This window comes from Bufo gargarizans, chromosome 7, assembly GCF_014858855.1.
Source record: "Bufo gargarizans isolate SCDJY-AF-19 chromosome 7, ASM1485885v1, whole genome shotgun sequence".
NCBI classification, from domain to species: domain Eukaryota; kingdom Metazoa; phylum Chordata; class Amphibia; order Anura; family Bufonidae; genus Bufo; species Bufo gargarizans.
Window position 1 is genome coordinate 2745263 of NC_058086.1, and position 72089 is coordinate 2817351.

General features: G+C 44.6%; 2 protein-coding genes across 2 annotated transcripts; one reads left to right on the forward strand and one right to left on the reverse strand.

Moving 5' to 3' along the window:
• Positions 1-1975: 1975 nt before the first annotated feature.
• ACO2 (aconitase 2) lies at positions 1976-25279 on the reverse strand. Its single transcript, XM_044301491.1, is given in 18 exon segments — positions 1976-2437; positions 2574-2695; positions 2769-2901; positions 4006-4197; positions 5421-5576; positions 7867-7989; positions 8637-8748; positions 8852-8925; positions 11991-12148; positions 12228-12333; positions 13546-13637; positions 15360-15615; positions 17571-17729; positions 19292-19384; positions 19848-20106; positions 20542-20639; positions 20641-20685; positions 25229-25279. Coding segments are annotated over 18 exon segments (2349 nt in total). The 5' UTR covers positions 25265-25279; the 3' UTR covers positions 1976-2302.
• A 31763-nt stretch (positions 25280-57042) lies between these two features.
• PHF5A (PHD finger protein 5A) lies at positions 57043-71502 on the forward strand. Its single transcript, XM_044301509.1, has 4 exons — positions 57043-57200; positions 59752-59775; positions 68432-68598; positions 71291-71502. Exons 1-4 carry the CDS (start codon positions 57149-57151, stop codon positions 71378-71380), a joined length of 333 nt encoding a protein of 110 aa, XP_044157444.1. The 5' UTR covers positions 57043-57148; the 3' UTR covers positions 71381-71502.
• Positions 71503-72089: the final 587 nt, after the last annotated feature.

A 72089-nucleotide genomic window follows, 5' to 3' on the forward strand; every position in this document is an offset into this window, starting at 1 on the left:
CAATTTTCCTGCGTGAGTGCAACACATTTTAATGCGTGCACATGAGAAAAATCGGCATGTTTGGTACCAGTTCGGGATCGGTGTTGTGTACATTGTATTATTTTCCCTTATAACATGGTTATAAGGGAAAATACATTCTTAATACAGAATGCTTAGTAAAATAGGGCTGGAGGGGTTTAAAAAAAAAAATTAACTCCCCTTAATCCACTTGTTCGCGCAGCTCGGCTTCTCTTCTGTCTTCATCTTTGCTGTGCAGTAGGAATAGGACCTGTGATGACATCACTGCGCTAATCACATGATCCATCAGCTGCGCGAACAAGTGGATTAAGAGGAGTTAAATTATTTTATATTTTTTAACCCCTCCAGCCCTATTTTACTAAGCATTCTGTATTAAGAATGTATTTTCCCTTATAAACATGTTATAAAGGGAAAATAATAATGATCGGGTCCCCATCCTAGCAACCATGCGTGAAAAATCGCATCCGCACTTTCTTGTGATTTTCACGCAGCCCCATTCACTTCTATGGGGCCTGCATTGCGTGAAAAATGCACAAAATAGAGCTTGCTGCGATTTTCACGCAACACACACGTGATGCGTGAAAATCACCGCTCATGGGCACAGCACTATAGAAATGAATGGGTCCGGATTCAGTGCAGGTGCAATGCGTTCACCTCACGCATTGCACCCGCAGGGAAATTTTGCCCGTGTGAAAAGGGCCTTAGTGTCCATTCGCTGACATATTCCACAGCACTTTACAGACATCACTGCTTGCTGTCCCTGATGCTCACAATTTAAGTTGCCCATCAGTAAGTCTTTAGAGTGTGGGAGAACACAACTATGTCTGGGAAGGCAGGGAGTGAAAAATGACAACGCAAAAAATCACAAGGTCCGGAAGCGTTGATAAATTAAAGCCATGACACAGATGTGACCAGAGCCCAAGAAAGGTTGATGTATTGTTGATGAACCAAAATAACTAGGTAGAATATATTCTCTGGTGATTCATACATAGTTGATCCATTCAGTACCTCCATACTGTACAAATTCTGTGACAGATCTGCTCACCTAACAGGTTTACGAGGCATTAGTCCATTATAGGGCTCATGCACAAACTTATTTTTCTGTTAGTTCTATTTTATTGCAGCCCGTATGCGGAACCATTCACTTCAGGCCTCATGCACACTGCCGTGTTTCACGGCCGTATGCGGGCCGTGGAACCGCGGCCTGGATCCCTCCTGAGAGCAGGAGAGCACGGCGTCACTGGTTGCTATGACGCCGTGCGCTCCCTGCTGCCGGCACAGTACAGTAATACACTGGTATAGATCATACCAGTGTATCACTGTATTGCGGTGGCAGCAGGGAGCGCACAGCGTCATAGCAACCAGTGACGCCGTGCGCTCCTGCTCTCAGGAGGGATCCAGGCCGCGGTTCCACGGCCCGCATACGGCCGTGAAACACGGCAGTGTGCATGAGGCCTCAATTGGGCTGCAGAAAAACGGAAATTACTCTGTGTGAATTCAGTTTTTATGTCTGTTCCCCAAAAAAATAGAACATATCCTAGTCCATAATGCTGGCAATAATAGGACAAGACTGTTCTATTAGGGGCCAGATGTTCCGTTCTGCCAAACATGGAATGCACACGGCCAGTATCCATGTTTTGCAGATCTGCAATTTATGGACCGCAAAACATCCAACGGTCGTGTGCATGAGCCCTAAATGAAAGTTTGTTACAGCAGGCACTGATTAGATGTAAATTAACCCAATAGGTACAGTATCTTAGAACATATTATAAAACATAGAACACTTTGTACCAGTGCAGAAAAAAAAAAAATGGGCATCTTGGCATCATAAGCTGCGAAGCACATCACTGGTTTAGGCGGGTGCAATACTGAAAAAGCCATTTAACTAAACTCTGTGGCATTAGAATGATCCACACATACCAGTGCCACAAAGAAATTGACCATTGAATGCAATAAGTCCCATCATAGAGTTTAATTAATTAAGTCTGCTCTGAAATAAAATATATATATTAATAATGCAGCATGATTCATTTTAACCTTTTCACAGGCTGGACAGCATTACAGCAGCATGACAATCAAACCGGAAACTGCCAATAAATACAAAAAGATTATGACGGAACCTTGTAAGGACTGTAAGAGTGGCAGCTTCTGCAATAAGATTTTTATTTAACACAGATGGGATGAAGAAGCGGTTGAAGTGCTATCTTTCTCAGTGACTGACAGGTTGTCATGGTTAATCACCCTGGGAACAGTCTGTTAGTGGCAAAGATGGGCCAAAGTGCTTCTACTGCATGAGTTCTTTCATGCGGTTGAGAGCGCTGCCAGCCTGGAACCATTCAAGCTGCGTTTCATTGAAAGTGTGGTTCAGCACGATTGTCTCTTGGCTACCATTCTGGTGTGTGATGATACATTTGACGGGCTGTAATAGGGGAGAAGAAGCAGTCTTAATATACTCACTTAAAAACATTTAGCATTCATGCAACAGTAAATGAAAGTTTATTAAAATTGACATGAAGGGGCATGACGAGCTTGGCATTGATGCCCAAATTCATTACCTTTCCAGGTGCCAAGTCCTTAAGCCCTGCAAGTGTGATCTTGTCCTCAGGATGAATCTTATCATAATCAGCTGGGTCAGAGAAAGTGAGAGGCAGGAGTCCCTGCTTCTTTAGGTTGGTTTCTGAAATATAGGTCGAGTATTAGTGCCAAAACACACACACACACTAAATGGGTTCCACATTACTGAATCTCACCATGAATTCTTGCAAAGCTCTTGGTAATGATGGCTCTGCCTCCCAAATGCCTTGGTTCCAGGGCTGCATGCTCTCTACTAGATCCTTCTCCGTAGTTCTCATCCCCGATTACAACCCATCTAATTCCATGTGCCTAAAACAGGCAAAAGACCATTTAGAAAATAGATGCCACTAACATTACCAGTGTACTTCTTAGATGTAGACATACCGAAAAGACGTTCCTACTGCCAGACAACAGAACCTGAATTTCTCATCTGAGCAGCACAGAGAGGGCAATCCGACACCATAGTGTAGGGAGCAGCTTACAACACTGCCCCATTTAAATTCAGTAACAGATTTGAAAGAAAGTTACACAAGCTCCGCATTACACATTCCAAGCAGCAGTTCAAGACTGACTTGAGGTCTTTCAAGAAGGGAAAGGGGGAGATTTTGCTAACTTGGCAGCAGTTTGTTGTGTACAGTATACATCTAACACATTTGTAGATGACAGCCAGATTCTGTGTGGCCTCTGTTTCTGTATACACTGGCGGTACATTTTTTTAATCTATGCATGCATACAGCGGGTCCGCTCGTGTGCACCCCGCATCATGGATGCGGACCCATTCACTTGAATGCGGGAGATGCAGAACGGAAGCACAGATTGGAAGCACTATGGAGTGCTTCAATTGTGTTGGTCAGTGCCTCCCCACCGCAAAAAAATAAAAAGTTGCAGCCATGTCCATGAGGCCTTAGGAGGTAAAAAAAAAAAAAAAACAAAAAAAAACTTTCTGCTCAGGTCACACTTGCCCACTAACAAATTTTACGCATTTTCTTAATGATAAAACAAAGTCCCTTCACTCAAAACTTCATTTTAATGCTGTATGGAGATCAGTCTCCATACAGCATTAAATTGTATGGGCTCTGGCGAGGCAAAATGAGTTACCACCAAAGTCTGGCAAGGCTTCAGTGAACAACTTCGCCATTTGATTATTAAACAAAACATTTTAAAACAGGTATCCGAAGTTGGCTTCAGTACTCTAATTCCAAAGTTGTTAACTGAAGTCCCAGTGGGGGAGAAAATGGGGCTTCTTCTGTAGCACTGTACACTACACAATGGTGCCGACTGCATGTTGACACTGGAAGCAATCACATAAGACTTTTTGCTGTTCAAGTCAATGCACTTATGTACACTAGTAAAGGGACTTTAAAACCTGTAACACCCTGAGGACTCAGTTTTTGCATTTAAGAAAAACGTTACCTTGTAGTAGCGACCTGTGTCAGGGACTGATCCATATTCCTGAGTTAAAGCATTTTTCACGCTATTGGCCTTGTTGTTCTCTATGTTGATGGCACCGATCAGTAAGTTATTAGAAATGTTGTCCAAGTGACCTCTAAATTTCAACCAGGGTCCAGCTGCAGAAATGTGATCTGTTGTACACTTGCCCTTTACCTGTCATTAAAGCACCACAAGGAAATAAAAAGACAAGTTACAATTTAATACCAGTGCCGCAGGCTACGTGTCTGCACGCTATGTACCAGAGCATGCAGCACTTGCTGTTTGTGTGTTTGTCTAACTGTAATAGCTCCTGATGACTTGGCTGTATAATCAACAGCCTAAGAAACTCGTTAAGCCAGGCTGTCCATCCTGAAGAGATAGACAGCTTCAATGTAAATAGTGACACATAGGTAGCCTAGTGTCATTTACAGTCAAAGGGCAGCAGACCCATACCAATAGTAACTGGTTATATACTGGGGAAGCGCTCATTGCTAGGTTCCCACCCCCCTGATTTCCAGCTACTAGTCTGCTCCCTTTGTATGTACACAGTCCTGGGTTTTGATCTTTGGGGGTTAATATAACCACACTCAGCGAGTACCTTACCTTGGACTGTGTGGTTTTACTTATACGTTAAGTTGAAAATACCTACTTTTTTCTTTAAATTTTTAACTATCAGAATAAAAGTTATATTTTAGCGACATTTTAATAGTTAAACGTTATATTTTTTATTTATTTTTACTGGCCAGACACCCCCCTCTAGTGGGAATTTTTTGCCTTCTGAATGCAGCTTTTTTCCCCACTGCCACAAGCACACTTGCTTTTTGCAACACAATTTAAACAGCAACTTTGGGTACATACATAACGGAACATTTATTCACACATCTTCAACATAAAAGATCTGATTGGTGTGGGTCCTGGCACTAGAGAATAATGATCCCATCCTGCTGGCTACCATATTCAGGCTGAAAGAGGTCAGCAGATTTACAGAAACAACCGAGCTCACTGTGCTATGCTACTTCTACAACTTAGGCGTGAATGGAAATTACATAGCACACAACAAGCTGTGCCATTTCTGAAACTACTTTTCACCTCTGGGAGAAGCATGGATGTTGTCCCCCACCAGTCAGATACTTATGCCATCATCCCAGGAATCAGTAACCTTCAGCACTCAAGCTGCTGTGAAACTACAACTGCCAGAATGCAAACATGCTCGGCTGTTCTTACAACTCCTATAAAAGTGAATTGAGCATTCTGGAGTTGTAGTTTCAGAACACATGGAGCGCCAGAGGTTGCTGATGCCTGCCTTATCCTGTGGGCAGGAAATACATTTGTCTTAATCGGAAAACCCCTTTAACAAGGACTAGTCGCTAGAGTGCAGAAGGGTTGCCATGGTTTACCTTTATGAGAATCTGCATGTTTTCAAGATCTTTTCCATCCCACTTATCAAAAGGCTCCAGAAGTTGCAGGCGCTGGCTTGAGGGGCTCACATCTACACGCTCAGTACTTCCATCTTTAGGTGGGTACTGGTAGGTGTCTTGACCTGGATCGAAATTCTGGTATAACAAAAGAACTAATGTAAAGTTAAGTATGCAAGAATAGGAACAGCCCATTCTCTGTACATAAGATAACTGGGTTTTGTAGAAAATTATGCAATTTACACATCTTAAAGGGGTTATCCGGGATTTACATATGGATGACCCATCCTCGGTATAAATCAATATGAGATGAGGTGCCAGGAGTCGGAGCCCCGCCAATCAGCTGTTTCAGGAAGCAATGATGCTTACCAGAGCTGCAGCCTCCTTGCAGATTACCAAGTACTGTGCTGTCCATTTGATAGCGGCTCTGCTTGATATCGCAGCTCATCCCCCGTTCACTTGAATGGCAGCCGAGCTGCGCCTAGGCCATGAGACCAATGAATGTCATATCACATAGCCTAGAAAGAGGAATAAGCACCCACAAAGCACCACGGCCTCTTTGTACAGCCGATTGGCAGGGTTCCCCCACTGATCTCACATTTATGACCCATCCTGAGGATAAGGCATCAATATGCAAATCTCAGAAAACCATTTAAAATGCATATATCAAGTTATTGGAAAAAGTAGTAGGGCACACCTACATTCAAAGCCACACAGGAGAGTGTTGTAGACAGAAAATTTAATTTATACCAAATAAAAAATAGTGACACATAAAATATTATTAAACATAAATTGGTATGCTATATAGACTTAATTGTTCTAAAATAGATGAGATTGCCGGAATCAAATGCAACACTAAAATATAAAATCACTTGTACGATCCTAGAGAAAAGGTGTCCTATTGGTCTCAGGTTTTTGTTTTTCTATTACTGTCCATGTGTGTCCGTATTCTATGATGTGTCCGGTACACCTGATATCTAAATCCTGATCACAACAGCTTGGATAACAAAGGTAGTTTCAATAAAGTCGGAGTGAGGATATATAGTTCGGTCACTCAAGTTTCTTTTGCTGTGAGTTAGCAGTACAACAGATCGCTCTGCCTGTATATAACACTCGTTCGGCACTAGTATTACTTAGTTCTGTAGGTTTGTGCCGGCTGTGCTGCGGTTAACGTGGCTTCCCACGTGTAGTACGCTTCCAGGAGGTAGGTTCAGGGATCTAGGGTAATCAATTGTAGAAGTGCCGTCTCAGTGGTTTTGTAGAGTTTAGTTCCTGTACAGGTGCTCAATCAAGCAGGCCAGATGTCACTGCGGCCGTCGATTTTAGAGTTTTTCGATTTTTTTCTACCAAATTTTGAATACCGATCCCACTACTCCTGGTTGACTTGAAGCGCTTCAATGTATACTTAGTCTCATGGGGGGACCACTGAGGAAGGAGTCTAGTTAACTCCGAAACGCGTCTGGTAGGATAACCCCATGAGACTAAGTATACATTAAAGCGCTTCAAGTTGACCAGGAGTAGTGGGATTGGTATTAAAAATTTGGTAGAAAAAAATATATATTTTTAAAAACTCTAAAATCGACAGCCGCAGTGACATCTGACCTGCCTGCTTGATTGAGCACCTGTGCAGGAACTAAACTCTACAAAACCACTGAGACGGCACTTCTACAATTGATTACCGTAGATCCCTGAACCTACCTCCTGGAAGTTACATCACAGCCTGGAGGCGTACTACACGTGGGACGCCACGTTAACCGCAGCACAGCCAGCACAAACCTACAGAACTGTAAGTAATACTAGTGCCGAACGAGTGTTATATACAGGCAGAGCGATCTGTTGTACTGCTAACTTGCAGCAAAAGAAACTTGAGTGACCGAACTATATATCCTCACTCTGACTTTATTGAAACTAACCTGTGAACTTTGTTATCTAAATCCTGATTACAACAGCTTGGATATCAGGTGTACCGGACACATCATATAATACGGACACACAGAGTAATAGAAAGGAACAAAAACCTGAGAGCATCAGGACACCTTTTCTCTAGGATCGTACATGTGATTTTATATTTTAGTGTTGCATTTGATTCCGGCAATCTCATCTATTTTAGAACAATTATAATTCTATATAGCATACCAATTTATGTTTAATAATATTTTGTGTCACTATATTTTTTTTATTTGGTATAAATAAATTAAATTTACTGTCTACAACACTCTCCTGTGTGGCTTTGAGTGTAGGTGTGCCCTACTACTTTTTCCATTAACAATTCCTTTTGAAGATTGGGTGTAATCTTCGTTGCAGGTGCACCCACTCCATTTTTTGCTTAGGAGGTGAGCCTTCTCTAAATATTTTCTGAATATATCAAGTTATATTTTATTTTTCTCAATTTGCAAAGTACAGTGCAGTTATTGAAAAAGAAACTCACAGATTTTGGCAGTTCATCTGCATCTGGAGCCTCCAGTTTGAATTTCTTTCCATCAGCACCAGTGAGAAAGTCTTTTTCTGGGTCAAACTTTAAGGTTCCAGCAATTGACAAAGCTGTAACTATCTGAAAGAAAAATACAATTGAAAAGAACTAAAATAAAGGTTATGCCAACATATTAATACCAGATCAGCATTTGTGAGACCTACTAGAAAACAGCAACCCTTCAGAACATAAAGCAGTTAAGGGGTATTGTCAATATTTTAATATACAACGTTAAAAACTAGTTACTTTTGTAATTTACTTTGTTACAAAAATGCTCCAGCTGTGAGATACTCTTTACTTTTATTATGGTGACCTCTGGTGTTATTTGTACAGTAAAGTGCACATCCACCTACTAAGCTGGAAGAGAATGGTCGCACATGCTCAGTTCCATCAATCATGGCATAACCCCTTTTATTAGGCTAATAGAATAGAACATTGGTTATTTATGTAACTTTAATATATCTAAAGCAGCTCTAAAATAAGATTATATTGCAAAGCAATTTAAAAAGGGGATGGCCAGTGATGTGTGCCTATATATACAAAAACAAATTTCTGTTTCCAGAAAAGAGTTGAAATGTCCAGAAATGTCAGACAATCTACTCACAAGCCATTCAATAAAATGAAGCTTTAAATACTTGGGGCTAACTTAGCCACTATATTCTGCAGAGCTGAGCGCAGCCTGTAGTCCCTCAGATCAGTATGCATGTTGCTCTAAATAAACTAAATACCTCTGGAGATGTAACAAATGCATGCGTCTCAGGATTTGCATCATTCCTTCCAGTAAAGTTTCTGTTATATGAAGTGACAATTGTGTTCTTCTCTCCCTTCTTAATATCCTTCCTGTAATTGAGTTTACCAAATCAATTATTAGACTGTATATAGAAAGATGGCAAAATTTCCAAATGTACATCCGTTAAAAAAAAAAAAAATTTAATAAACATACCTGTCCCACTGTCCGATACAAGGTCCACAGGCATTTGCAAGTACTACACCACCAACATCACGAAGAATGGCAGCCTATTGGCAACAAAGAGGAACATATCACGCACTACACCTATTTAACCACTTCAACCCCCTTCATGACCAGGCCACTTTTTACACTTCTGCACTACACTACTTTCACCGTTTATAGCTCGGTCATGCAACTTACCACCCAAATTAATTTTACCTCCTTTTCTTCTCACTAATAGAGCTTTCATTTGGTGGTATTTCATTGCTGCTGACATTTTTACTTTTTTTGTTATTAATGGAAATTTAATGATTTTTTTGCACAAAAAAAAATGTCATTTTTCACTTTCAGTTGTAAAATTTTGCAAAAAAAAACCAAAAACATCTATATATAAATTTTTCACTAAATTTATTGCTCTACATGTCTTTGATAAAAAAAAAAAAAAAAAAAAAAAGCTTTGGGTAAAAGTTATAGCGTTTACAAACTATGGTACAAAAATGTGAATTTCCGCTTTTTGAAGCAGCTCTGACTTTGAGCACCTGTCATGTTTCCTGAGGTTCTACAATGCCCAGACAGCACAAACACCCCACAAATGACCCCATTTCGGAAAGTAGACACCCTAAGGTATTCACTGATGGGCATAGTGAGTTCATAGAACTTTTTATTTCTTGTCACAAGTTAGCGGAAAATTATGAATATTTTTTTTTTTTTTCTTACGAAGTCTCATATTCCACTAACTTGTGACAAAAAATAAAAAATTCTAGGAACTCGCCATGCCCCTCACGGAATACCTTGGGGTGTCTTCTTTCCAAAATGGGGTCACTTGTGGGGTAGTTATACTGCCCTGGCATTCTAGGGGCCCTAATGTGTGGTGAGTAGTTTGAAATCAAAATGTGTAAAAAAAAAAAAAAATGACCTGTGAAATCCGAAAGGTGCTCTTTGGAATGTGTGCCCCTTTGCCCACCTAGGCTGCAAAAAAAAGTGTCACACATGTGGTATCGCCGTACTCAGGAGAAGTTGGGGAATGTGTTTTGGGGTGTTATTTTACATATACCCATGCTGAATGAGAGAAATATCTTGGCAAAAGACTTTTCCCATTTTTTTATACAAAGCTGGCATTTGACCAAAATATTTATCTCACCCAGCATGGGTATATGTAAAATGACACCCCAAAACACATTCCCCAACTTCTCCTGAGTACGGCGATACCACATGTTTGACACTTTTTTGCAGCCTAGATGAGCAAAGCGGCCCAAATTCCTTTTAGGAGGACATTTTTAGACATTTAGATCCCAGACTTCTTCTCACGCTTTCAGGCCCCTAAAATGCCAGGGCAGTATAAATACCCCACATGTGACCCCATTTTGGAAAGAAGACACCCCAAGGTATTCAATGAGGGGCATGGCGAGTTCATAGAAAATTTTTTGGGCACAAGTTAGCGGAAATTTTTTTTTTTTTGTATTTTCTCACAAAGTCTCCCTTTCTGCTAACTTGGGACAAAAATTTCAATCTTTCATGGACTCAATATGCCCCTCACGGAATACCTTGGGGTGTCTTCTTTCCGAAATGGGGTCACATGTGGGGTATTTATACTGCCCTGGCATTTTAGGGGCCCGAAAGCGTGAGAAGAAGTCTGGAATATAAATGTCTAAAAAATGTTAAGCATTTGGATTCCGTGAGGGGTATGGCGAGTTCATGCGAGATTTTATTTTTTGACACAAGTTAGTGGAATATGAGACTTTGTAAGAAAAATAAAATTTTAATAAAATATCTATTTCCGCTAACTTGTGCCCAAAAAAATGTCTAAATGGAGCCTTACAGGGGGGTGATCACCCATATAGATTCCCTGATCACCCCCCTGTCAGGCTACATTTAGACGTCCATATGTGTTTTGCGGATCCGATCCCTGTATCCGAGGATCCGTAAAAAACATAAGGACGTCTTAATGGAGCCTGACAGGGGGTGATCACCCATATAGATTCCCTGATCACCCCCCTGTCAGGCTCCATTCAGACGTCCGTATGATTTTTACGGATCCACGGATACAGGGATCGGATCCGCAAAACACATACAGACGTCTGAATGGAGCCTTACAGGGGGGGGGGGTGATCAATGACAGGGGGGTGATCACCCATATAGATTCCCTGATCACCCCCCTGTCTTTTATCACCCCCCTGTCAGGCTCCATTCAGACGTTTGTATGTGTTTTGCGGATCCAATCCATGTATCCGTAAAAATCATACGGACGTCTGAATGGAGCCTTACAGGGGGGTGATCAATGACAGGGGGGTGATCAGGGGTTCATAAAAGACAGGGGGGTGTAGTGTAGTGTAGTGGTATTTTGTGGTACTTTACACAGCGACCTGTGTCAGTGGGTGGTCGATCCAAGCAAAAGGGACCACCAGAGGACCAGGTAGCAGGTATATTAGACGCTGTTATCAAAACAGCGTCTAATATACCTGTTAGGGGTTAAAAAATTAAAATAAATCGCATCTCCAGCCTGCCAGCGAACGATCGCCGCTTGCAGGCTGGAGATCCTGTCTCTTACATTCCGATCCTGTGTGCGCGCGTTCACAGGAAATCACGGCTCTCGCGAGAGGACACGTATATGCGTCGCTGAGCGCAGAGCTGCCGCCTCCGGACCGCAGATCTGCGTTAGGCGGTTAAAGGGATTTCGTTTGTTTATTACATTTGGATGTAACATAATGACATTCTTAATAACAGATTTATCTCAGTCGCTTTTCCTAATACAATGGCTCAGATTTACTAATCCTAATGTTTTAAACTAAGGGTAGATTTACACGACTGATGAATTTAATTTTTTATTTTTTTTTGCAGAAAATATATATATATATATATAATTGTCTAGTACAACTAGAATCCCTAGACGTGCAAAAACCACTTTTTTAGACGATTTTTGCAGCAGCAATATTAGCAAATCCGGGTTAACTTTTTTAGTTTTTTGTTTTCTTTGCAATCAATAGGAAAATAGAAGAACTGCATTGAATTCCAGTATAACCACATACACAGTAAGAGCAACAACAGATTGAAAGCCAAGAGATAAATACATTTATTACAGCAATAACATCAAACAAATATTCTGCAGTCAGCAAAAAGACGACCCAGTACTTACATAACCATCTCGCTCAATAGTGGCTCGGATTTGTTCTGAACCTGGCGTTATCGTAAAAAGAGATTTGCATTTCAGGCCGTGCGCTAAAGCTTGTTTTGCTACAGCAGCGGCACGGCCCATATCCTCATAGCTGGAATTTGTACAGCTGCCAATGAGACCTGGCAAGATCACAGAAGTTTAAGTTACACATGAGCAAGCAATAATGAATTTCTCTCAATCTTCTCCCAAACAACCTACCAACTCTGATATCCAAAGGCCATCCCTTCTGTTCGGCAATAGTTCCCACCTCAGATACAGGGTTTGCCAAGTCAGGGGTAAACGGTCCATTGATGTATGGTTTTAGCTACAGACACAAAAAGACCATTTACTACATACATGCCTAAAAAGCAACATGGTTTAAAAAAAAAATAATTAAGAAATTGTACAAAACAAAGCTGCAAAAAGCGCCCACTAACTCAGATAAAAATCTGATTCCTGAAAACACTGTTGGCTAGTTATTTATTCAAACATTAAGAGCCTATTAGGAGTCCTTGTTTGAATCTTCCTATAATCTCTCAAATTTGAGAAATTATAGTTGTGTAATAGTGTGCAGCAATCAAATGAGCGATAAATTGTTCATTTTTAGTGGATCAGACAAACCTGCCTGACAGACCAGTCACCACCACATCCCCTCGTCTAATCAGGAATCTGCAAGTCATTAGCAGTGGAAATACTCAATACTACAATAGTAATAACAAGCAAACGCCAAAAATAGTGACTTGTGTAATTGACAGTCTTTTGAACGCAAACAACTCAAAGCATAACTCGCTACTCATACTGTAAATCGGGGATCTCAAACTGCGGCCCTCCAGCTGTTGCAAAACTACAACTCCCAGCATGCCCGGACAGCCTACATGTATCAGCCTACAGCAGGGCATTGTGGGAGTTGTAGTTTTGAAACAGCTGGAGGGCTGCAGTTTGAGATGCCTGCTGTAAATATATCTGCCCTTCTAGTAGGACCCTTACAGGCATAGTAACATTCCTTTGCTTCTGACAAACTGCATCTCCCCAGAAAGGACCGGGGTGGAGGAGTCTGCAGCCTGCGTGAGGGCAGGGGGACGGCGGCACAAGTGGAGCAGGTAAGTACTAACCTAATGACCTTTCTTCCATAGGTTAGCAAAAATAATTTATAAAAAAGCCTGGCGAACCCCTTTAAACTACATGCACACAACCTTTGTGTGTTTTGCAATCCGCAATTTGCGGAACGGCCTGGACAGCCATTAAGATAACTGCCTATTCTTGTCAGCGAAACAGACAATAGGGCAGGTTATATTTTTTTGTGGGCAACGGAACGGAGCAACGGATGGGGGCAGCACACGGAGTGCTGTCCGCATCTTTTGCGGCCCCACTGAAGTGAACGGGTCCGCATCCAAGCCGCAAATACTGCGGCTCAGGTACAGACCCACACAGTGGTCGTGTGCATGAGGCCTTAGAATAAGTATAATGCATTTTTCTAGTGTTTCTTTAACACACTGTCTGTTAAAAACGTAATATTTTTTTTTCAGAAAATGCCCACCTCATCCAAATTAATTTCAATCAGTTGATCATATTCAGCACCCGCATCTGGTACCAAATTGGACTTGAACTCTTCTGCCAGAGATGCAATTTCTAAAACACCAAAAAATTGAAACGTGGACAAAATTATACCTTGCTGAGCAAACATTAAAAATGTTGCAATCAAAACACATTCAATAGAAATAACCACTATACTGTAGCAATACCGCTGTACTATGACTATTGACTGGAATCCCATACCGTATCACTGCCTCTTCCACAACTGCATCCACCCATATGACAAAGGATGCTGGCAGGGTGACAGGCAGAGGGTTGGAAACCTCCCAATATTTGCAGTGTACTTTGACCTTTTATTCTGAATTAACCTTCAAAGGTGAGGTACAACTTGATGTCATGCTAGATATTCAGGCTGACACCATATGCATCTATTAACGTCACACTGGAGAGTTCACTACTGCAGAACAATTAAGCATTTTATTGAACCTTCATTAAAGCCGCCAGCAGTACCTGCGTGTAGCCAGCAGCGTTTCCGACGATAATTTTCTTCCTGAAGGCTGATGCGGCTAAAGCTCAGAAAACGTTTTTATTCCCTGCCGGCGCACTTCTCCACACAAGCTTAAAGTCGAGGGGACAGCGCCTCCTTGCTTCAAGTCACGTAACCGTGCCCCCTTCCCTGCCCTTTCCCTGTGACTGACAGCCGGCAGTTTGGCTGACTTTGCCAAACTCTCTGCATAAGCGCCGTCAGTCTCAGCGAAGGGGCAGGGAAGGGGGCACGGTTACCGTGACTTGAAGCAAGGAGGCCGCTGTCCCCTCGACTTAAAGCATGACTAGAGAAGCGCGCCGGAAGGGGAAAAAAAATAAAATAACGTTTAATACTTTTGCTGCATCTGCCTTCAGGAAGAAAAAAGCATCATCAGAAACACACTGCTGGCTACACGCAGGTTCCCTTTAATATAGGATAATGCAAAAACAGCTTTAATTTCCAAGGTGTTTGAAACAACCGCCACCACCCCAACTTCAATTACTGCTACTCATATAGAAAGGTGTAGCCAAAAGCACCAAAAAGGGAAAACCCCGCTTTAATCACTACATAAACTGCTTCTAACTAGCCTTCACGCTGGCTTACTATTCATTCCCGCCTGGAGGTGCGCTACTCCCAGTGCCATTTTCCCTGCTGTTAACTACTAGGACAAGTACCACCAGGATACCAGTGTCTGGCATATATCCCTCACTGCTTTAATCATTACAAAAGGCTGCTTGTTGCCAGATATTGGTGATCTTCTAGATCAGAGATGCTCAACCTGTGGCCTTCCAGCTGTTGCAAAACTACAGCCCCCAGCATGTCCTAATAGCTGTAGCTGTCCATGCATGCTGGGAGTTGTAATTTTGCAACAGCTGGAGGATTCCCTGTTTCCAGATGATTGTAGCATGTTCCTGGCTGTCCTGGCTTATGTTGAACTAGCACTACTACCAAGACTTAATATATACGGCTGTCCAAGCCCATCCTACTCTGGCAGACACTGTACCCAACACTACAACTCTGCCTCTGGGCTGGTTTGTGATGGAATGATACCCTACACTCTATTTTGCCTCTGAAGTACTCACATCTATGTTCAACCTCAGAGGAGCACAACAGGTAGACTGGAGTAGCCGTCAAGTCATTTATGCTTTACTGTATTAAATATGTACAGCTACACCACTGATTTCTGCTCCTACAATACTTAATATGCCATGCTGTACCGTGATACATTATAAAAGAAAATTAAAGAGGGAAAAAAAAAAAAAAAAAAAAAAAACACACAAACATGCACACACCTGAACGCCCAGTTTTTTCCAAATACTTTTTCATGCGATGATTATATGGAAATACAGATGTTGTTGCTCCAATTTCAGCTCCCATATTACAGATTGTGGCCATTCCAGTACATGAAATGGAGTCCACCCCAGGTCCATGATATTCTACAATGGCTCCAGTACCACCCTTCACAGTCAAGATACCAGCTACTTTTAGGATGACATCTTTTGGGGAAGTCCAGCCAGACAGCCTACCGGTCAGTTTTACACCGATAACCTGAAAAAAAAAAAAGTATGTTTTCTTCATGTTCAGTGCTGCATGAAAGGCTAATGTTCTATCTAGAACCCACACAACCAACAGCTGGGCTCTGACCATTCTAAACCTAATGGGTTAAAAACAAGTTGATATAAAGTGTATTAAGCGGTCAAATAATTGGTGAAGTCTGCCAATAAACATTGTGAAAGTGAAGTCAGCAAGTCTGGAAACCGCTGAAGTTCACATCCCTCCGAATACCCTCGCCTGTATGGCTTCCATTTACAGAGGACCTTTCACCGATCATGACATGTCTGTTTAAATAGCTCCATGTATTACCCATTGTGGTAATGTTAACAGTGCTGGAAGGTGTGTTGTCCCACTTCAGGTACCTCAGATGGGTGAGACAAATAAAATCCAGAGAGTGGTAGTAGTCCCAGCAAAGCATAGTTTGCTGACACATTTCTGTATACATTTTCTAGGCTGGATTTTACTTGGACTGGTGGCTAGGCTTGGTGGAGGGAGTTCCCAGTCCACACCCTTCCAGTATGGGTTTTCCTTTCTACCTGAGGTGATCGCAGGTGAGGCCTGCTGCAATCAGGCTTGCATAAAGCGCCTCAGAGTAGGTCAGTCTGAGGAGTGAGAGCAAGACTGTTTTGTGAAGCAGAGGCTCTGTGTGTGTCTCAGGCAGGAGGACTGGGGGGGCCCACAAGGCTTTGAATAGCCTGAGGTTTGGAGGACCTAGCGACACCTAGAGAACGAGGGTTGCATGCCCAGCGTCTGGAGGACTACTGGGCCACACTCCCCCCAAAAGGTACTGGAGTTGCCACAGCCTTGAGGCTGCAGTGTTGATGTTGGCTGAGGAAAGCCGCATATAATGTCCATGTGTGAACTGAGCTCTATGAGTGAGGTAGGGATGTATTTTGTTTAGGTAGCGCCTAGACAGGCAGGAGTTTATTTGTGTTTTAAGTGTTGGCGGTGCGGGAACCTCACCCCACGCAGTGATGTATAACGGGACTATCCTTTATAAGGCCTCTTTCACACTTGCGTTGTCCGGATTCGGCATGTACTCCACTTGCCGGAATTACACGCCAGATCCGGAAAAACGCAAGCGAACTGAGAGCATTTGAAGACTGATCCCTTAGGGACTAGAACCCTTGTCCTATTCACCCTGATAGAGATCTATCAGGGTGAATAGGAGCTCACACTGTCCCTGCTGCTCTGTGCTTTGTGCACACAGCAGCATGAAGCTTACCATAGCAGACAGGGCTTCAACAGCGTCCTGGCTGCCATGGTAACCGATCGGAGCCCCAGCATTACATTGCTGGGGCTCCGATCGGAGGAGCAGGGGAGAGGGGATCCTGTGGAGGGGCACACTGCGCCACCAATGTATTTAATACTAGGGTGGGGGGTGCACTGTGCCACCAATGCTTAATACTGGGGGGGGGGGGTGCACTGCACCTCCAATGAAGATTAATCTCTCATTTATTCATATACAGGAGGCGGGAGCTTCAGAATCACATAGCCGGCTCCCGACCTCTATGAGCAGTAGCTGCGATCCGCAGCACCAGAGGGGTTAACTACCGCAGATCGCAGCTATTGCTCAGAGGTCGGGAGCCGGCTATGTGATTCTGCAGCCAGCTCCCGCCTCCTTTATATGAATAAATGAGAGATTAATCTTCATTGGTGGCGCAGTGGCCACAGCCCCTCCCCTTCTCTTGTCCCCTGTCCTTTCATTGGCGGCAGCAGCACAGGGGGAGGAGACGCTGCTTCCTTCTCCTCTGTGCTGCTAAGGGGAACACGGAGAGCGCTGACAGCAGCACGATCTGTGTTCCCCATATGCTATCGGAATATCGGCAAAATAGATGCCGATCAAAATCCTCAATATCGGCCGATAATGTCAGTAAAACCGATAATTGGTCGATCCCTAGTTGCTAGTATGAAAATCATTTTACAACACTAAAAAGCAAGTCACTCACCTTTGGACATTTGAGCTCCCAAGGAATCCCAGCCATAACATCTACAGCATCAGCACCACCTACACCGATGCAGATCCCACCTAAACCTCCACCATTAGGGGTGTGAGAGTCTGTACCGATAAGGAGCACTCCAGGATATGCGTAGTTTTCTAGGATAATCTAAATTGGTAGAAGAAAAAAAAAAAAAAAAAAAAAAGTACACACATTATAGGATACAACTGTGCACTACGCAAAGCCAGACAAAACTTGACTATCTTAACACGGTGATTGCTGCACTATTTTTGGTCATAAGAAAATAGAAATACGATTGAAAAGAACCAATGCAAATGTGAACAGAGCCCAAGGCTTTGAAGTCCATCTATCATTCAGGTTCACTATAAGGTTACAATTTCTTGCAGTTTTGGAAGCCTAAGGTTTTTTACACGAGCGTAACAGACTAGGTCCAGATGCGTTCACAGTGCCTTCAGTGAAACTTGCACCATTTTGCAAGCAGGTTCAGCCAGTTTTGTCTGCAATTGCGTTTAGTTTTTTTTTCTGCACAGGTGCAATGCATTTTGATATTTTTCATGTGCGTGATAAAAAAAATAATAATTAAGGTTTACAAACATCTAGCAACCATCAGCGAAAAACGCATTGCATCCGGATGCAATGCGTTTATCACTGAAGCCCCATTCACTTCTATGGGGCCAGGGCTGCATGAAAAACGCAGAATATAGAACATGCTGTGTGAAAAAAAGCTCATGTACACAGACTAACTGAAATGAATGGGTCAGGATTCAGTGCGGGTGCAATGTGTTCACGTCACGAATTGCACACGCATGGGAAATTCGCTTGTGTGAAAGGGGCCTAAATCAGGAATGAAATAAAAAAATAATAATAACATTATCTACCCTTAATACTTAATAATGACCCAAACCTGATTAGGTCTTCAAAAACTGCATAAAAAAAACTTGACTGTGGCAATATCCTCATGACTGAGCTTTTTGAAGTATGTTCTATTAATACATGACTGAGATTCCTTAAAGGGGTTGTCCCCCTACACGTTTTTCTCCTACAATCCCCCAACGATGATGGAACGATCGCAGGAAAGGTTTAGAGCTTCAATTTAGCAGATGCCCTTTTATTTCTTGCAATTTTTTTGATTCCTTCTTGCCCTTTTGTGCGGAGATTGTGGGAGAAATAAGTATGCAGCACACATGAAGGCAACAGAGGCTGTTAACTACAAGCCCCACAATGCCTTCTGTTTGTTCCTCAGTGACCACACCAGCGGCTTAATCACTGGCTGCTCAGCCTCCTACCCCCTGCTAATAGCACGCCCAACAGCTCCTTTGTACCTTCTAAATACCCCTTTACAGAGGTCAATGACTGGGGCATTAATCGGGATGGTGCATTCCTACGAACACTCCTTCCTGATAATTGCCCTGTGTAAAGGTGCCACCCATCACCTAATGAACAAGCAGTTATTATATGGGCAGTAGACCGTTCTGTGTAAACAGTGATTGTTCATCCCTATACAGAGATGACTGCTGCATGCAATTGCAACTCACCTCCTCTGAAGAGAAAGCAATTATCAGGAAGAAACTGTTTGCTCCTAATAATAACTTGGAGTTGGCCAATATAAAAAGGCCTTAATTCTCTGCCTCCTGCCCTGCTTTTAAAAAGGAAAAAAAAAAAGTGCATAACAGTTTCATAAATCTGCACCAGTGTGCACTAGGTCTCACCTGATGGATGATGCCTGACCCTGGTTTCCAAAAACCAACACCGTATTTTGCTGCAGCAGTTGCAAGAAAATTATACACTTCCTGGTTGATATCCTAGAAGGTGGAAAACATGTTTTAAAAAGAGTGCAAGGGTATTAGCATATATCACTGTCATGCCACCAATGACAAGAGGGCTTCCCACATCTGAGACCCACTCCCATCTCCAGAATGCTTCCCCCGAAGTGAAAGCACATGCACAGCCACCTCTCCATTCACCACTACAGGACTGCTGGAAATTGCCAAGCCAGTACTAAGCTATTTTCAGAACTCCCATAGCCATGAATGGAGGGTGGCCACGCTTGTGCAGTGTGGGCACTTTGGGGGGGGGGGGGGGGGGGGGGCGGCACATGCTGGAGACAGGAGTAAATCCCAGAGCTGGGGCCCACACTTAAATGGTGACATTCCCTAGTGATACACCACCAATGTCTGAGGTGGGAATACTCTAATACAAAAATACAAATACAGCCAGGTACAAAGTATGGAACGTTTAAGGCGATTTGTACTCCAATGCATATACCTTTGCCCTTTTAAGATCCTTATCGCCACCAAGCTGGGCTTCAATCAAGTGGTCACAGTGGATGGTTGAAGGCACAGCCACTCGGGGCAACCCACTACTAATAAACTGAAGCATGGCCATCTGGGCTGTGGCATCCTGCATAGCCACCCTGTCTGGTCTGAGTCGAAGGTAAGTCTTTCCACGCACTATGTCCTGCTTCACTGGGTCATCAAGATGGCCATATACAATCTTCTCAGATAAGGTAAGGGGTCGATCCAAACTTAAAGAATAGAAGGAACAGTGAATACTTAAAGGGAACCTGGGATTTTGTGTATAGAGCTGAGGACATGGGTTGCTAGATGGCCATTAGCACATCCGCAATACCAAGTCCCCATAGCTCTGTGTGCTTTTATTGTGTAAAAAAACTGATTTGATACATATGCAAATTAACCTGAGACGAGTCCGGTATGCGAGATGAGTCAGGGACAGGTTAATTTGCATATGTTTAACACAATAAAAGCACACAGAGCTATGGGGACTGGATATTGCGGATGTGCTAGCGGCCATCTAGCAACCCATGTCCTCAGCTCTATACACAATCCCGGCAACAGGTTCCCTTTAAAAAGAGAAATCAGACACTAATCAAAGTTGTAAAATAAAAAAAATAGTCTACACAAGACGTAGAGATTAAGCCACCATTATCCTATGCACTTACCGCTTGTGAACAATGTCAATATTTTTTTCAATTTTTTCATAGTTAATATATTCATTGGTCTCAAAGTGGCTCATCGCCACTTTGGCCCGCTGGCACAGGGACGGCTGAAATGTGATATTTGCGTGCTCCATGGCCCAAGGCTTGCTTGAAGTCAAAAGGGAAGAAAAAAAAAAAGAAGTTAGAATGCAATAAATAAATATAGGACAATTTATTATAGAATTTCATCAAACTCCTGAAGCACTAACAGATTTATCCAATTTCTTTCACTGACCAGGAAGGGATTTACAAGGAATATACCAGAGTTATATCCGTAGTTAAAGGTAGCTTTAGGGCTCATTCACACGAAGGGATCCGCAATACATGGTCACCATTCTGTGTGCATTCCGCATCACGGATGCGGACCCATTCACTTCAATGGGTCCGCAAATCCAGAGATGCGGAACGGAAGCACTACGGAGTGCTTTCTGGGGTTCCGTTCCTCCGCACCATAAAAATAACTTGCGCCATCTTTTTGCGGAACGGAAGGATCGTGGACCCATTCCATTTGAAAAAATAATAATAATTCCTACACAAATCTGCTGAAAATTAATGTTTATTGTAAATCTTTTTTTCATTTATACTATTATTATTATTATTTTTTTTTTCTTTTCTAACTTTTAGCCCCCTTAAGGACTAGAAGCCTTGTCCTATTCACCCTGATAGATCTCCATCAGGGTGAATAGGAGCTCACACTGTCCCTGCTGCTCGGTGCTTTGTGCACACAGCAGCATGGAGCTTACCCTGGCAGCCAGGGCTTCAATAGCGTCCTGGCTGCCATGGTAACCGATCGGAGCCCCAGGATTACACTGCTGGGGCTCTGATCGGAAGAGGAGGGAGAGGGGACCCTGTGACCACTGCCACCAATGATTAATACTGGGGGGGGGGCGCACTGCGCCACCAATGAAGTTAAATCTCTCATTTATTCATATACAGGAGGCAGGAGCTGCAGAATGACATAGCCGGCTCCCGACCTCCTATGAGCGGTAGCTGCGATCCGCGGCACCTGAGGGGTTAACCGAGGATCGCAGCTACCGCTCATAGGTGGTCGGGAGCCGGCTATGTGTTTCTGCCGCTCCCGCAGCAGCAGCACAGGGGGAGGGAGACACTGCTTCCTTCTCCCCTGTGCTGCTGAGGGAACACAGAGCGCTGAGAGCAGCGCGATCTGTACTCCCAATACGTTATCGGAATATCGTCAAAATAAATACCGATAACAGTCAAAATACTCAATATCGGTAAAACCGATAATCGGTTGATCCCTAGTCAGGGCCATAAATATTGGGACATCGACAATTCTAACAATTTTGGCTCTATACACCACAATGCATTTGAAATGAAACAAGCAAGATGTGCTGTAACTGCAGACTGTCAGCTTTAATTTGAGGGTATTTACATCCAAATCAGGTGAAAGGTGTAGGAATTACAACAGTTTGTATATATGCCTCCCACTTGTTAAGGGACCAAAAGTAATGGGACAATTGGCTTCTCAGCTGCTCCACGGCCAGGTGTGTGATTCACTCATTATCCCAATTATAATGAGCAGATAAAAGGTCCAGAGTTCATTTCCAGTGTGCTATTTGCATTTGGAATCTGTTGCTGTCAACTCTCAAGATGAGATCCAAAGAGCTGTCACTATCAGTGAAGCAAGCCATCATTAGGCTGAAAAAACACAACAAACCCATCAGAGAGATCGCAAAGACATTAGGCGTGGCCAACACAACTTTTTGGAACATTCTTAAAAAGAAGGAACGCACCGATGAACTCAGCAACACCAAACGGTCCGGAAGACCACGGAAAACAACTGTGGTGGATGACTGAAGAATTCTTTCCCTGGTGAAGAAAACACCCTTCACAACAGTTGGCCAGATCAAGAACACTCTCCAGGAGGTAGTTATATGCGTGTCAAAGTCAACAATCAAGAGAAGACTTCACCAGAGTGAATACAGAGGGTTCACCACAAGATGTAAACCATGGAAGGCCAGATTAGAGTTTGCCAAACAACATCTAAAAAAGCCTTCACAGTTCTGGAACAACAGAAAAACGTGTACCAAAGTGATGGGAAGAGAAGAGTATGGAGAAGGAAAGGAACTGCTTATGATCCTAAGCATACCACCTCATCAGTGAAGCATGGTGGTGGTAGTGTCATGGCGTGGACATGTATGGCTGCCAATGGAACTGGTTCTCTTGTATTTATTGATGGTGACTGCTGACAAAAGCATCACCAGGGATGAAACCCAGCGTCTGATGATGTCTATGCGTTCCAGATTTCAAGCTGTAATTGACTGCAAAGGATTTGCAACCAAAGATTAAAAAGTGAAAGTTTGATTTATGATTATGTCCCCTTACTTTTGGTCCCTTCACAAGTGGGAGGCACATATGCAAACTGTTTGTAATTCCTGCACCGTTCACCTGATTTTGATGTAATTACCTCAAAATTAAAGCTGACAGTCTGCAGGTAAAGCACATCTTGTTCGTTTAATTTCAAATCCATTGTGGTGGTGTATGGAGGCAAAAATGTTAGACTTGTGTCTATCCCAAAATGTATGGACCTGACTGTAGGTGGTCCCTGAAGGGTACGGAGTCTCCATTCTCGCGATTGTCCCAGCGGTAGAATTCCCCACCGATGCTGTGGATAGCGGATAACTCGTCACACCCGGAATAGCCATGTAAAGTGGCTTTGTGGAAATGCTGGGTCACGGAAAACCCCCCTTTAAAATTGTGTTATTGTACATGATTATGGGGGCTGCTCTGATAACAGCAGTGAGAGATCTGCTTTACAGAAGCCACATTGGAAACTAGTGTCAGGGGAGGACTCCTTTACTCCAGGAGGAAAACGTCCTAGACATGCTCTGACCTCTGTAGAAGTCACTTAGTCCATCATCTACTGTGAATGGTAGATAGACCAGAATACATTTAACAAATTGTTTAAAGAGGACCTTTCACTAGAATAAAAAATCTAAACTAACTATACAGACATGGGGAGCGGCGCCCAGGGACCCCCCTGCACTTACTGTTATAAGTGCTGGCTGCGATTGGCCAGCGCTACAGCCTGGGAGAATGAGACGCCGTCAAGTTCCCCTGGGTGGAGCCTAACTATGAAGATACCGGAGGCTATACCGGGAGAATGGAGCGGCGCCCAGGTATAACAGTAAGTGCAGGGGGGTCCCTGGGCGCCGCTCTACATGTCTGTAGAGTTAGTTTAGATGTTTTATTCTAGTGAAAGGTCCTCTATAAAGTTTAAACAATTGACATTTTCTGATGGGAATTCCTCAAGAGATTATAGAAGATTAGGAGACCCCACCGAGGTTAAAGGATGTTTATTGACGCGCTGTGGGGGGACAAAAACATTGTAATGTGAAAAGCCCACCGAGACCCCACACAACCACGGCGAGGACGGAGACTCTGGAGGGTTTTCCAGGCCAGGTCAGTGACAACCATTTGTAATGCACTTTTCTCACAGGAATAGTTGTGTGGCCGAGAGAACGGGAAGTCAATGGCTGCCATACAGGCGCTCAACCAACCATTTTGCCTATATGTATATTTTTGGAATGTGGGAGAAAACAGAAGAACAGAGAAAACCCACCCAAACACGGGGAGAACATACAAGCTCCATGGGTCAGATTCTCCAGTGCTAACCACTGAGCCACCCTGCTGCCCAGCAACACAAGGCGAGGTGCAACACTTCGCACGTTTCCATGGAGTTGGGAGACGCTCTGGGAAGGGATGGGTTCACACACATGGATTAAAAAAGAAACTCACTCTGACCAGCGTTGTATCTGTACGAACACAGCCATGTATATAGAAGAAGCTGGTGCCTGCGGCAGGACAGGTGTGGCCCTCTCCCCTAGGGCTTCCCCCTGCAGGGGCCCCTCTCCCCTAGGGCTTCCCCCTGCAGGGGCCCCTCTGCCCTAGGGCTTCCCCCTGCAGGGGCCCCTCTGCCCTAGGGCTTCCCCCTGCAGGGGCCCCTCTGCCCTAGGGCTTCCCCCTGCAGGGGCCCCTCTGCCCTAGGGCTTCCCCCTGCAGGGGCCCCTCTGCCCTAGGGCTTCCCCCTGCAGGGGCCCCTCTGCCCCTAGGGCTTCCCCCTGCAGGGGCCCCTCTGCCCTAGGGCTTCCCCCTGCAGGGGCCCCTCTCCCCTAGGGCTTCCCCCTGCAGGGGCCCCTCTCCCCTAGGGCTTCCCCCTGCAGGGGCCCCTCTCCCCTAGGGCTTCCCCCTGCAGGGGCCCCTCTCCCTAGGGCTTCCCCCTGCAGGGGCCCCTCTCCCCTAGGGCTTCCCCCTGCAGGGGCCCCTCTCTCCTAGGGCTTCCCCCTGCAGGGGCCCCTCTCTACCTGGGCCTCCACACAGCAGCCCCAACAGTACCGCTGCGGTCACCTTGGGGTCACCTTGAAGGCCGCAGTAACTAGAAAACCGCTCCCACTAAACGCATTTCAGGGAGCAAATGACCGCACCACACAGCCGCAACAGCGGGACGGATGCCCGTTACCATGGAGACAGGCCAGGGTCACCTACAAGCAGAACACCGGCGCCTCATGGCCGCCACGTCAACGCCGCTGCACCACGCAGCACGGCACAGATAACGCAGATCATGCCCCCGCTGGCGAACTACAACTCCCAGCAGCGCAGCTCAGTCACCCCAAACCATACGGCCGCTCACCTGTAACCGGCCAGCTAGGAGGCAGTAGGACGCCATTTTGTTCACTGACAAAGATGAGGTCACCTGAACGTGACGTCACGTCAGAGGCTTTTATGGACAATGAAGTGGGCGGGACATGGGCGGGGACTGGGACGGTGCCTGTCAGCTCGGTAGCAGCTAGTAATGGGCGCCTGCCTGGAGTTTAGACACTACCCTGATCAGTCTATTTATAATAGTGACCGTCCACACGAGGGCGCAAGGATAGCGAGTGGTTTCCATATGAAGGTGACCATGTGTGTCCTTGTGTGACAGGGAGGTCACCGCGTGTCCAGAATATAGTCGCCTGAGGACCAGAAAAACAGCAATTCTGCTATAGATTTTTCAGTTTTATATTTTAAATTGTTCACCGTATGATTTTTTTTAAATGGCATTTTATTGGAAAATTTTAACCATTAGACAAGTACAAGAAGATGCATTAAATGATTGCATTACTGTATCAAAGGTTAAAGGGGTTCTCTGGGCACAGGATATTAATGGCCACTCCTTAAAGGGGTATTTCAATCTCAGACAATGGGGGCATATCGCTAGGGATATGCCCCCATTATCTGATAGGTGTGGGTCCCACCGCTGAGACCCGCACCTATATCGAGAAGGGAGCGCTGGGGGGCTGCAGGAGCCCAGATTCCCCGGGGTCCGTCCACCACCAAGTGCTGCTCCCATAGAAGTGCTCCCCCCTTGCCGGAATTACACGCCGGATCCGGAAAAATGCAAGTGTACTGAAAGCATTTGAAGACGGATCCGTCTTCAAAATGCTTTCAGTGTTACTATGGCAGCCAGGATGCTATTAAAGTCCTGGTTGCCATAGTAGGAGCGGGGGAGCGGTATACTTACAGTCCGCGCGGCTCCCGGGGCGCTCCAGAATGACGTCAGAGCGCCCCATGCGCATTATGCGATCACGTAATCCATGCGCTTGGGGCGCCCTGACGTCACTCTGGAGTGCCCCGGGAGCCGCACGGATGGCAAGTATGCTGCTCCCCGCTCCCCACTACACTTTACCATGGCTGCCAGGACTGTAGCGTCCCGGCAGCCATGGTAACCATTGAGAAAAAGCTAAACGTCGTATCCGGCAATGCGCCGAAACGATGTTTAGCTTAAGGCCGGATCCGGATCAATGCCTTTCAATGAGCATTAATTCCGGATCTGGCCTTGCGGCAAGTCTTCAGGATTTTTGGCCGGAGCAAAAAGCGCAGCATGCTGCGGTATTTTCTCCGGCCAAAAAACGTTCCGGTCTGGAACTGAAGACATCCTGATGCATCCTGAACGGATTTCTCTCCATTCAGAATGCATTAGGATAATCCTGATCAGGATTCTTCCGGCATAGAGCCCCGACGACGGAACTCTATGCCGGAAGAAAAGAACGCAGGTGTGAAAGAGCCCTTAAAGCTTATTTTAAGAGCTGAACATTGACTTATAGGATAGCTGCCTTATATCTGGTGGCATTAGAGGCAGAAGTTGTCAAGAGCTCATTTGCATCCCTTCCCTCCCAGAATTCCAGAGGAGCGTGTATGGCCTATGAGTCTCCTCACACTGATTAAGGTGCTCTCTCCCTAAGGAGAGTTAGTTCCCCGCTTAACTGCAGAGGTGCATGATAAGGTCTTGTTCAGATGTCAGTGTTCTCCATGGACAGCACACATACCCAATGATTTTAGTGTGTATTCACATAATCTGTGATTTACTATGGTGTGATGTTACACAATGGAAGCACGCCCCATTTACACATCCGTAATTTACTATGATGTGAGGTTACACTACAGAAGCATGCCCTATTTTTGTTCATGTTTATGGATCCATCATGCTCATTATAGTCTATGGGTCAGTGAAAAACACAGAGATGACATGGATCGCATCCGTGTTTCACAGACTGTAGCTAGGAGAGGCTCTGGAAATTAATTTTCAAGGTAGCATTGTTCATGGAATACAGATGACAAAAAATGGACAGAAGGACCAAACAGATTCTTCACGGACATCTTCATGGATGAGCCAATGCCTATCTTGTCACGGATGTCATCATGGACATAAACGTGTGAATAAGGCCCCTTTCACACAAACGAAAATGATTGTGTCCAGATCTGTTCAGGAAAAAAAATTATAGTTTTGCATGAAAGTTCAGTCAGTTTTGTCTGCGATTGCATTGTTTTTTATTTTTTTTCGCAGATGCAATCAGTTTTGATGCGTTTTTCATGCGTGTGAAAAAAAATGAAAAAAATCACAAACAGCATCTCCTAGAAACCATCAGTAAAAAAACGCTTTGTATCCGGATGTAATGCGTTTTTCACGGAAGCCCCATTCACTTCAATTGGACCAGGGCTGCATGAAAAACGCAGAATATAGAACATGTTCCGAGTTTTACGTAACGCAGAGATGTGTTAAAAACAACGCTCATGTATGTAAACCCATAGAAATGAATGGTTCAGGATTCAGTTAAGGTGCAATGCAGTTTACTTCACACATTACACCTGTGTGAATGAGGCCGAAGGCTGGGTTTCCACACTCAGGTTTAGTTCAGGTTTTTTGTCCGCTGATATCTGGATTGTGTATAGAGCCAGAAACAGATGGCTCCATACACTGTGCAGTGGGCATGCTGCACTATTGCAGCTCCGCTCCACTGCTGCAGTGATCCACTACAGTGTACAAAGCCATCTGTTTCTGTCCATTGTGCAGATATTGGGTGGGTGCCGGAGGCAATCTTTTGACTGAACGCTCTATTATCAGTAGTATTACATAGCACTGCAGGTAATTACATAGGATAGCAGTATTGTATTGCTGATCCCCGCTTACTTGTGTACCACATGGGGCCACTTTACGTTCCCAGTGGTGTTGAGCGAGTGGTGCTCATGTGCTTTGACTGAACACATCAGTATGCTTGTGTGTTCTACCAAACACCCGAGCACAATAGAAGTCAATGGGAGAACCCCAGGCACCCCCTGCTCAGAAGAGAAGAGGGTGCCTGGTTCATAAAAAAAGGTTAGAAATTGATACAAACCCCATCAAAATGGTTTGGAAACAGCATTAAGAGGATGGCTGGATGTATCTTAGACTCATATTATGTACAACATACAATAGACAACCACACAAAGGCTATAAGCCAAAATCCAGATATGTGCAAACCATCAATCTATCCAGGAGACAGATAACAGCCAGCATACCTTACAATAGCAGCCTTGTACACTATGAGATATTCCAAACTGACTCTCATTTGACTAAGAACCAGTAAACCTAAAGTTATTTGCATCTTTTGGATGGCTTGGTTGGACCTGCACACCTAGATCAATATCATTAGGGCGACAAAAGGTTTTCTGATTGTCCTAACATAATATTCAATAACCTTTCTATACAGTTTTGTCATGTCAAAACTCATTTGCATAATCAGAATCTGCCTTGTTTTTCAGTTGTTATAAGACTATGAAAACCAATAGATGGCGCTATTGAGTTATGAACAGTGCCCTTTATTGGTTTCACAGTCTAATGACAAGACTAATATTCTTGTCAGAAGACTATGAAACCAATAGAGGGCGCTGTTCATAACTTAATAGCGCCATCTATTGGTTTCATAGTTTCATAGTCTTCTGACAAGAATATTAGACTGAGTCTTATGACAAGCTTATTAGTGTAGCCTTTTGCATGGAAAATTTGCAATTAGAATATTTGACACTGGGAAAGCTGGGTCATAACTCAGTGATAAAATTTGACACTGGGAAATCTGGGTAATGACTCACGATCTACATTACCCAGCTTTTCCAGTGTCAAATATTATCACTGACTTACTACATAATTATTACATAATATTTGCTATATTGCTATATATTCGTTTTTAAGAATATTACAAATATTCTAAAAAACTAATATAGAGCAATATAGCGAATATGATCTCAGGGAATAGTCTTGTTATAACACTATGCAACTAATAGAGGGCGCTGTTCATGAGTCATAAATCATGACTCATGAACAGGGCCCTCTATTAGTTGCATAGTGTTATGACAAGACTTTGCTGTTGTGAGTGAATAGTCTTGTCATAACACTATGCAACTAATAGAGGGCGCTGTTCATTAGAGATTCTGCTCATTTGCATGTCTTTCCCATATGCTCATGTTTAGACAAAATTGTATAGAAAGGTTATTAAATATTATGTTAGGACAATCGGAAAACTTTTTGTCTCCCTAACGATATTGATCTAGGTGTGCCGGTCCACCCAAGCCATCCGACAGATACAAAATAACTTTGAGGTTTATGGGTTCTTAGTCAGATAAGAGATGGTTTGGAACATCTCATAGTGTACAAGGCTGCCAATGTAAGGTATGTTGGCTGTTGTTTGTCTCATAGATAAATTGGGCATATATCTAGCTCTTGGCCTATAGCCTTTGTGTGGTTGTCTATTGTATGTTGTGTATAATATGAATCTAAGATGCATCCAGCTATCCTTTTATTGCTGTTGCCAAACCATCTTGATGGTTTCTATCAATTTCTATCATTTTTTTATGAACTAGACACCCTCTTCTCTTACGAGTAGGGGTGCCTGGGATTCTCCCATTGATTTCTACTGTATTCAAGCCAAGCACTTGGATCTGCCGAGCATAGTGATGCTCGAGCCAAACAGGTATTTGGCCGAGCATGCTCGTTCATCACTAGTTCCCAGTGTGTCCTCTCTAGTGTAACATCTACTTTATCTGTACAGAGAATAATCACTGTATTATCTGCGGTGTAACACATGACTGCAGGTTACACCTATATTATGTGTAAAAAGAAAGAACGCTATATTATCTGGGGTATTACATAGTACTGCAGTTAACATCTACTACATTATCTGTACTCCAAGAACTATCACTGTGTTATCTGTGGTGTTACATAGGACTGCTATGAAGTGTTAAATAGGACTGCAGATACATGATACATTTTCTGCACTTTAATCATAAAACAACATTAACCAGTTCTCATCCGGGCCATTTCCCCCCTTTCTGACCAGGCCTAATTTTGCAAATCTGACATACAGTATATCACTTTATGTGGTAATAGCTTTGGAACGCTTTTACTTATCCAAGTCATTCAGAGAATGTTTTCTCGTGACACATTGTACTTCATGATAGTCATAAATTTGAGTCAATATATTTCACCTTTTATTTATGAATAAATCCCAAATTTACAAAAAATTTGGAAAAATATTTCTCTGTTTTTAAAAACAGAAAGTGATCCCTCATAAAATATCTATTACTTAACATTCCCCATATGTCTACTTAATGTTGGCATCATTTTGTAAATGTCATTTTACTTTTTTAGGACGTTAGAAGGCTTAGAATTTTAGAAGCAATTCTTAAAACTTTTACGAAAATTGCCAAAAACCACTTTTTAAGGACTAGTGAATACCCCCCATAAATGACCCCATTGTAGAAACTTTGTTAACCCTTTAGGTGTTCAACAATAATTAAAGGAATATGGAGATCAAATTTTTACATTTCACTATTTTGGCAGATTTTCCATTTTAATCCATTTTTTCTTTAACACATCGAGGGTTAACAGCCAAACAAAACTCAATATTTATTACCCTGATTCTGCGGTTTACAAAAACACCACACATGTGGTCGTAAACTTATGTAAGGGCACACGGCAGGGCGCAGAAGGAAAGGAGCGCCATATGGTTTTTGGAAGGCAGATTTTGCTGAACTGGTTTATAGATGTCATATCCCATTTGAAGTCCCCCTGATGCACCCTTACAGTAGAAACTCCCAAGCAGGTTATTACGGACGCAATTATATCAAATATGTCTACTTTCTTTGTTTCAGTTTCACATAATAAAGCATTTTTGAAAAAAAATTATGTTTTTGTGTCTCCATATTCTGAACGCCATATATATATTTTTTTTTATACCGATGGTCTTGTGCAGGGGCTCGTTTTTGCAGGAAGAGTTGACGTTTTTATTCGTACCATTTTTGGGTACATATTAATTTTGGATCATTTATTATAACACTTTATGGGGCAAGGTGACCAAAAGATTGGTTGTTTTAGCACTGTTTTTATTTATTTATTTTTACAGCATTCACCTGAGGGGTTAGGTCATGTGACATTTTTATAGAGCAGATCGTTACGGATGTGGCGATACTTAATATGTATACTTTTTCCTATTTATTTAAGTTTTACACAATAATAGCATTTTTTTAAACCCCAAAAAATGATGTTTTAGTGCCTCCATAGTCTGAGAACCATAGTTTTTTTGACCGATTGTCTTAGTTAGGGTCTCATTTTTTGCGGGATGAGGTGATAGTTTGATTGGTACTATTTTGGGGGGCATACGCCTTTTTGATCACTTGGTGTTGCACTTTATGTGCTGTTAGGTGACAAAAAATTGATTTTTTGGCACAGTTGTTTTTTTTTTTTATACAGTGTTCACCCGAGGGGTTAGGTCATGTGATATTTTTATAGAGCTGGTTGGGTGTTACAGAACTGGGAACTGTCCCTGCCTTCTCTCTGGGTTGCCCTGCTGTCACTGACAGCGGGTAACCCCCTCTGAAGCTGCACGATTAGCGTGCAGCTGCAATCTCTGAATGGACGTTCAGAAACGTCCATTCAGAGATAGAGATCCATCTCCCGGACATTTATAGTGAACGGGCAGACGGGAGGTGGTTAAATATATCTTGTTTGTCCTGTTACTTTATGAGCAGCATGCAACTAATGTAGCATCATATGCTTGCAGTTCTGTATAGCACCACAGATAGATAGTACAGATAATGTAGTAGATGTTACTTGTAGTCCTATGTAACACCACAGATGACACAGTGATATCTCTCTGCAGGGCTGGCTCCTAGTTCATGTGGGCCCTTGGGTGAAAAGGTCTCAGTGGACCCCCTTGTGGCATTTTGCACTATGCAAGCGGCAATTAAACTGTATGTATTATAATCATATACACATCTAAAAATTTTGCATACAGACAATTTTCTGATCCCTTTTGTAATCAATAATAAAGCTCACTATAATGCCCTCCAATAGTAATAATTATTCTTATAATATGACAGTACAAAAATGCCCCCTAATGTGTGCCAGTACAAAAAATTCTCCCCTAAGGCTACATGTACACGGACATGTGATGTACATTTTTTAACGGCCGTCACACGTCCATTATAAGACCAATGGTAGTCTTGACTGTCAGTGAAAAAAAATGCCCCCTAAAAATGTGAACTACTACAGAAATGCTGCTGGTATGTGTGCCAGTACAAAAAAAACCCTCTTAATGCCTCCAGTTGAGCTAATGTCCCCATAGTGCCCCCATAATGTTTCCCAGTATAAAATACCCCTATATAGTGCTCCCAGTAAATGCCCCCATAATGCATCTCTCCACCTTCACCATAGTGCCCCCTTAACTGCCTCCGGATCGCCTAACGTAGGATTGCGGTCCTGAGACGGCCCTGTTATTCCTCCTTGACGCTCGGGCATGCGCATTGCGGGCCGGCAAAAGTCGCAGCAGAAGTTCGTCACCAGCCTGCCAGCCAATGATCATCGCTGGCAGGCTGGTGATTTTCAAAAAACTGAATCACAAGCCAGTTAACACATTATATTTATAGCGTATCGCTAATCAGCATTGGTACTTTATAGTATCTGTAAGTGATCAGAACTGATCACAGTCAGATCTATAATAGTATTAGTGTCACCTTAGCTCGCCCTCCACCCAAAATGGACAATCACTTTACAAGCACTGCGCTGCGGCGATAAAAAAAAATCTGTTTTGATATTTTTTATCAATCGCAGCGGCCTCCGGTACTTCGCTAGCCTCCCATCTGTAAGACAGGCTTGCTGTTTTTTCTTGGGTAGTCTCAGGGAATACCCCCTAAATTTAGTTGACCAAATGGCAAGTAAGGGGTATTCTTCTGAAGAGGCCTACATGAACCCTCATCTGACGAATCCAGCGGGTCAGAATACGAACCTGTAGAAAGCCGTGGCAGTCTGAACCAAAGTTAGGACGATGAGGTTGAGGTCCCTGATACCACCAGGCGTACCCGGCCCCGTGTTGCTAGACCACAGGTTGCGCAAGATACGCTTCAAGGGCAGCAGAGTGGGGCTGGCGCTGTCGGATTACGTGGTGAGGCATACACCAGCAGCGCAGCCCATCCTGGACCTAGTACCAGCACTGCCGTAGAACATGGTGAAGTGTCGAGCACCAGAAGGGCAGTTGAAGGTGGTACGGTGGCACGTGCATTAGTTCCCCTGTCGCAGCCACCACACAGACAGGCCCTTAGAGGTGCTGGCAAACCCTGATTGGCAGCCCCCAACTTCAGCTGCACCAGTAGTTCCCCCTTTCACTGCCCAGTCTGGAGTTCAGGTTGAGACGGCTCAGATCGGATCGGCACTGTTTTTTTTTGAGCTGACCTTCACTGCGGAGCTCTTGGACTTAGTCGTGGCAGAAACAAATCGGTATGCCACTCAATTTATAGCCGCCAACCTGGGAAACTTTTCTTTCACAATATTTTTATTGCGTTAATCAACAAAATAATACAGGCATTTAGTAATAGCAGCTTGATCAGACATACCATAATTGTGATATTACTGAGAATCTTGGTACCACATCCATTAATTGCCCGTATCAGGACAGGGGGGGATAAGGGAAGGGACATAGGGGAGAAACAAATATAAACAGGTAACAACAACAACCTGCCCATGGTCCAAAATCATATCCACCACACCAATACACCTTATGTACGCATGATGGTCATAATCAGTAAGCTCTCTAGTTAAACATAGGTCTCGTAGTGAGAAAGAACGCTGTATTCCGTTTGCACTAGCTAATTTGACACCCCCATATTGACATGTCAAGAACACCTACTCCCAAAGAAATCCCCTCAACTCTCCCCTCTATCCGTTGACAGTGGGAAATATTTCTTTCCAAACCCCCCAATTATTCAGGTAATGTTTAAACCTACCCTGACAAGATGCCAAGGTGCCTTCCATTTCACAATGAAAGCTGACACGGTTGATTACCTCTGTGATGCAGGGAACTTTATCAGATTTCCAATATTTAGCTATGAGGATTTTAGCGGCCATCAATACATGAAAGACAATCGTTCGGTATGCCTTCGGCACTAATTGCAACCCATTAAGTAATAAAACTAAGTCTGGAGTAAAGGGGAGAGTTAAGTTAGGAAATACGGTAAGCATTTTAGCCACTTCCTTCCAAAAGGATTTCAGGTTTGCGCATTCCCAGAAAATGTGCATCATATCCCCCCCCATACTTCCCACATCTCCAACACACGTTTAATACTTCAGGGTATATCAAGGACAACCTTTCTGGAGTCATGTACCATCTGTAAATTAGTTTCCTAGTAGCCTCCAAATGATACGAACATTTACAGTGTTTCTGGGCAAGCGAGAATATATGTTCCCATGCAATTTGATCCGCAGGCAGACCCAAATCTTTGGCCCATTTGTCTAACCCTGTTACAGCCTCTTTGTTATAAGCTTCCAAGAGTAGCCTATAAAACTTAGAGATACCCTTCTCCCTGTTGCTAGCACCGAAGAAAAATGATGCAAATAATGAGTCAGGATCACCTACTTCCTCTGGTAAAGAGTTCAATAGGGATCTCAGCCTCAAATACTTATAAAACTCTCTGTTGGAGATCCCAAACTTACTTGATAAATCAGAAAATTGCACCATCCCTGAACCGATCCACACCTCTCTCACTGTCTTAATCCCTTTCTGTATCCATGAGGTAAAGGATATATCTGGTATCATCTGCTCTATAGCTTCCAACGGAATATCTGACCTTTTCATATGAACTAGTTTTTTGGAAAGAATTACATTCTTCCACAACGCTAACCCTGATTTAACCAGTGTTGACTTTGTTTCACTACCTGCTGGATCAATATATGGACATTGTAGAACTACCCTAATATTCTTTTCAGCCGACATATTTGCCTCTATCTGCGCCCACAATGGAGGATTCGGATCCAGCATTCTTTGCCTTATGGGAGTCAAGAGCGCTGCATAATGATAATGTAATAAATTTGGAAAACTGAGACCTCCCTGTGCAATAGATTTATAGAGGGTAGTAGCCGCTACTCTATGCCTAGCATTTTTCCACACGAAACGCAGCAGCAGAGCTTGCATTTTCGCGATGTACTTTTTGGACACCGAAATTGGAACATTTCTAAACATATATAAAATTTTCGGCAGCACCATCATTTTTATTGTAGCTATCCGACCTACCCACGATATTTCATTGCATGCATATGTTTTGATGTCCTCTTTTATTATATCTATCAGCGGTTCATAGTTTACTTTAAATAGCTTTTTAAAAGGAAAGGCCAGTTCCACCCCCAAATACGTAATACTTTCTGTTGCCCATTTAAACTGGAATTTTGATGCTATGAATGCCTGATCAGCGGGTGTCAGTCCCATATTCAACACTACTGATTTACTAGCATTGAGTTTATAGTACGAAATAGTACTAAATTCCTCTAGGATGGATAGAGCTGCTACTAAAGAGTTGACCGGATCTGTTAATGCTATGATAACATCATCCGCAAATAAGCCTATTTTATGTTCCTTCTCTCCAACTCGGACTCCCGTTACATTACCCGCCCCCCGAATATATTCCGCCAGTGGTTCCATGACCAAGGTAAAGATAAGGGGTGATAACGGGCACCCTTGTCGTGTACCATTTGTAATGGGAAACCCTTTAGACATGAAACCAGAAGCCAGAACTTTAGCCGATGGTTTAGAGTACATAGCCAATATTGCTGTTTTCGCCACTCCCACAATACCAAATTTATCTAAGATCTTATCTAGATAACCCCAATGAACCCTGTCAAACGCCTTCTCCCCATCCAAAGATAGGAGCAGAGAAGGCGTTCGACGCTGCTCCACCAGTTCAATTAGGTCTATGAACCTCCTAGTGCCATCCGCTGATTGCCTTCCCTTTATAAATCCCACTTGGTCTTTATGGACCAAGCTAGGAAGAACCTCCGCCAATCTCACCGCTAGAATCTTTGCATACAATTTTAAGTCTGTATTCAGCAGCGAGATTGGACGAAAGTTCTCTGGTTTATCTGGTGACTTCCCAGGTTTTGGCAATGTAATGATAGTGGCCTCCAACATTTCAGCCGGGAAGTCCCCCCCCCGTCCTCACCTCATTGAAAAGTTTCCTAAGCGAGGGTACAATATATTCCTTAAATTCCTTATAATAACTATTAGTAAGGCCATCTGGACCAGGAGCTTTATTAGGTTTTAAACCTCTAATGGCACTTTGTATTTCCTCTTCAGTGATTTCTGCCTGAAGATCCTCTAGGTGAGATTGGGATATTGCCGGTAGTTTTACCCCCTCTAAGAATCTATCAATTCCCTCCATGGTGGGCTGAACCGTTGCATTGTTTAGTTTTAAATTATAAAGTGATGAGTAAAATAAAGCCATTTCATCAGCTATCAATTGAGGGTCAAAAATTTTTGTACCATTATTGCTAAGTATATACGGAAGTTTCATTTTACATTGCCTCTTTTTAAGCCTAGAAGCCAATAAAGAACCCGCCTTATTATCCCTACCATAATACTGAGCATTCATCCGCCTGATCGCCAGATCATACTTATGTAGATCCAGAACATGTAACTCCTGCTGCAGCTCTTTTAGTTCCTGCTCACGCGCTGCGCAAAACACACTTTTATTTAGGGAGCTAATTTTAATGATAGAGTTAACTAGCCGCGCTCTGTGTGCCTCTCTTTCTCTTTTATCTTTGGCTGCCAAACCAAGAAAATGTCCCCTAGCAAAGGCTTTATGAGCGCACAAAACTGAACTAATTTTAACTTCCCCTGTGTCATTATAGGTAAAAAAATCTTTGATTGATCTATGTGACCCTTCAATATATTTTGATGAATGAAGAATCCTCTCATTTAAACGCCATGAAGTGCGAGTACCTGACCTGAATTGCTTCATCAGTGTAATATGAACTGGGGCATGGTCAGACCAGCTAATATATCCTATATCGCAAGAGATGACTTTAGGCAGAATATTTAGATCAGATAGAATGAGATCAATTCTAGAATACGTTTTATGCCTCTGGGAAAAGAAGCTGTAGTCACGTTCATCCGCATGTTTGGCCCGCCAGACATCAACTAAGCCTTCCTGTTGCGTAGCCGAGAATAGCTGGGAAGGCGCATCTTGCTTCTCAGCAGCTGAAGAATCTAACGCTGGCCACATCAGTGAGTTAAAATCCCCCATGACTAATAAGGAACCTAATTTGAGACCTGAAATGATGCTAAACAGTTTGCGGATGAATTTCAAAGGCCCCTTATTTGGCGCATAAAGTGCAACTAATGTAAATGGGATATTATTGATCTCACATATTAAGATAATATACCGCCCCCCCTTATCTATTCTGGAATCAACCAACTTAAATGCCACAGAATCCTTTATGGCTATTGATACTCCTCTCTTTTTCTTATCCTTCATATTAGATGAGAAGACATGCGGATATTTTTTATGTTTAAGTCTATATGCGTCAGCTGTGGCCAAGTGCGTCTCCTGCACACACAGGACATCTGAGTTGTCCATTAACGCATTTTTCCACAGCTGAGACCTTTTAAAAGGACTGTTAAGCCCCTTTTCATTAATGGTAGTAAACTAATCACCATTTTGACAGTAGTAATAGAAGCTAATCAGAGTGGGCTCCAATTCCAAATTCCCGATAACTTCCAGTAAGCCTTGAGTGCAATGGGCCTGCTTATTGCGCGTACATTGACCTGGACCATGGTACATAAAAAATACAAAAACAGTAAACAAATAAACCTCAACTGTTCCATATCTGGACGTCGACAACATTATGTCCTAGAGGGGGTTGTAATAACCACCTACGGCCGCAGTGGCGTAGGGATCGCCATAGCAACCATAGCACTCACAGGCAGCCAGGGCCGACCGCCCGCCCAGTGTAGTGGGCGCGGGCGGTCCAACATGAGGTAGGCCGGCGGATGCGGTGGAGGGGGCCGGAACGGGGGCGTAGCGGAGGCGGAGCCAGGCTGGCACCAGCGCCGCCCGCAGGAAAGGAAAGGAATTAATTTCCCCGCCCCCTCCACCGCCTGAGTCCGCCTCCTGAGTCCTCCCACCCAGTCCCTCTAGTTAGTAGGAGGCGGACTCAGGCGGTGGAGGGGGCGGGGCCAGGCCGGGGGGGGGGGGGTTTGGGGGTTGTTGTTACCTGTCCTGCTGTGTGGAGAGTGTATGAGTGCCTCCATGTATGTGGTGAGTGCCTGTATACGTGCGTCCATGTATGTAGCGAGTTCCTGTATGAGTGCGTCCATGTATGTGGTGAGTGTATGAGTGCGTCCATGTATGTGGTGAGTGCCTGTATGAGTGAGTCCATGTATGTTGTGAGTGCCTTTATGAGTGCGTCCATGTATGTTGTGAATGCGTGTATGAGTGCGTCCATGTATGTGGTGAGTGCGTTCATGTATGTGGCGAGTGTGTGTATGAGTGCGTCCATTAAGTTTGGGAGGGGCCCAGTACAAAAATTTGCTATGGGGCCCAGTCAGTTCTAGCTACGCCCCTGTACGGCCGTATAAGCCTAACTGTGACACAGTATCTGCGTAATTGGAATTAAAGAAGTTAAGTCCTCTACCACTGCATAGAACCCCTTAAAGTATCCGGAGCACGTCCTCTTGTCACTTCAGACCACTCGCCATCTAACTTCGCCGGTGAAGGAGCCTTGGACCTTTGAGAACTGGTTGGTGACAAATTCTAATTGTCCAGCAAAGACAGAGCCTCATCCACTGTTGACGCCACAAATTTCCTGCCTCTATATGAGATAAGCAATTTTGCCGGGAACCCCCATCTGTATTGAACGCCATGATGGCGAAGAGTTTTGGCCGCTTCTTGAAATTCTCTCCTCTTTGCAAGTGTAGCCGCTGACAGATCTGTATACAGGGATACCCCTTGAAATCTCTCAGGTAAGTTAGGATTTTCTCTGGCAGCCGCCATTATTCTTTCCTTTATATGGTAAAAAGTGATCCGCGCCAAAACATCTCTTGGCACCTCAGCTGGAAGACTTTTGGGCTTGGGGATCCTATGAGCCCTATCAATATATAGCTCAGATTGCGACACGTCTGGTAGTAAGGCCACAAACAGATCCGTTAGAAAAATATGTCGTTCTTCTTGCATAACCGTCTCTGGAATACCGCGAAACCGGATATTGTTTCTACGGGAACGGTCCTCTAAATCAATTACTTTCGCTCTCAAAAACTTTAGCTCTTCTTCTTTTTCATTCTGTGTATCCACAAGATCATTGTGCGCTCTGGCAAACTCCGCCATTTTGTTCTCTAAATGAGACGTTCTGTGACCCACAGCCATTATCTCTCTCTATAAAGGCACTAACATTTCTTTAATGTCCGCTTGTAGGGACTTCCTCAGATCCCCCATCAGTATAATAAGCATTGATTCAGTAAGGGGATTATCCCCACTTCTAGCCCCAGATAATAGAAGGTGATCCTCCTGAAATTTCATCAGAGCTGACCTGCTCTGTGCCTCTGGGCTCCCGCTCTGGGCCTGCCACACGTTATGCTGCTGTCCCCCAGTTCCAGTGACTAAGGCTGCACTACTTGCATTTTGTGTGCCGATGAGTTCACTCTGGGCTGTAGACAGCCGAATCGCAGGAGACCCGATGCTCGCCTGTAGCGAGGAAGAGGCTGCAGGGGTCATGTGAGTAAGCTCAGCCGCGGTGCGCAGGGCCGCGCTTCCATCCGCGCCATCTTGACTGCCGCTTACCGCCGGGAAGAACTCGGTGAGTTTAGAAGATGCCGGCTTCTTTTTAGGCTTCACCATCCTTCCCCCACGTTGTCTCCTTCTGCTTCGATGTTCAGAACACCAGATGTCTCTGCAATATCGCTATGAGTTGCTATACAGGCTTAATGGCACCGGAGCTCAGCTAGTGTGCGTCTTGCTCCATGCGCCGCCGGCCACACCCCCAACCTGGGAAGCTTTTATGCCCAGTCTTTCCGGTGGAAACCCGTCCAAGTTTTAGAATTTAAAACTTTTCTGGGCCTTCTCCGCAACATGGGCCTGACAAAAAAGCATGAATTGCGGTCATATTGGTCCACGAACCCAATTCATCACATGCCCATGTTCTCTGCTGCTATGTCCAGGACACGATTTGAGATCATCCTGCGTTTCCTGCACTTTAGTGACAACAGCACCTCTCGTCCCAGAGGCAACCCAGCTTTTGACCGGCTCCACAAAATTCGGCCCCTCGTAGAACACTTTAACACCAAATTTGCAGATTTGTATACCCCTGAGCAAAACATCTCCATAGACGAGTCCCTTAAACATTTTACCGGGTGCCTTGGCTTCAAACAATACATCCCAAGCAAGCGCGCCCGGTATGGGGTCAAATTGTATAAGCTCTGTGAAAGGGCCACAGGCTATACTCACAAATTTCGTGTCTATGAGGGTAAAGATCAGACCCTGGAGCCGGTCGGTTGCCCTGACTACCTGGGGAGCAGTGGGAAGACAGTCTGGGACTTGGTGTCACAGCAGATTGGCTGCTGTGGCACCGCGCGACCTAGTCCGCCGGGCCTTCCCCCAACGGCTCGTTACCACCCGTCTTGCAAGGGGGGAGAGGGCTGCCTTGTGTAATGAAGAACTGCTCGCGGTGAAATGGAGAGACAAGCGTGACGTTTACATGCTCTCCTCCATTCACGCAGACACGACAATACAAATTGAACGAGCAACTGGAGTCATTGAAAAGCCCCTCTTGGTCCACGACTATAATTTGCTCATGGGAGGGGTGGACTTCAATGACCAGATGTTGGCTCCTTATTTACTCTCCCGCAGGACCAGACGCTGGTATAAGAAGGTGTCTGTATACCTAATTCAATTGGCGATGTACAATAGTTTTGTTCTCTACAGTAAGGCTGGGAGAGCAAGATCCTTCCTCAAATTTCAGGAAGAGATCCAGGAGGTTCCGTGGCCCCATCCACCAGTGTAGTGAGCCGTCTACACGAGCGACATTTCCCCAATGTCGTTGCTGGTACCTCAACCCAAGCGCCACCTCGAAAAAGATGTCGTGTCTGTAGCAGGAGTGGAATAAGGCGTGACACCCGCTATTTCTGTCCTGACTGCCCTGACCACTCTGCCCTATGCTTAGGGGAGTGTTTCTGGAAGTACCACACACAGGTACACTATTAGCATAGGGATTGCGTCACACAGGACAGGCACACAGGGCTCTTAGGGCCCTTTCACACAGAGCTGCTGCAAACCTCTCCTTTCACCTGGGATAAAGTGCATAATTTACTTCGCCACATCTCTGGGCGATTTGCGCTTTGCACATTGTCCCATGGGAAAGGAGAGGTTTGTCCTATAAAGGTAAGAAAAAGCAAAACAAAAATATAATCACCAGTAAGCAAAAAAGTTAATGTTCTGTTCCAAAAGTTCAATAAAGTTTATAAAAGTTAATGTTCTGTTCAAACGTTATATAAAGTTAATGTTAATAAATTTATTGCGTTGCGGCCTGTTTTTCTTTTTTTTGTTTTCTTTTTTTTACCTTCTAGGTGGACCAACCTGATGAACCAGCTGCAGCACTCATGTGCATTCTGACAGAAGCATTGCGCTGCTGTCAGATTACACAAAAGTTGGTGTATGCGGCAATGCAATGCAAGACAAGATTTCTCCTCTGCAGTAAAAAGCTGAAACTCCTAATGCTGGCCATACATGTAATGATTGCAGAGACCCTCAAATGCCAGGGCAGTACAAACACCCCACAAATGACCCCATTTTGGAAAGAAGACACCCCAACGTATTCGCTGAGGGGCATATTGAGTCCATGAAAGATTGAACTTTTTATCCCAAGTTAGCGGAAAGGGAGACTTTGTGAGAAAAAAAATATATATATTTCCGCTAACTTCTGCCAAAAAAAAAAAATCTTCTAAGAACTCGCCATGCCCCTCATGGAATACCTTGGGGTGTCTTCTTTCCAAAATGGGGTCACGTGTGGGGTATTTATACTGCCCTGGCATTTTAGGGGCCCTAAAGCGTGAGAAGAAGTCTGGAATCCTAAAAGGAATTTGGGCCCCTTTGCCCACCTAGGCTGCAAAAGAGTGTCACACATGTGGTATCGCCGGACTCAGGAGAAGTTGGGCAATGTGTTTTGGGGTGTCTTTTTACATATACCCATGCTGGGTGATGGAAATATCTCTCTAAAATGACAACTTAAAATGACAAATTAGTGGAATATGAGACTTTGTAAAAAAAAAAAAAAACATTTTCCGCTAACTTGTGACAAAAAATAAAAACTTCTATGACCTCACTATGTCCATCAGCGAATACCTTAGGTTGTCTACTTTCCGAAATGGGGTCATTTGTGGGGTATTTCTACTGTCTGCGCATTATAGAATCTCAGGAAACATGACAGGTGCTCAGAAAGTCAGGGCTGCTTCAAAATGCGGAAATTCACATTTTTGTACCATAGTTTGTAAACGCTATAACTTTTGCCCAAACCAATAAATACACACTTATTGCATTTTTTTAAATCAAAGACATGTAGAAAAATAAATTTAGAGAAAAATGTATATAGAAATGTAGTTTTAATAACAAAAAAAGTAAAAATGTCAGCAGCAATGAAATACCACCAAATGAAAGCTCTATTAGTGAGAAGAAAAGGAGGTAAAATTCATTTGGGTGGTAAGTTGTATGACCGAGCAATAAACCGTGAAAGTAGTGTAGTGCAGAATTGTAAAAAGTGGTCTGGTCATTAAGGGGGTTTAAGCTAGGGGAGTTGAGGTGGATAATGTGCAGTATAAAATGACCATATATAGTGCCTCCAGTAGATGACCTCATAGTGTCCCCCATAATGTGTGCCAGTATACAGTGCCCCAGTATAGTGCCCCCAGTAGATGCCCCCATAGTGCTTCTGTCTTCACCTTTTCCATAGTGCCCCCATAATGTGCCAGAAACAAATGCCCTTATATATTGCCCCCATACTGCTCCTAACCCCCCCTCTCCATAGTGCGCCCAACAGCATTGTGCCAAATAAAAAAATACACTAAGGGTCCGTTCACACATCCGTAGAATGAGTCCGGATCCGTTCCGCAACATTGTGGAAAGAATATGGACCCATTTATTCTCTATGGGGCCAGAAGAGATGTGGACAGCACACAGTGTGCTGTCTGCATTTCCGGAGCACGGCCCCGATCTTCTGGTTTGCGACTCCCGAAAAAAATAGAACATGCCGAATAGGCCGTTCTATGGGGTGCCAGCCGGGTGTATTGCGGATCCGCAATACACTACACGCGTGTGAGTGGACCCTAATACTTACCTTCATGCTTCTGGCAGAGATGCAATTCAGGCCTCTTCCAGCTTGTGTCCCGTGCTGTACACTACTGGGCTCAAGCGACACCACGATAACATCATCGCTGCTGCCTGCGCCGGCCTCTGATAGGCTTCAGGACTAATGCCTGCAGCTTATCAGAGGAATCGGGAAGAGAGGCGCCTCTCCCCTGCCCCTCTGTAGCATCCAGCTGCATTGCTGTCCTGAGGATGGTAATACAGATGAATGTAGAGAGATGCGCGCTTCTACAATGGAAGCGCTCATTTCCCACTGCCCCACTTATCTCTAGGGCTGCACCACCTGAGGCCCAGTTACAATTGACTTTCAGCATTCAGCCTCTAGGACCTCCTCCTCAGTGAGCTACCTACACCCCTGCCGCAGCCTTTTCAAACAGCTGTTCAGTGACACTAGTATTCAAGTTCCTCATAGTCCCTCAACTGTAATAAAGCCCACCATAATTACCCCAGTAGTAATCATTCTCTTTATAATGTGTAACAGTAGAAGAATGCCCCCTTATAATGTGCGCCAGTACATAAAAGTGCCCTGTTGTATGGCAGTATAAAAAATACCTCCTCTTAGTGCCCCCTATAGAGCCAATGTCCCCATAGTACCCTCATAATGTGTGCCAATGCCACCTACTGTGTGCCCAAAAAACCCTCTTAGTGCCCCCAGTTGAGCCGAGGTCCCCATAGTGCCCTATAATTTGCGCCAGTATAAAATACTCCTATATCGTGAGCCCCCCCTTGCCCTCATGGTGCCTGACAATATGCCAGTATAAAATGCCCCCATAATGTGTGTGAGTATATAAGATAGGATGACCAGTAGTTGCTCCCATAGTGCTACTCCCCCCTTCTCCATAGTGCCCCCATGTGTGCTAGCATATAAGATAGGGCCCCCATAGTGCTACTCCCCCTCCATAGTGCCCCCCATGTCTGCCAATATATAAGATAGAGCCCCAGAAGATGCCCCCATAGTGCTCCTCTCCTCCCTTCTCCATAGTGCCCCCCATGTGTGCCAGTAACTAAGATAGGGCCACCTATAGTGCTCCTCCCTCTCCATAGTGCCCCCATGGCAGCACGGTGGCTCAGTGGTTAGCACTGGTGCCTTGCAGCGCTGGGGTCCTAGGTTCGAATCCGACCAAGGGCAACATCTGCCTGGAGTTTGTATGTTCTCCCCGTGTTTGCGTGGGTTTCCTCTCGGTTTTCCGGTTTCCTCCCACACTCCAAAGACATACTGATAGGGAGCTTAGATTGTGAGCCCCATTGGGGACAGTTGGATGATAATGTTTGTAAAGCGCTGCGGAATTAGTAGCGCTATATAAGTGTATAATAAAAATGTGTGCCAGTATGTAACTCCCCCCGATAGTACTCCCCCCTCCATAGTCCACCCATGTGTGTCAGTATTTAAAATAGGGCCCCCATAGTGCTCCTCACCGGCTGCACAGACAGTATGTCCGCCCCTGCACAGAGCATTATCAATCATGTTAATGCTCCGTGTCTCTGCTGTCCGGAGCGGGGCTTGGCACTCTTTCACGCAGTGGATTCCAGGTCTTATCCCACTGGGTCCCTGTACTGAGGTGGCAGGGTTCCATGGCACAGTCTTCCGGGCTTGACAGTTACACAGGGGCTGGGCCTTATACGCACATGTGTTGTAATGCATTGTAGAGGGGATTAGACCCCCCAAAATTGAAGACCCAAGTGTTTTCAAAATATAAAAGTTTCAAGTAAATAAAAGTACCCCTTTCTAATAATCAAGTCAGAAATAGACATATTAGTTATTGCATAACAACCAATCTATAAAAATATCACATGGATCTACTACCCCATCAGGTGAATGCTGTAAAAATTTAAAAACGGTGCCAAAACTGCAATTTTTTGGGTCACCTGGCTCACAAAAAGTGTAATATTGAGCGACAATAAAATGTATGGACCCCAAAATGCTACCAATGAAAACGTCACCTCATCTCACCAAAAATTAGCCCCCACATGAGATAGCCAGGAATAAATTTAAAATGTGGCTTTTGGAAAATAATAGCAACACAAAAGAATTTTCTTTTCATTTCAAAAATGCTTTTATTTTGTAAAACTGAACAAAAATAAATAAATAGACATTTTAGGTATCGCCATGTCCATAATGACCGGTTCTATAAAAATATCACATGGTCAGGTGAACACAGTAAAAAATAAAAATAACAACTGCGCCAAAACAGACATTTTTTTGTTCACCTTGCCTCACAAAAAGTATTACTGTATTTTCCTGCGTATAAGACTACTTTTTAACACATGAAAATCTTCTCAAAAGTCGGGGGTCGTCTTATACGCCGGGTGTCGTCTCATATGCCGGTATAAAGCATGCTGAAACTTACTTCCTAGCAAGACTGGAGAAGCTGTCCTTCTCCAGCTTCAGGGACAGGCGCCCTCTAGCTGAGCCACCTTGTGCTGCATCCCGGCCAGCCGCTCCTGAAACAGCCCCCTCTTCCTGCTCTCAGTGGTTTTCTCATGCCGGCAGTATCACACTGTGTACTACCGCTCAGATCGTCTTGAAGACAGGGAGGGCTGGGCCGCAGGGAGAGCTGACCCACCCAATCCAAGCAGGCTTTGTATGCAGTGTGCACAGAAAATACCGGTACATCGCTTGCCGTGATTGGCTGGTTGTTGTATACTGGGTTATATTGGCGATTCTGAGGGAAGGCAGGGTGGGAGCAGGAGCATCTGCACTTCAGCCAATTCTAATGTTGGCGGATCTCTAATGAAGTTTGGTGTGCATCTTATCTGTGGTGAAAAAACAGTCTATCTGGGGAGCAGATACATGTGGTGGTGAATACAGTAAAGCACCAGTATCTGTACATACAGTACACAGGCCCGTCGCTACCCAACAGGCAAAACAAGCAATTGCTTGGGGCCCCGAGCTGGCCCGGGGCCAAGCAGAGCTGAGTAACTCAGAAGATCCGATGGTATATTCTAACCCCCAGGCGTTCCCATGGTGACGGGGACGCTTGCCTGCGGGTTAGAATATACCATCGGATCTGAGTTTTACGAGCTCAGTGAGATCGTAAAAACTCAAATCCGATGGTATATTCTAACCCCCAGGCGTTCCCATGGTGACGGGGACGCTTGCCTGGAGGTTAGAATATACAGGGCCATGCCGCTCACAGCAGTATATTTATAAACTAATCAGTAACTACTTTAACTTTAATCATTGCTCATTGCTGAGCTCTTTACTTGGATTATTTGGATATCTTACTTTGTCTTAGCTCTGGTAACAGCAGCCAGTGCAGGCGGCGCTCACTCACTGACCGGCGTCACGTGCCTGCTCCTCCCACTAGGCGGCGCAGGCGCGTGACGTCAATGAGTGAGCGCCGCCTGCACTGCCTGCTGTTACCGGAGCAAAGACAAAGTAAGATATCCAAATAATCCAAGTAAAGAGCTCAGCAATGAGCAATGATTAAAGTTAAAGTAGTTACTGATTAGTTTATAAATATACTGCTGTGAGCGTTGGGGAGGGGGATCTGTGGATGGCACTGTAGGGGGATCTGTGGATGGCAGTGCCATCCACAGATCCCCCTACAGTGCCATCCACAGATTCCCCCTCCCCTAAACAGTGCCATCCACAGATTCCCCCTCCCCTAAACAGTGCCATCCACAGATCCCCCTACAGTGCCATCCACAGATCCCCCCCCCTCCCCTAAACAGTGCCATCCACAGATCCCCCCCTAAACAGTGCCATCCACAGATTCCCCCTCCCCTAAACAGTGCCATCCACAGATTCCCCCTCCCCTAAACAGTGCCATCCACAGATTCCCCCTCCCCTAAACAGTGCCATCCACAGATTCCCCCTCCCCTAAACAGTGCCATCCACAGATTCCCCCTCCCCTAAACAGTGCCATCCACAGATCCCCCTACAGTGCCATCCACAGATCCCCCCCCTCCCCTAAACAGTGCCATCCACAGATCCCCCTCCCCTAAACAGTGCCATCCACAGATCCCCCTCCCCTAAACAGTGCCATCCACAGATCCCCCTAAACAGTGCCATCCACAGATCCCCCCTAAACAGTGCCATCCACAGATCCCCCCTAAACAGTGCCATCCACAGATCCCCCCGAAACAGTGCCATCCACAGATCCCCCCATCATGGCACTGTTTAGGGGAGGGGGAGATCTGTGGATGGCATTGTTTAGGGGGGATCTGTGGATGGCACTGTTTAGGGGGGAGATCTGTGGATGCACTGTTTAGGGGAGGGGGATCTGTGGAAGGCACTGTTTAGGGGGATCTGTGGATGGCACTGTTTAGGGGAGGAGGGATCTGTGGATGGCACTGTTTAGGGGGAGATCTGTGGATGGCACTGTTTAGGGGAGGAGGGATCTGTGGATGGCACTGTTTAGGGGAGGAGGGATCTGTGGATGGCACTGTTTAGGGGGGAGATCTGTGGATGGCACTGTTTAGGGGAGGAGGGATCTGTGGATGGCACTGTTTAGGGGAGGAGGGATCTGTGGATGGCACTGTTTAGGGGGGAGATCTGTGGATGGCACTGTTTAGGGGAGGAGGGATCTGTGGATGGCACTGTTTAGGGGAGGGGGGATCTGTGGATGGCACTGTTTAGGGGAGGGGGATCTGTGGATGTCACTGTTCAAATTTCATGCACATTAAATGCAACAGCAGTATTTGCACTGTAAACCTCCTTTTTTATTTATATAAAGTGTGGGTGAACTTAAACTGTGTGGCTATACTGTGGTTCCTGTAGGCTTTGCGTGCGTAAGGTGTGGAGGGGGGGGCCTCCATGTCTATTTTGCTTGGGGCCCCCAAATTCCTTCAAACAGCCCTGACAGTACAGCACCAGTATCTGTACCGGTTCATACAGTATAGCGCCAGTACATACAGTACAGTATACTAAATGGCTAACAGTCAAGACCCCATCATGGCTCTACCAGCAAGAAGAAAGAAATATGAAGCCAGTTTCAAACTTAAAGTTGTAAACTTTGCCATGGAACATAATAACTGCGCTGCTTCAAGACAATATGGAGTAACAGAAAAGATGGTTTGCGACTGGAAAGCAAATTAAAAGCATTAAAGAGTATGCCAAGGGGTAAGTGTGCATTAAGGAGAGGCACCCCACATTGGCCAGAACTCGAAAAACATGTAGCAGACATGGTGAATGAGCATCGCCAAACCGGTAATGTAGTGACACAAAATAAAATACATTTGCACTTCAGTGGGCCAAATCGAACCCAGCTCCCAGCAACAGATTTAAGGCCACAGTATCCTGGTGTACTAGATTCTTGGAAAGGCATAATGTGGTACTGAGGCAAAAGACGAAAATTGCACAACAATTACCTGCAGATCTTGATGCCAAAGTAAATGTTGTTGGAGGGGTAGTCTTATATGGCGAGTATAGCCCAAACCCTATATTTCAACTGGAAAAGTTGGGGGTCGTCTTATACGCCGGAATATACGGTATATTAAAACGTCATAAGTACCCCATAATGGTACCAATCATAACTTCACCTCATCCAATGAAACATTAGCCTCTACATGAGATCATAGCCAGACAAATAAAATAAATATGGCTTTTAGAAAATTGTGGGTTTTTTTTTTTCTAAAATGCGTTGTGTACAACTGGTATCTATGTAATCGTACTGACCAGCAGAATAAATATAACGTGTCGTTTTTCCTGCACGGCGTATGAACTAATAACAAAATCCGAAAAGCAGTCACAGAATTTGCTGCTATTCCTGATTCCCAAAAAGCAAAATAAAAAGTTAGCAAAAAGTTGTATGTACCGCAAAATAGAACCAATGATGATGGCAACTCATCCCACAAGAAAAAAAAATAATTTGACACAGCCCTGACGAGAGAAAAATAAATGTATAGTTTTCTGAAAATGGCTGTACTGGTCCCTAGAGGCTGTTCAATAGCAAAATGTCAATTAAAATCTGCGCTGCAAGATCCAAAAGGTGGTCTTTCCCTTTTAAACCCTGCAGCCAGTGGCAGAGAAAAAGGGGTTCAGCAGCTCTCACCTGCCCTTCCTCCAGCTGTGAGCACGGATAACCCGAGTCAGGCAACGGGTGACTGAATGCAAAAAGGTTTGAAGGAATCCAGCTCCACTTGTGTAAAGGAATATACAGTTGCAAGAAAAAGTATGTGAACCCTTTGGAATGATATGGATTTCTACACAAATTGGTCATGAAATGTGATCTGATCTTCATTTTAGTCACTACAATAGACAATCACAGTCTGCTTAAACTAATAACACACAAATAATTAAATGTTACCATGTTTTTATTGAACACACCATGTAAACATTCACAGTGCAGGTGGAAAAAGTATGTGAACCCCTAGACTAATGACATCTCAAAGAGCTAATTGGTGTGAGGTGTCAGCCAACTGGAGTCCAATCAATGAGATGAGATTGGAGGTGTTGGTTACAGCTGCCCTGCCCTATAAAAAACACACACCAGTTCTGGGTTTGCTTTTCACAAGAAGCATTGCCTGATGTGAAGGATGCCTTGCACAAAAGAGCTCTCAGAAGACCTACGATTAAGAATTGTTGACTTCCATAAAGCTGGAAAGGGTTATAAAAGTATCTCCAAAAGCCTTGCTGTTCATCAGTCCACGGTAAGACAAACTGTCTATAAATGGAGAAAGTTCAGCACTGCTGCTACTCTCCCTAGGAGTGGCGGTCCTGTTAAGATGACTGCAAGAGCACAGCGCAGACTGCTCCATGAGGTGAAGAATAATCCTAGAGTGTCAGCTAAAGACTTACAAAAGTCTCTGGCATATGCTAACATCCCTGTTAGCAAATCTACGATACGTAAAACACTAACCAAGAATGGATTTCATAGGAGGATACCACAGAGGAAGCCACTGCTGTCCAAAAAAACATTGCTGAATGTTTACAGTTTGCACAAGAGCACCTGGATGTTTCACAGCAGTACTGGCAAAATATTCTGTGGACAGATGAAACCAAAGTTGAGTTGTTTGGAAGAAACACACAACACTATGTGTGGAGAACAAGAGGCACAGCACACGAACATCAAAACCTCATCCCAACTGTGAAGTATGGTGGTGGGGGCATCATGGTTTGGGCCTGCTCTGCTGCATCAGGGCCTGGGCGGATTGCTATCATCGAAGGAAAAATGAATTCCCAAGTTTATCAAGACATTTTGCAGGAGAACTTAAGGCCATCTGTCCGCCTGCTGAAGCTCAACAGAAGATGGGTGTTGCAACAGGACAACGACCCAAAGCATAGAAGTAAATCAACAAAAGAATGGCTTAAACAGAAGAAAATACGCTTCTGGAGTGGCCCAGTCAGAGTCCTGACCTCAACCCGATTGAGATGCTGTGGCATGACCTCAAGAAAGCGATTCACACCAGACATCCCAAGAATATTGCTGAACTGAAACAGTTCTGTAAAGAGGAATGGTCAAGAATTACTCCTGACCGTTGTGCACGTCTGATCTGCAACTACAGGAAACGTTTGGTTGAAGTTATTGCTGCCAAAGGAGGTTCAACCAGTTATTAAAGCCAAGGGTTCACATACTTTTTCCACCTGCACTGTGAATGTTTACATGGGGTGTTCCATAAAAACACGGTAACATGTAATTCTTTGTGTGTTATTAGTTTAAGCAGACTGTGATTGTCTATTGTTGTGACTTAGATGAAGATCAGATCACATTTTATGACCAATTTGTGCAGAAATCTAGATCATTCCAAAGGGTTCACATACTTTTTCTTGCAACTGTATTTATTTTGCTTGCGATAAAATCTCATCCATCAGTTACAAAAATCGCAGTCTTGTCTACGCGTTTTGGGCTACTAAACTAAAAAAAAATTCAGCCCTTCCTCATGACACAGTTAGACATTAGAAATGAGACCTTTTAAAGGGGAAGGTGCACCTGTTTTCACTAATTGTTTCCACAGGCGTGTAACCTCCCCCAAGAAAAGGTACCACACCTTCAAAGCTCTTCTCATGAAAAATAAAAGAAAAAACACAAAAGAAAACATTTGACCATACATATACATAGTGAAAACTACTATGCAAAGAAAGAGAAATGTGGAAATGCATATAAAATTTATACTGGGTACACACTAATCTTTTTGCTAAAAAGTGGTGGAGTGTGATAAAAAGTCACATTACAAAAACAGGAGAGTGTTCTCAGAAAGAAACATATGAAAAAGTTTTGCGCTTAAAACTGTAGAATATGATTTTATTGCTGCAGAATCAGACGTTTATTCAGGCCTTCTGGTTGACGTGTATTCAGTGCAAAAATCCAGAAGAACTCTCTAATAATTTTCTTCTATGGTCTCCTCCACGTTTAGGCAAGAAGACTTTTTCTATACCTTGTACCACCATGTCTGATGTGTCCCCACCATGGCAAATAGCAAAATGCAGACTAGCTGCAGCCAGTGGCGTACCACCAATGGAGGCAGACCACACAGTCTCTATGGGTCCTGTAAGGTTAGGGGGCCCTGCTGAGCTGAATGGACCTGCCTGCTCACTCCCTAGTATCCAAATGTCTACACCAGCAACAGGAGGAAATGTTTTGCAAAGAGAAACCTTGCCTTCCTACTGGCCCTTGTCTGTCCTCTGCTGCTGCCTCTGCTTATTTCCGGCATCACCACCTCTGGGATCTGGCATGATGGAGGCACGTCTTATTATGGCTTCCAGCTCCATGGCAGATAGGTGAGGAGAGAGCCGGTAGTAATGTGTCAAAGTCACCCTCCAAGTGTGACCGCTGCGGCCACACAGACCGACAACCTGACCAGCCAGTCATTGACCTCAGGGAGAGGTAGGAGAGGCTGCAGCAGTCATCATCGACCCCCCATAGACATATGCTTCATGTTCTGAGGAGGGTTCAGTCTCTGCTCCTCATAAGTAATAACTTAAAGGGACTCTGTCACCAGTTTCTAACCCCCCCTTTTAAAACTATTGTTCTCTCCATGGTGCCCTTGTGATTACAAAGCTGTTATAAGATAAATCCGCCGTCTAGTTTTGATAAAAATAGCTTTTATCTAACCTGTCAATCTTCTGGATAAGGTGCCCAGGGCGTTTCTGAAGGTCTGAATCTGCCGCCGCCGCCGTTGGTGCCCAGCTCCTCCCCTGATCCTTTCAGCGCCGCCTGAATGTAAAGAAATCCGCCTCCGGCTCTCCTCAGTGCCCCCTCCTCCTTTTCAAAGATCCCGCGCGTGCGCACAGGCCTGTGCCTGATGCGCCCGTGCGGACTTTTAGATTCTGCCAAGTTGAGCGAAGCGCACGTGCGCGCGCATGCGCACTTCGCTCAACGAGGCAGAATCTAAAAGTCCGCACGGGCGCATCAGGCACAGGCCTGTGCGCACGCGCGGGATCTTTGAAAAGGAGGAGGGGGCACTGAGGAGAGCCGGAGGCGGATTTCTTTACATTCAGGCGGCGCTGAAAGGATCAGGGGAGGAGCTGGGCACCAACGGCGGCGGCGGCGAGCGGCAGATTCAGACCTTCAGAAACGCCCTGGGCACCTTATCCAGAAGATTGACAGGTTAGATAAAAGCTATTTTTATCAAAACTAGACGGCGGATTTATCTTATAACAACAGCTTTGTAATCACAAGGGCACCATGGAGAGAACAATAGTTTTAAAAGGGGGGGTTAGAAACTGGTGACAGAGTCCCTTTAACTTGAAGTATATGTCTACAGAGAGAGTGGGACCAATTCTAAGTTTTGCTAAGCGGCCACATGATTTCTATGTACACTCCTGCCTGCAGTGTACCCCAAACAGCACTTTATGTCCACCTTTATGGCATTTCAGTACCTAGTAGAATTTGCCTAATAATTTAAAGGGCATCGTGAGCCTCAGATGGCACAAGCTGGGCACAGCATATTGGGCACTGAAATGCCATATCTGTTGAAAACTTGCAATTTTCATTTTGCACAGTCCCCTGCTCATTAATTTCTGCAAAACACCTGTGTGGTCAAAATGCTTTCTCCACCCCTGAATAAACACATTGAGGGGGGTAGTTTCCAATATAGGGTCACAGGTATCATTTATTATTTCACCCCAGTGCCGCTACAGTTGTCAGCGCAAGATGCATAAATCACCACATGGGGCCTCAAACTCTTTTACTCATGAGCCCTATGGTATGTCCAGGCAAAAGATTAGAGCCACATGTGGGGTGTTTATAAAACCAGCAAGCACAGCATAATAATAACAGGGCTTGCTTTTCACATTGGCATACACTAGGCACAACATATTGCGCACTGAAATGACATATCTGTGGAAAAAAACATTCATTTTTGCAAAACACCTGTTGGGTCAAAATGCTCACTACAGCCACTGGTAAATTCTGTGAGAGGTTTCATTTCTAAAATAGGGTTTCTTGTTTGGGGTTTCTTTTTTTTTTTTTTTTGCTTAACCTATAACTACAGCAAACAGGAAGACACGGACAGTGAGCCCTAACTGGAACCCCAATCGCTTTTCCTGCCTACTTGCAGTGCAAACCCTAGGCGACAAGTCCGCAACTAGTCAACGTTCCCTACTCTGCAACAGTGCAAGAGAGACACACAGAGACAGAACATCACAGAGACAGTGTCATATGGGAATGGGTCAGAACCGGGAGGAAAAATCAGCACAAAATCGCGAGACAGAGGGTAGTCACAAAGCCAAGCCAAAGTCAGAACCAGACAGAAAAAACTGTACCAAAACACAAGACAGAGAGTGGTCAAAGGCAAGCCAAAGTCAATAGTAATTATAGAACGAACGAACACACAACACACACACACACACACACACACACACACACCCAGGAGCAGAGTTAGGAAGTCTGAAACTATCACTGGCAAAGGTTTATCACCAGTAGGGGATTTAAATAGGGTGCCACATCCCTGGATCATAACCTGATAGGTCCGTGGACTCGGCTTCCTATTGGACCAGAACACAAGTTGCACTTGGCCTGAAGCAGAACCACACACACCTAAACATAATCGCTACTAATTTCACCAAGCGCATGTACTCTGTGGGGAGAAACAGAGCATTGCGCTCCGTTACTATGGACGCATCTGCATCACCAGGGGGTGCGGCCAGGCAAAGTATCACTGGGGGCGCAGCCCAGTTACGCACTTCAACCAGCGCGGTCACCACAGACCAGAACGCTGGAGCCTGGACAGGTAAGTTGGAGACATAACCTCAGACCCTCAGCAGTTGTTGGTCAATGCTGTATAAATCACCAAACTAAGCCTCAAATGCACATGGCACTCCTTCCCTTCTGAGCCCTGTGGTGTGTCCATACAGCACTTTATGACTACATATGGATTGTTGTCCTATTCAGGAGAAAGTGGGTAACAAATTGTGGGGTGACTTTCTCCTGTTACCCCTTGTAAAAATCAAAAACTTGGCCCTTTATAATAAAAAATAATAATTTGCCATTTTCACAACCAAGGGTTTCTAAATTCTATGAAATGTCTGTTGAGCCAAGTGTCACATATGTGACAGGTCTCAGAAGGTCTGAAAGATTATCTACACATTAGTGATCTGACAGCCTCTTTCGGTTTCACTTTATCTGTGTGTTGCTGGTATGTCCACACCTCCTGTTCAGGTGTGGATCATGTGACCTTTACCTCGCCCTATTTAGTCTGACTTTTCCCATCACTCCTTGCTTGGGATAGCTTCATTTGGTCTTGGAATTGCTGGAGTGTCGTTCGTGTTGAAGTCCTGTTCATCCATAGAAGTTAAGTGTTCTGCTTGTTGTGTTTTGTATCCCCCCCCCCCCTTGATGTTTACTATGCCTCAGTAAGACGCTAGTTCCTTCACCAGGGAAGGAACGGGTGGTCTCTGCCCTGTCATTATCTTTAGGGTATCTGGGGGTCACCATGGTTTTCTAGGTTCCTGTGTATGGGTATCTTCTACCATCGAGAGGTGCCCATACAGATAGGAGTTAGTGCCAGGAGCAGTGTTTTATAGGTGGTGCCCCTTTTCCTTCCCTAGCGGTGAGGCCTAGTGTCTTTCCCCCTTCCTTCTTGTTGTCTTTTGGTGTTCTCCCCTACTACATCCGTGACATTATCCCAAGCCAATATCGACATTTTTGTTCTGATCTGTGCAGCTATGGATACTATCTCTGCACTGGTCGAACCGCTTTGGAATCTGACTTTGGAGGTAGCAGACCTCCGCGCAACTGTCTTGCAGATTCAGAGTCCACAGGCTGCTGGTTCCGGTGGTGGGTCCCAGGCCTGTCCTGGACCGAAGGTGGCTCTCTCCTGGACAGGTTTTCCGGGGGTAGTGACAATTTCATCCGGTTCAGGGAGTCATATAAATTATACTTTAAGCTGCGTCCATACTCTTCTGGGGATGAGTGTCAATATGTGGGTATGATTATTTCATTGCTTAAAGAGGACGCCCAATCTTGGGCTTTTTCTCTGCCAACCGGATCACCGTCCTTCCGGTCGGAAGATGAATTCTTTAGACAACAGCAAAAGAATCACAGGTGGCACTGCTGATGCGTGTTCACACTGGTGTGTGCCTGCACAAGCCTCTCAATACCTCCAAACAAAAACCAACAAGATGGTGCACAATCCAAATGATAAAGTCATTAAATCTTGCAAACTGAGATGAAAAAAAAATAGGCAGCACTCACCAAGGTAGCAGTTAGCCAGATTCACATACCAGTGGTGACGGCCGTTTCGCACACGAGTGATCGTGCTTCCTCAGGCCACTACAGGTGCACGCTCATATGTGCTGACCTCTTATACCCTGGCATCAGGTTGCCATGGTAACCCACAACAACCAGGTGCCGTGCACACAAGAGATCATTGACAAACATGTTACAACAAAGAGATACAATATTACAAAAACGCATTTAAATCATTGCGGTCATTCAGACCAAGCTGACCTGTTGCTCCTGTACAAATGATCTCCGAAACGCGTTATTTCTGCAATAAATCAGACTTTTCTCAGATACTCAATTTTATCTATTGATCGACTCAATACATTAGGACAAATTAGTTTCTTGCGCCAGGGGATGCTTTTACAAGTTCTAAGGGGTTATAGACAGAGAGTGTTATAAGGGGGTGCCATGGCAGCCAGAGGCCTAACAGTGGCCCCCCAGGACAACCATGTACAGATGCCTAATGACATAATGCACATAGTCCACTGGGACAATTTTTTTCTTGCACTTCAACATCCATTTAAAAATATTAGCAGATAAATCACCGGATTATAGATATTTTAAGGTCCAAATTGCACCAAATAATGAGTTATCTAATATACAAATAGAAACCAGACACTTTAGTAAGGGGCCATTTATTACTGCACATTTAAGCATTAATTCCCCAGGTCAAAACGAGGGACATTTAAGGATCACAGAGGGACTTGGGTCAAAAAGAGGGACACTTGGGAGGCATGCTTTTAGCTCTCGACCGTGCCTGCTCTGTGCCCTGAACCATTGTCAATAAAGAAAATTGTAAATAAAAAAAAGAGGGGGAAAAAAAAAAGAGAGCGCTGTATCACGTGAGCAGAAAGTATGCGAGGTCATAGTTCAATGAAAATGGCAGCCAATCAGGTGCGGGAACTGTGCGTGTGAGAACGAGGCTAGAGACGCAGACCGGCGTGTTTCAGTGGTGATTCCGGCCCGGGGAAGAGGGGAGAATGGCGAAACATCACCCTGATCTTATTTTCTGCAGGAAGCAGGCTGGAGTGGGTAAGATGCCGTCAATCCGGACTAAGCACCACTGGAAGGGCTTTCAGTGGTAGCAGACATGGCGCGCCAGTTCTCATGTATTAGCAGGGACGTGGACGTCCACGCAGGGTGTAGAGGGTGGTGGTCCTGTAAGTCCTGCCACTCTGTTCCCTGTGCTGGTCAGTGACCCCATTACCAGCGATGGCCTGCCCAGGACAGCCCTGTTTCTGTATTCTAGTGGGCCCGTGAGCTATCGGCTGTGCTGTGGATACCTCAACCCATAAACACGTATGGGTTTTGCATCAACATACCCGCATTTACAGTGTGTTTTGGAAGAAAATGCTCCATAAACGCAGGTATGTTGATAAAAACTTTTTGGGGGGTTCATTTTTATTCCCCACCCCCTTTCCAAGCCAAAATGTGGCACACCTATGACGTGTGGCAGAACCCTCCGAATGCATGGCCTGAATAGCATATCAAGAATAAAAACTACTGGCATAGTTTGCTTGGGAACAGAGGGCTCAAAGACAAGCAAAAAGCACAAGCATCGGGAGCTAGGTGCCAGGTAATGTGGTCACCATGGTACAGGTCCTCTTTAATGAATAGTCGGTATCTTGTGCAATTCCCCCTTTTTTATTTTTTTCCCTCCTCCTCAGTACTTGTTTGCCTTGTACATTTACTGTTCTGTATCTATGTATTTTGGGCCTATTCTGTATGGCAAGATGAATTTGTTGGTTTTTGCTGATATTTTAATGATTAGTATTCTGAGACTTAAATACTGATGACCTGTCCTCTGATCGGTGGGGGTCCGACACCCGGGACCCCGACTGATCAACTGTTTGAGAAGGCAGCGGTACTTCTGTGAGCACCACGTCCTTATCCATGCTCAGCAAAACTTGTCATTTATACATTTAACGTTAGCGGTTATGCAGTGCTACGATATTGAGGAGCCATCCCCAGGATAGGTCAATAATATCAGATTGCTTGGGAACCAACTCCCGGCACACCGTCAATCGGTAGTGGTACTCATATGAGCGCAGCTTCCTCTACAAAGTACCTGCGCCGTCTTCTTTGTAAAGGTGACTGTGTAAGGGTACTTTCACACTTGCGGCAGGACGGATCTGTCCTTCCGCTGTTTCGCCGGACCGCCGCTCCGTCCCCATTGACTATAATGGGGACGGGGGCTGAGCTCCGGCGCAGCACGGTGAAAGCCGCCGGACTAATAAGTCAGACATGCAGGACTTTTTAGTCCGGTGGCTTTCGCCGTGCTGCTCCGGAGCTCAGCCCCCGTCCCCATTATAGTCAATGGGGATGGAGCGGCGAAACAGCGGAAGGACAGAGCCGACAGGGAGACCAGCCTGCCGGATCTGTCCTGTCTCAAGTGTAAAAGTACCCTTATTACAACTGCTCGTCCTATTCAGGTGAAGATGCGTGGATAGGTCATCAATATGGTGGCACTGCACAACCCCCTTTAAAGGGAACCTGTCACCACAGAATGTAGCACGTTATAGAGCTGGAGGAGCTGTGGAGAAGTGATACCTTTATATAACCTGCTGTGACTGACCGCTACGTCTGTATACACACTTAGGCCTTATTCACACATCAGTGAATCACAGATGTGTGCGGTCTGTGTCCAGACAGATATTAATGTTTGTTCACACATCTGTGATTTTCACTGACCGTGAGCGGAGAAACCATGCACTAGTTTGGTCCATGATGTGGACTAAACACGGCCATTGAAGTCTATGGGTCTGTGAAAACCACTGACAAAACCCAGATGGCACGTTCTGTCAGTGGTTTACATGGACCATTGGTTGGAGTTGTTCTGGAAATTAATTTTCAGCCTAGCATCGTCCACGGAATATTGATAACACACGAAATAAACACGGATCTTTCACAGACATGTTCACCAATAAACTGATGGCCATCTTGTCACAGATGTGATCCTGATATGTGACTGAGGCCTTACACAGGGAATGCTACCAGTCACTGATAACACCTCCCCTGTGTCTAAGTGGAGTCAGAAAAGGCTGAGATTTAAACTTCTAAGTCATAAGTTTTCCTGAATCTTTTCCCACTAAACCATATATCAATGTGCTCAGCTCCTCCTGCTCTATAATGTGCTGCCTGCAGATTGCACTGCATTTTGAGGTGACAGGTTCTCTTTAAACGGGTTATTGGAGTTAAATAAAAACTCAGGCAGCTGTAAATATGATAAAATACCAAAAGAAATGATACTTTCCTGCCCCTCTGTCATCTTCCTGGCTGCAGCAGTGACATGTGCACACAGGTTACTGTGCAGCCAATCTCTGGCTTCAGCAATGTATGGGACATCACTGCAGAGGTGATGTGGAAAGCACGGAAGGTCACAGCTTCAGCCACGAAGATAGGGGCAGTGGCGCATAATAAGCGGCAGGGGAGAAAGGTGGTAAATATCACTTTTTATTATTTTACACATTTTCAGCTGACTATTTATTTGACTCTGCCAACCCCTTTAAAGATGACTGTGTCAAATATCACTGTTATTGTTAATCCAATTTAATAATCTTTTTCTTTTTTCTTCAAATTTCAGCTATAGGCAGACTGTGCGAAAAATGTAAGTATTTTAAACATAATTTATGTAATCAAAAAATGTGACACGGTTGATCAGTACTTTTTATACTGATGCCCTATCCTCAGGATGGGCTGTCAGTATCTGATTGGTGGGGATCCCTCACCTCCACTGATTACTTGTTCTGCATTAGCTCCAGCGCCATCATTTGTGTAGTGGACAAAACTGGAAATTGCAGCGCTGCTCCCATTAACTTCAATGTAAGAATTACTTCATTACACGAAGGGTACAACTGTGTAATTTTGACGCTGGATCTACTGCAGAACAGCTGTTCATCGGGGTATCAACTGCCACAGATCAGATATTGATAGGTCATGAGTATAAAAGTACTGTAATACCATATATAGTTGGCACTTTAAAGATCTCGTCCATGCAGCGGGCGCCAAAGCAGCCAGGTTTATGCTGTTTCAAACAGCAGAGATCCATGGCGGATGTATTAGATCAGTCATAAGGCTGATTGCATACATTTAACCCCCTCAGTTGCTATGGTCATATGTGACCACAGCATCTGAGTGGTGCGGGAGCTGCGCGCTCCTGCTCCCGTAACAGCCCTCCCGTCTGAGATTGGGGAAACTGGTACCTTAGCGTAATAGCCAGAAGCCTTAAAGGGGTTCTACAGTTTGTTTTAACTGATTACCTATAGATCATCAGCATCTGACCAGCGGGCCCAGTGACGTCACGACTAGAGTTGTTGCGATATCAAATTTTTTATTCGGTTTCGATACCATGAAAAAGTATTGCGATACTCGATACCACACGAAAAAAATAAACCAAAAAGGCCACGTGCATTCTGCATTTTTTAAAATGGCGAATCGCGCAGTTTTTATTTATTTTTTTTCTGTTCCGGCGTTCACCACCTAGATTTTTTTTTATATTTTAATAGTTTGGACTTTTCTGACGTGGCGATATGTAATATGTTTATTTATATATTTTATATGTGAAATTGGGAAAAGGGGGTGATTTATACTTCATATTTATTTTTATTTTTTTGTTTTTTACACTTTTTATTTAATAACTATTTCCCCCCTTAGGGGCTAGAACCTGGGATCTTTCATCCCTTGTCCTATTCAGCCTGATAGATCTTTGTCCCTGCTGCTCTGTGCTTTGTGCACACTGTCCCTGCTGCTTTGTGCACACAGCATCAGGGATGTTACCATGGCAACCAGGGCTTCTGTAGCGTCCTGGCTGCCATGGTAACCGATCGGAGCCCCAGGATTACACAGCTGTGGCTCCGATCAGAAACTGCCACTGCACCACCAATAAGGGGGAGGGGAGAGGACCCTGTGCCCACTGCCACCAATTATTTTAATACTGGGGGGTTGAGAGGGGCCGGCGCACTGTGCCACCAATGATTTTAATGGGATTGGGGGGGCACACTGCACCACCGATGATAATTACCCCTTTATACAGGAGACATGTACTGGCAGATCAGCGGCAGTTAACCCCTTAGGTGCCGCACCTGAGGGCTTAACTGCCGCTGATCGCAGCTCCCTGTCAGGGGCAGGGTGCCGGCAATGCGATTCTGCTGCCGGCACCCGCCTCCTGTATTGTGTTAAAGACTGACTACTTTATATGGGACTCCAGACTTTCACTATTAGGCTACACAGAGCGGCGCCCAGCGATGTCTCAGCACTCACCATTAGTCCTGGGCACCGCTCCGTTCGCCCGCAGTGCCCCATTACTGTCTCCTCTCCTGCTCCACATGCTGCTGATTACTATTGGAGCGATGGGAGGAGACATCAGCTTCACTAGTGGGCGTTACTTCTCCCTGGCTGTAGCGCCGTCCAATCGCAGCGCAGGATGAAGGAACGCCCACTAGTAAAGCTGATGTCTCCTCCCATCGCTCCGATAGTAAAAAGCATGTGGAGCAGGAGAGGAGACAGTAATGGGGCACTGCGGGCGAACGGAGCGGCGCCCAGGACTAATGGTGAGTGCTGAGACATCGCTGGGCGCAGCTCTGTGTGGGAATAGTCCTATCATTGGTGGCGCAGTGCGTCCGCCCCTCCTCCGCCCCTCTCTTCTCATTGGTGGCAGCAGCACAGGGGGGAGGGAGGACAGCTTCCTTCTCTCCGTGCTGTTCAGAGAACATGAGCGCGCCGATAGCAGCGCGCTCATGTTCAGAGATACTAGACTGCGCAGAAGCGCAGCCCAGTATTGAAAAAACTGAAATCCCGGTATCGTACAGATACCGGGACAAAAGTATCGATTGGGTATCGAAATTTCGATACCCGCAACAACCCTAGTCACGACTAGTATTAACTGCCCGCTCCCAGGCCAGTACTAGTCGCGATGTCACTGGGCCAGCGGTAAACAGTGAGAAGGCCACAGCTGATTAGCGGGTGTTCCAGGTGTCGGACCCCCTCCCCCCGCCGGTCAGATCCAAAGGATAGATCATCAGTTAAAACAAACTGCAGAACCCCTTTAACCACTTCAACCCCGCTACCTAAAACCCTCTTAATGACCAGGCCACTTTTTACACTTCTGCACTACACTACTTTCACTGTTTATCGCTCGGTCATGCAACTTACCACCCAAATGAATTTTACCTCCTTTTCTTCTCACTAATAGAGCTTTCATTTAGTGGTATTTCATTGCTGCTAACATTTTTACTTTTTTTGTTATTAATCAAAATGTAACGATTTTTTGGGGAAAAAATGAAATTTTTCACTTTCAGCTGTAAAATTTTGCAAAAAAGACTACATCCATATATAAATTTTTTGCCAAATTTATTGTTCTACATGTGTTTGATAAAAAAAAATGTTTGGGCAAAAAAAAAAAAAATGGTTTGGGTAAAAGTTATAGCGTTTACAAACTATGGTACAAAAATGTGAATTTCCGCTTTTTGAAGCAGCTCTGACTTTCTGAGCACCTGTCATGATTCCTGAGGTTCTACACTTCCCAGACAGTAGAAAAAACCCACAAATGACCCCATTTCGGAGAGTAGACACCCTAAGGTATTCGCTGATGGGCATAGTGAGTTCATAGAACTTTTTATTTTTTGTCACAAGTTAGCGGAAAATGATGATTGATTGATTGATTTATTTTTTCTCCTTACAAAGTCTCATATTCCACTAACTTGCGACAAAAAATTAAAAATTCAAGGAACTCGCCATGCCCCTCACGGAATACCTTGGGGTGTCTACTTTCCAAAATGGGGTCACTTGTGGCGTAGTTATACTGCCCTGGCAATTTAGGGGCCCATATGTGTGAGAAGTAGTTTGCAAACGAAATCTGTAAAAAATGACCGGTGAAATCCGAAAGGTGCTCTTTGGAATGTGGGTCCCTTTGCCCACCTAGGCTGCAAAAAAGTGTCACACATCTGGTATCGCCGTACTCGGTAGAAGTTGGGGAATGTGTTTTGGGGTGCCATTTTACATATAACCATGCTGGGTGAGAGAAATATCTTGGCAAAAGACAACTTTTCCATTTTTTTTATACAAAGTTGGCATTTGACCAAGATATTTTTCTCACCCAGCATGGGGATATGTAAAATGACACCCCAAAACACATTCCCCAGCTTCTCCTGAGTACGGCGATACCACATGTGTGACACTTTTGCGCATCTAGGCTGCAAAAGTGCCCAAATTCCTTTTAGGAGGGCATTTTTAGACATTTGGATCCCAGACTTCTTCTCACGCTTTAGGGCCCCTAAAAAGCCAGGGCAGTATAAATACCCCACATGTGACCCCACTTTGGAAAGAAGACACCCCAAGGTATTCAATGAAGGGCATGGCGAGTTCATAGAAATGTATTTTTTTGGCATAAGTTAGTGGAAATTGATTTTATTTTTTATTTTTATTTTTTCTCACAAAGTCTCACTTTCTGCTAACTTAGGACAAAAATGTAAATCTTTCATGGACTCAATATGCCCCTCAGCGAATACCTTGGGGTGTCTTCTTTCCAAAATGGGGTCAGTTGTGGGGTGTTTGTACTGCCCTGGCATTTGAGGGTCTCCGCAATCATTACATGTATGGCCAGCATTAGGAGTTTCTGCTATTCTCCTTAGGCCCCATGCACACGGCCGTGTGCGGGCCGTGGAACCGTGGCCTGGATCCCTCCTGAGAGCAGGAGCGCACGGCGTCACTGGTTGCTATGACGCCGTGCGCTCCCTGCTGCCGGCACAGTACAGTAATACACTGGTATAGATCATACCAGTGTATTACTGTATTGCGGCGGCAGCAGGGAGCGCATGGCGTCATAGCAACCAGTGACGCCGTGCGCTCCTGCTCTCAGGAGGGATCCAGGCCGCGGTTCCACGGCCGTGAAACACGGCCGTGTGCATGGGGCCTTATATTGAGCATACAGGTAATGAGATTTTTTTTTTTCCGTTCAGCCTCTGGGCTGAAAGAAAAAAATGAACGGCACAGATTTCTTCATTCGCATCGATCAATGTGGATGAAAAAATCTCTGCCAAAAAAAAAGGGGAAAGGCGTCTGCCAGGACATAGGAGCTCTGCCCAACATCCATACCCACTTAGCTCGTATGCCCTGGCAAACCAGATTTCTCCATTCCCATCAATCGATGTGGATGAATAAATCATTGCCGGGATTTTTATTTTTTTTCTACATACAAAGTGTTTGCCAAAGCATAGGAACACCGCCTCCTCCTCAGCTCGTATGCCTTGGCAAACGTATCTGTTACTGCAGAGTAGAAATCTCGTCTTGCAGCGCCGCATACACCGACTTGCGTGTAATCTGACAGCAGCGCAATGCTTCTGTCAGAAAGCACATCAGTGCTGCAGCTAGTCGATCGGTTGGTCCACCTGGAAGGTAAAAAAATGAAAAAACCAGGCCGCAACGCAATAATTTTATTAACTTTGGAACAGAACATATAACTTTAACTTTTTGAACTAAACATTAACCTTTTTGCTTACTGTTTTTTTTTTTTGTTTTGTTTATTTTTAGTTTTTTTACCTTTTATAGAACAAACCTCTCCTTCCCCATGGGTCAATGTGCAAAGCGCAAATTGCCCAAAGATGTGGTGAAGTGCGTTATGCACTTTGTTCCAGGTGAAAGGAGATGTTTGCAGCAGCTGTGAGTGAATGGGCCCTAATAGCCCTGTGTGCCTGTCCTGTGAGATGTGATCCCTATGCTAGGTGTACCTGTGTGTGGTACTTTCGGAAACACTCTCCAAAGCATAGGGCAGGGTGGTCAGGACAGAAATAGCGGGTGTCACGCCTTATTCCACTCCTGCTACAGACACAATATTTTTTTCGGGGTGGCGGTCGGTTTGAGGTACCAGGAACGACACTGGGGAAATGTCGCTCGTGTAGACGGCTAACTACACTGGTGGATGGGGCCACGGAACCTCCTGGGTACAGGAGGTTCGCGATGATCTCTTCCTGAAATTTGAGGAAGGATCCAGTTCTCCCAGCCTTACTGTAGAGAACAAAACTATTATACAGAGCCAATTGAATTAAATATACAGACACCTTCTTATACCAGCGTCTGGTTCTGCGGGACACTAAATACGGAGCCAACATCTGGTCATTGAAGTCCACCCCTCCCATGAGCAAATTATAGTCGTGGACTGAGAGGGGCTTTTCAATGACACGGGTTGCTCGCTCAATTTGTATTGTCGTGTCTGCGTGAATGGAGGAGAGCATGTAAACGTCACGCTTGTCTCTCCATTTCACCGCAAGCAGTTCTTCGTTACACAAGGCAGCCCTCTCCCCCCCCCCTTGCAAGACGGGTGGTAACGAGCCGTTGGGGGAAGCCCGCGCGACTAGTTTGCGCGGTACCACAGGCGCCAATCCGTTCTAGAAACAAATGCCAAAAGAGGGCCACACTTGTGTAAAAATTGTCCACATAAAGATGGTACCCCTTGCCGAATAAGGGTGACACCAAGTCCCAAACTGTCTTCCCACTGCTCCCCAGGTAGTCAGGGCAACCGACCGGCTCCAGGGTCTGATCTTTTCCCTCATAGATCCGAAATTTGTGGGTATAGCCTGTGGCCCTTTCACAGAGCTTATACAATTTGACCCCATACCGGGCGCGCTTGCTTGGGATGTATTGTTTGAAGCCAAGGCGCCCGGTAAAATGTATCAGGGACTCGTCTACGCAGATGTTTTGCTCAGGGGTATACAAATCTGCAAATTTCAGGTTGAAATGGTCTGAGGGGCTGAATTTTGTGGAGCCGGTCAAAAGCAGGGTGGTTTCTGGGACGGGAGGTGCTGTTATCACTAAAGTGCAGGAAACGCAGGATGGTCTCAAATCGTGCCCTGGAGATAACAGCAGAGAACATGGGCATGTGATGAATTGGGTTCGTGGACCAATATGACCGCAATTCATGCTTTTTAGTTAGACCCATATTGAGGAGGAGGCCCAGAAGAGTTTTAATTTCGGAAACTTGGACTGGTTTCCACCGGAAAGACTGGGCATAAGAGCTTCCCGGGTTGGCGGTTATAAATTGTGTGGCATACCTGTTTGTTTCGGCCACGACTAAGTCCAAGAGCTCCGCAGTCAAGAACAGCTAAAAAAAATCCCAGGGCCGAACCGATCTGAGCTGTCTCAACCCGAACTCCAGACTGGGCAGTGAAAGGGAAAACTACAGGTGCGGCTGAAGTTGGGGACTGCCAATCAGGGTTTGCCAGCACCTCAGGGATTCTAGGGGCTCTACGGGCACGTCTTTGCGGTGGCTGCGACGGGGTGACTACTGCTCGTGCCACCGTACCAGCTTCAACTGCCCTTCTGGTGCTCGCCACTTCACCAGGTTGTACGGCAGTGCTGGTACTAAGTCCAGGAAGGGCTGGGCTGCTGGTGTATGCCTCACCACGTAATCCGACAGCACCAGCCCCACTCTGCTGCTCTTGAAGCGGATCCTGCACAACCTGCGGTCTAGCGACACGGGGCCGGGTACGCCTGGTGCTATCAGGGACCTCAGCCTCCTCGTCCGAACTTTGGGTCAGAGAGCCACTGCTTTCTACAGGTTCGTATTCTGACCCGCTATATTCGTCAGATGAGGGTTCCCATTCCTCATCCGACTGGGTCAGAAGCCTGTAGGCCTCTTCAGAAGAATACCCCCTGTTTGACATTTGGGCAACTAAATTTAGGGGTATTCCCTGAGACTACCCAAGAAAAAAAGCAAGCCTGTCTTACAAAGGGGAGGCTAACGAAGTACCGGAGGCCGCTGTGATTGATAAAAAATATCAAAACTGATTTTTTTTATCGCCGCAGTGCGTGTAAAGTGAATGTGCAGTGATCAAAAAAAAAATTTTTTTTTGTCACTGCAGTGGGGCGGGCGTGGGTGAACGCACGTGTGGGCGACCGATCAGGCCTGATCGGGCAAACACTGCGTTTTGGGTGGAGGGCGAACTAAAGTGACACTAATACTATTATAGATCGGACGGTGATCAGTTTTGATCACTTCCAGATACTATAAAAGTACAAATGCTGATTAGTGATACGCTAATCAGCGAATCAGTGACTGCGGTGCGGTGGGCTGGGCGCTAACTGAACGCTAAACTACCTAACCAAGGGGCCTAAACTATACCTAAAACCTAACTGTCAATACCAGTGAAAAAAAAGTGACAGTTTGCACTGATCACTTTTTTCCTTTTCACTAGTGATTGACAGGGGCAAGAAGGGGTGATCAAAGGGTTAATTGGGTGCTGGGAGGTGATCTGGGGCTAAGTGTGGTGTTGGTGGGTACTCACAGTGATGTGTGCTCCTCTGCTGGAACCAACCGACCAAAAGAAGGAGCAGAGGAGCACAGCAGCCATATAACCACATCATATTTACTAATATGATGGGTTAGCTGGCTGCTGATTCATTTTTTTGAAAATCATCAACCTGCCAGCCACGATCATTGGCTGGCAGGTTGATGACGAACTTGTCCTTTGAATTTTGCCGGCCCGCAATGCGCATGCGCTGGCCGGCTTTCCCCGAAATCAGGCGTCTCGCGAGAAGGACGCATCGGCGCGTCCACCCAGAACAACACGACCGCCGCGAAGACGCAATCCTGCGTACGGCGATCGTGAGCCGGTTAAGCAGGCTCCAACAGCAAATATACCAATACAGGCCACCAGGTGGCAGCACCGTATTGGTATATTGTAAATTAAGTGTTCAATGATCGCCATCACAGAACACAATGGGCAATCTAATGATTGCCAGTTAGCCACCCAGGGGGACTTAAAAATAAAATAAGTTATAAAAAAATATATAAAAGTTCAAATCACCCCTCTCTCCCCAAAATAAAAATACATAACCAATTTAAAAAATGTACACATCATGGGCATCACCGTGTTCAAAAACATCCGTACTATTAAAATTTAACACTATTAATCCTATATGGTGAATGACGTAAAGGAAAACAAAACTAAAATCGTCCAGAGTTTTCCTGGTTGTAAGTGGTAAATGTTACAGTTCTATTAGTTACTTCACTATTATTCAAGAAATTCATGCAGAGCAGATATATTGTGGTTCCTATTATCGTGGCAAATATCTGCATCTCTGCTTTTGGAGAAAATATTTGTCTAAGGTTACCTTTAGTCCTGATCCATAGTCCTTTGTTGGTCAGCCGGCCCACCACTGGTGTAAGTCAGCTGAACCTGCTGTATCATTGTTTTGTTAATGTTTTATATAAATTTCCTTGTAGCATTATTGGTTGCATTCGCTAACAAAAAACATTGGTTATTTTGTAGGTGACGGAAAGTGTGTCATTTGTGATTCTTATGTGCGCCCTTGTACACTGGTTCGGATCTGTGATGAGTGTAACTATGGCTCTTACCAAGGTCGTTGTGTCATCTGTGGAGGCCCTGGAGTGTCTGACGCTTACTATTGCAAGGAGTGCACCATTCAAGAGAAAGATGTGAGCACACTAATATATATATTATAATTTTTTTTTCAGATCAATACACTTGAATGATTTTTGTACAGAAAATGGACCAGAATGGATGCAGACTCTGGGTTTCTTAGCATGAGCCAATGATTTGTTCCCCAAAAAATTAATGGGTCTGTGCTCTATGTGGCTACAATCCAGATAGAGCACAGACTGATAAATTACTGACGTCTGAATCAGGCCTAACTATCATGCAAACTGTTTATACGTATGAATTTTTCAACCTTCCTACACTGTGTATGTCTGTGTGTGTGTATATATATATATATTATTATTTATTTATTATACATACACACGCACTCAATAAGGTCCTGGCAGGTTGTCATGTATATGTCATGATACTTAGTTCAGTGTTTGGACCAATAAAAGGTCCTCTTTATGGCCTTTTTAGATGCCATGATCAGGTGAGATCATGGCATCTAAAGGGTGAAAAACCCAGAATAGCAGTATCCTCTGCGGCCGATGAGGATGAAGCTGCAATTCTTATTTTGGCCAGCAGGGGGCAGGCCAACATAAGAAATGAGCAATCCTGAACAATTATTGGATCTAAAAAATCCATGATTGTTCAGAATAAAAAAATAATAATTGGATTTTGTAGGCTCAAATATGAGCTTCAAAATCATTTTAAAAAAAAGTTACGGTAAATATAAAGTTTAAATAACATCATGGGTATCACCGTAAACGCCCGTACTATTAAAAATATTTTTCTAATATGGCGAATTACATAATTGAAAAAAAGGTCCAAATGGCAAAAAAATTTTTATTTTTTATCGCTTCTCTTTCCCCAAAAAAGTAATATGTGAACAAAAGGTCACACACTCCAAAATTGTATATTTTTCCCCTCAAAGTTTAAACTTATTTTTACACTATTTAGACATATATATTGTAATCGTACTGACCCAGAGAATGAAGGGCACAGGTCAGTTTTGCTGCAAACGGAACACTGTGGGAACAAAACCTGTAAAACGGTGGAGGAATTGCATTTTTTACCAATTCCACCCCATTTAGAATTTTTTTTTCTCCTGCTTCCCAGTACATTGTATGCCATATTAAATGGTGGCATTAGAAAGTATAACTTATCCCGCAAAAAATAATCCATCATGCAGCTTACCCATATGTGAACGGAAAAAAAAAGTTATGGCTCAAGGAATATAGGGAAGAAAAATGTAAACGAAAAAACCTCCGGTATCCGAAGGGTTGAAGAGGCATTTTGTTTGTTATCCTCTATCCCATATAAATATAAGATTTGTGGGGGTCCTACCACTGGAACCCTCACCTATCACAAAAACGGGTACTCCTTACCCCTCGGATCACCCTGAAATGAAGGAGTGGCAGATCAAGCGTGCGCACTCTACCGGAGGTCCGGAGACAGATGAGTACAGCAAATTCCTGTAGAGATGAGTTGAGCTGCAGGTCGTATAGCCGATCTACTGCTCCGTTCACTTTAGGGGCTCTGAGAGGTGTGAGGGTGCTTGTTCCCAGTGGTAGGACCCCTACGATCTAATAGTCATTTCCCTGGGGATATCTTTTCGCAGCCAAAATACTCTTACGTTTGTCTGCAGTCTCCTTTATTCTGTTCCGTTTGCAACCTGCGTTTAGTTTCAGATTTTTATTTTACATGCTGGTTCCAGTTCTCTGCTTTCTCTCTACGCATGTGCACAGCCTGTGTGATGCTCCACCGCCATACTGCCTGTGTTAGCTGTAGCACCTATATATTCTCCAATATATTAATCACTCAAAGGCTTTGTGGTTTCCAGCACTGCCGGAGTATGCCTGGGCGCACTGGGTCTTACCATTATTCTGTAGAACATGTCCCTATACACTATGATACAGTTTACCATACTAGCAGAAGGACCCGGCTTTGCAGGGGTATATTTAATTTAATGTTTGTGTGTCGTTAAGATATCGACATCATCCGCTATAACAATGCCATCTACAGTACCCCGCCCCTTTAACAGTTACCTCCACAGCGCCCTCCCCTTTAACAATGACCTTCACAGCGGCTGACCCTTTATTAGTGACCTTCACAGTACCCTGTCTCGTTAAGTGATCTCCACAATAACCCGCCCCCTTAACAGTGACCTCTACAGCACCCTGCCCCTTAATACTGACCTCCATAACGGAACATCCCCTTAACTGTGACCTCCACCGTCACCGTTCCCTGCCCCCTTTAACAAGGGGCGTGGCCTAACCAGGTTTGGGGTTGCTTAGCAGGACCGGGGGGGCCAGGTTTTTAAGTCCATCTTTTGATGGTGGCCATCCTACCTGCATCCCCCTGAACTGTGACCTCCACAGCACTCTGCTCCCTTTAACAGTGTCATCCACAGCGTCCTGCCCCTTTAAAGCTGACCTAAAGCAGTCAAGAAAAATGTCTGGGTTGTTATGGAAACCTGGTGTAAAACTGTATGTGGAGACTAAGGGCCTGCAAGCTTCTATTTGCTGATAAGGGTCATGTGACTAGGCTTCTATTGGCTAATGCAGACATACACACATACATACACTCAGCTTTATATATTAGTAACGCAGTAATACTCCATTGTCAATTTGTTAATATGGATGTAGCAGAGTTAACAGACACCATAGAGGAAGAAAAGTGTATATTTTTAATTTGCTTGACTCTTCATTGACTTTAACCATTTACGTTTTGTTTTGTTTATTGCAGAGAGATGGTTGCCCTAAAATTGTAAATTTGGGCAGTTCCAAAACAGATCTTTTTTATGAGAGAAAGAAGTATGGCTTTAAGAAGAGGTAGTTCAGAGTCTGGACTGTGGGCGACGTTAGTTGTGCTTGGAAGAAACTGTACACATTTTTTATTCTCTTTTTTTATTTTTATTCTTGGATAATTAGATCAATAAATTCTGTTTCTACAGCCAACTGTATTTTTCTTTTTTGTTCTCACTATATCAGCATGTCTTGAATTCACAAATCTATCAAAAACACTGACATTTTTTCAGTTGCGTTACCGAGAATGGAGCCTGACAGCCTCTGTGCTGCTGTACAGGATTCATCAGGTACACCTTTAAGGGAAATATGTCACCACGTGCCTGTAAGGGTGGGTTCACATCACATTTTTACCTTCGATTTAACGTTTATGTTTGGGGAGGAAAAAAAGGATAGAAACGTGTAGCACACTATGCTTTTGCATCCTCCTTTTTTTTTATTTTTTTTATACAATTTAACTCTATGGTAAATAGATGCCACTGTTTTTTGTATACGTTAAAATCGGGATGCCCAACCTGTGGCCCTCCAGCTGTTGCAAAACTACAACTTCCATCGTGCCTGGACAGCCTACAGCTATTAGGGCATGCTGGAAGTTGTAGTTTTCCAACAGCTGGAGGGCCGCAGGTTAGGCATCCTTGTGTTAAACGGATGGCAAAAACACAATGTGAACCCACCCTTCACATTCACCTTCGGAGGAAAATCTGTGATCCCACCTCTCTTAGGTGCAAACATGTCTTAAC

What these genes read in the sequence shown, in the direction of transcription:
- PHF5A (XM_044301509.1), top strand. Translation starts at nt 57,149, where the DNA reads ATGGCGAAACATCACCCTGATCTTATTTTCTGCAGGAAGCAGGCTGGA. An exon ending in CAGGAAGCAGGCTGGAGTGG is followed by an intron (nt 57,201 to 59,751) that starts GTAAGATGCCGT and finishes TTCAAATTTCAG; the next exon opens with CTATAGGCAGACTGTGCGAA. An exon ending in GCACCATTCAAGAGAAAGAT is followed by an intron (nt 68,599 to 71,290) that starts GTGAGCACACTA and finishes TGTTTATTGCAG; the next exon opens with AGAGATGGTTGCCCTAAAAT.